Here is a 72089-nt window from a genome sequence, read left to right on the forward strand (position 1 = left end):
AGAGGAGAAGCAGGTGAATAGATTTGTGGTGCTGTTCTGGGACTGGAAAGCTGGGAGGGTCTATGGATTGCAGAGACCAAAGCACTGTGGGTCATGATACTGTTTTGTGCCTCCTCCGCATCCTGCAGAAAGCGTGTGTGGTCTTCCTAAGCTTGCTACAAGAACCAGTTGTCTTTAAACTTTATATTCTTTTAAATGGAAGCCCATAGAGTTTAAGTGTGAGTCCTTCTGAGACAGTGATTAAAGGCAAGTGCAGAAGGAAGCAAGTAAATCAACCATTTACTTGATTCCAGTAGAACCTTACTGATGAAAAGCATCATTGACAGTGAACTACCCTACAGAAGAAGCAAGCTAAGAAGGAAAGAGCAGGGCAACACATGATGCTGAGTTCTGCAGAGAATCTCATTTTCTATTAAGTTCTAAATCTTCCCATAAATTTCAAGACAGTGCCAAAGGTATCTTTTTGATCACTTCCCACTAACCTAAGCCAACTGGATCATTGTGATAAAAAGTTTGAGGGAGAAGGTTGGAGGGAAAAAGCAGTCTGAGGAGTTCTGAAAAATGGTGTTGAACACAGTATTTACTGTATTATGTATGTGGATAAATTTTGTAATTTTTTAATATATAGGAATGATGAGTTGAAGTTCACTGAAAAATGTATTTTCCCTAAGAATTCTTTGCTTATCCTAGTCACTTTCAGTATATCAGAAGGACATTTTGCAGTAGAGTGCTGAGCTGTGTTACACATAGAATTTTGTAACTGAGGTAATGCATGGGTGGTACTGAGGTTATATATATATAGATACATATATATCAGATCTCAGTGTTAATTACAGGTATCTTCCTGCAGAATTACAATGGTTCAGCTGAGGCTGTAAATATCAATTAAAAACAGATGAGAGAAAATAAAGAAGGAAGTCATACATATTAGACATTTTTGGAATGTGGCAGGAATTTGAAGGTTAAAACAAACAAACAAGTGCTGTGTTCTGCATCTGGTAATGTTTTGGTCTTCAGCAGCAAGACCATTAATTCAATGTGGCATCAAAACACCTTGCTACAGTTCTTTTTTCCCAGAAGTGGCTTCATTTTGGGTCTATAAATTAACTTCCATGGTTTCTTAAATTTATCTTACATAAAATGTGAACCAAACACCAGCTCTGCCTAAAAGTTCTAATGTGGAATGGACAATGTTTCCTCAAGAATGTCATGTGGTGATTAGTGAAGGAGACAGAATTTCAACAAACTTGGGCAAGGTCTATGACATTTGTCTTCATATAGGGAGGGGCAAAGAGGAAGATCATTCAATCCAAATATTAGCAGCAAAGAAAGGCATCCTGTAGAACTGAGTATAAATAAGTTTTATAACTGAGAATTAAGGGGAGCAAGAAAAATATTACTAGAATTAGAAATGACATTCACTTTCCTTTTCTCTATGTTGAAAAGGTAAGTGTGATAGAATAAATTGGAAGAAAAGGAATAGGTTATGTAACAAAATCACAATGAACATTTTTGTCAAAGATTGAGGACTTATGTTAATTGGGTAACCCTGAATGGCATGAAATGGACATATAAATAGGGGTTAAAGTTGACTTATGGGCTCCTTTATGTCATAAAGTGTCAGGCACTGAAGGGGAGTTTTGCTGCAGGTATCTTAAAGTTATTCATTCACTGTCAGCTTCTGAACCAAAGGTGCAATGAACAGTAGGGGCAGGAGAAGGGAATACTTGAATGCACTGAAAACTTATCATGTGAAACCCTGCATAACTTATCATGTGAAACATCTGCATTGGAAAAAGTTTAGTTTTTGGCTTAATTGAGGTATTCTGTTTTCTCCTCCAAATAAAGTGGTTTGTCTGTAAAAGGCTCTGCATAACAACACGTACATAGCTAAAAAAGAAACAGTAAAGGAGGGTTGCTTTCTCCCCCAGGACCTTGCTTGGCCTGCTATATGACAGGAGTAAATATAGGAGGACACACTTATATAAAACGTGCTATTCCACACTTTAAGTCCGTGTGCCAGTGAAAGGGAGTGAGTTATCAGATGTTGAGCTGCTTCTTGGAATTTGAGGAGAATTAAACAAGGGATGGGGCATGGAAGTCCAGAGTGGGTGGGAAAGCCTGGGAAAACATTGTAATGATTTCAGAAAGGAGATGGCAGTTATTTCCTTCCCTACAGGCAGAGGTGGATCTTACAGGAAAGAAGAGAGATTGAAAGGGACAATTTGTCTAAAATTGTCCCCAACCTTGTTGTATCAGGTGGATTAAATAATGGGAGCTTGCGAAGTTGCGTATCCGTGGTACATAGAGCACATGATTCTACTCAGACAATTCTTTGGCAAAACAAATTAAAATGTTGCTCTTTGAATAAAATAGGAGTTTCCAAAATAAGGAGTTCATTTTTTTTTTTTTTGAGCTTTATTGATTCTTGACAGGCACAGTCACTACACAGTTGCTTACATACTTGTTGGGTAAGTCAGGGGATGAATGGTATGCTCTATCAATTACTGGCAGTATAAAAAGGTCCAAGTGTAGTAGGGACCACACTTCACCACACAACCACTTGCAAACCATCTGAATCCTCCTCTCCTGCCAACATGTGCTGTAACTACGGGAACTCCTGTGGCTATGGCTGCGGATGCGGCTATGGCTTGGGCTATGGCTGTGGCTATGGCTCGGGCTGTGGCTGTCGCTATGGCTCCCGTTGTGGCTACAGCTATGGCTCAGGCTGTGGCTGTGGCTATGGCTCAGGCTGTGGTTGTGGCTATGGCTCCCGTTGTGGCTACGGCTATGGCTCATGCTGTGGCTGTGGCTATGGCTTAGGATGGGGCTGTGGAAAAGTCTCCTGCTGTGGCTGTGGATATGGCTCTGGCTCTGGCTGCTGTGGCTACCGGCCACTTTGCTACCGAAGATGTTATTCTTGCTGCTAGATCATTGCTCTCCAAGCCCCATTTGCTTCTGAAATGACACCACCAAAGCGACAGCTGAAGCAAGAATCCGTACCCCAAGTATTCTACATCCAGGAAATTGCATGTTTGACAGAGGCTTTGACCCCCAGTGAACGTCTGTGAGGCTGTGTGGTATCATCTGACTACTTCCTAAATATTGGTCTTTGTTCCTTTAATCTGGATTCTGTGTTGGGACTGTCCCAGGGATCCCTACATCCCACAGTTGGACAAAAAAACTCACTCTCAATAAAAACGATTCTTTGCTTCTAACAAATCTCTGTGTTCTTGCTTGTGAATTACTCCTTCCTTTTGAGGTGTTATGGCTACTCTAGAAAATTGGGCTGACAATATGCTTCATGACCCTAGGCTCTTCTTTGATATAATACAAACATTTCCTCTCATCGTGCATCAGAGATGTCTTCTTCACTTATTTCTCAATTCTCTCTTCTCAGGCACTCACAACCCAAAAGAAATTACACAGTATTTCAGAACTGTGCCCTGGAAATTGCACTGTGTTCCGAATGAAGCTGGGTGCAGGGGGAAGAGAAGGAGGAAGGACACCTATTCAGGGGGTTAAGACAGAAGCCCAAGAGAGAGGAGATGCGGTCTGAGTGCTGACTAGATGAATGGCATGGGTGAGAGAGTTTCTAGGGTTAATGAGAAATTAGAAGCAGAGTTAGATTATTCATGAACGGCTAATGGAAGGATAAGGAGGGGAAAAATGTGGTGCCGTATCATGTGCATATAGATGGAAGTGCAAATATTTGTTTGCATATATTAAACTTGAAGAAATTGATTTAAGTCACTTGTTTGACAAATATCTTTGAATGTGTTTGATAAGGAACAGCCCCACATACTGAAGATACAGGAGCAAAATTGTAGCAGAGTTTCCTGTTCTCAGAGTGTTTATTTTCTAAACGTGATAACAACAACAAAAAAGAGAATCAATTAAGACACATTTAGGCAGATAATTGCTGTGGAAGGATAAAAAGTTTCCTGGGGGAAGAGCGTGAAGTTTGAAGTAGTGGAGAGGAGGGTATTTTGGCATTTCATGTCAAATGAACTGATGCCAGTCAGAAGAAATACTGCAGTGTATGGTGGTAAGTGTTAAAGAAGAAGAGAAATGCATTATGTTTTGGGTATGATCAGCGGTGCCACAATTTTTAGTGGAAAGGAGCAAGGATTAGTGCTTAAAGGTGCTCTCTAGTGCCATAGTTGATGCAGATACAAGAATGGGATGAAAAGCCCAGTCTACTCTCTGAGTTTGAGAGCTTACCACTTTGCGGGTTCTGAATTCAATGTCCTTTCCTCATGTGACTTTCTAGATCTCTAACACTATACTATAACATAGAATGTCGTCTAGGCTCAGTTTCCATGAATAGTGAAAAATGACTCCCTGTGTCTTTTTTCACAATGGGTCACTGCCCAAATCTGAATCTGAGGTCCCTGGAGGTAGTCGCCTCCACCCAATGGCCAATTGCAAGAGAGATGGCTCTGCCATCCAAGTCAGCCCTGGAGTGAAGCTATGCCCAGGATATAATGTGTCTTATTGATGAAGAAACAGGGTATTTTAAAGATCTGGACAGTTTTCACAGGTGGAATATCTGTAAATTTGATCTGAGTGCTCTGGGTAAATCTGAGGTGGGGAAGTTCTACAAAGAAGAGAATGGAATTCTGATAATTACAGGTTGTTGAAAGTCTACTCATGTTTCATTATGTTCCTTGTGCTTGGAGTCTTTGAAAGGATGAAGAATATCAACAGCTAGCCATTTATATCATAATTTATATCCTATAAAGTCTTGATCATTTATTAGACATATCAGATACTTTGTACATCTGGAAAAACGTCTTTGGAAACCCAACACATTTTTCATAATGTGAAATTAGAAACTCACTTAGTCGAAGAATATTTGAGGCTCTCAGTTTTCATAAAATGAGAACATCATGATTCTCATCATTCTTCTAAGGTGCATACCAACGCTTGAACATGTTTTTGTTTTAACACATCTGATTTTTGGGGGGAAATGTTGAGTTCAAATTATGTACTAGGTACTCTACTTAGAACAAAGTGGTGATTCAGGGATGGACAGAATAAGAGATTTTTTCCCCCTGCCATCATGGATTTGAATGGAAAGTTACTAGAAATTATGCAATAAAGATAGAAAAAATTTTCAATAGTAAGGAATATTGTGACCAGAAAGTGGGTGCTTGAAATGTAATGTGTCTATTCTAGGGAACTTGTGTATTAGAATTTACAGTTATGATTTTCAAGAATGAGAGAAAAGTAGAGAAAATAAAGCTAAAGTTCGACTGGAATGGGATATGCTTTCTTTAAATTTCTTGTTAAGGATGAAACACAGCAGACTGATCCAATAGACCAGTGACCAATGGAGGAAAAAGTAGTTGGAAGTACTCTCACCAAAGGAAAAATCTCTAGTAATGAATATCTTCAGAAAAGGAAATCAACAGCTTTATGAAAATCTTTGCTGAAGGCATTCCCTGAATGCCTTCAGGGACTAAATGCCACACATTTCTTTGTTGAAATTATAGTGTTGAGTAGAATGAATCATCTTCCTGAGTTTGTACACCTTTCCATCTTGGATTTCATAGCTATTATAGCAAAAAAATTTAGATTTTGGATTTCGGAAAATGGGGTTTTAAGTAAAGCATAGAGAACTAAGGTAAGCAAAAACCCCAATAACCAAGCAAACAAAAAATATTTCTTTCTTTCTTTATTTCGTTTCCTTCTTTCCTTCCTTCCTTCCTTCCTTCCTTCCTTTTTCTTTCTTTACTTTCTTCACTTCATGTCTGGTGATGGAATGATTTTATATTTGGTTTAATTAGGAAGAAAGGAAATATTGTATTGACATTATGTGAGATGTTTCAGTGTTGTTGGGGGCTGTTCTGTGCCCTGAGGCCAGCATCTCCCCTTGTTTCTAGCATGAGGAGCCAGTAGGTATCTGCAGTAGATATCTGGGTATGAGAAGCCTGGGAAAAAGTTTCGATGATTCCAGACAGGAGATGGCAGTTATTTCCTTCCCTATGGGGAGAAGTAGATATTTCAGGATAGAGAAGAGATCAAGAGAGACAAAATTTTCCCAAATTCCCCGAACCTTGTTATATAAGGTATATTAAATGATAAGAATTAAGAATAAAGTAAAATGCTGCTCCTTATATAAAAAGTGAGACTCCAAATAATGAACTCTCTTTTTCCAAGACATTAAGATTTTTGACAGTGACTGTCACATGAAAGTTGCTTACATACTTGTTGGGTAAGTCAGGGGGTGAATGGTATGCTCTTGCCAATTACTGGCAGTATATAAGAATCCAAGTGTAGTAGGGACCACACTTCACCACACAACCACTTGCAACCCACCTGAATCCTCTTCTCCTAACAACATGTGTTGTAACTACGGGAACTTCTGTGGCTATGGCTGCGGATGCGGCTATGGCTCAGGCTGTGGCTGTGGTTATGGCTCAGGCTATGGCTGTGGCTATGGCTCCCGTTGTGGCTATGGCTATGGCTCAGGCTGTGGCTGTGGCTATGGCTCAGGCTATGGCTGTGGCTATGGCTCAGGCTATGGCTGTGGCTATGGCTCCCGTTATGGTTGTGGCTATGGCTCAGGATGTGGCTACGGCTATGGCTCATGCTGTGGCTGTGGCTATGGCTCAGGATGGGGCTGTGGAAAAGGCTCCTGCTGTGGCTGTGGATATGGCTCTGGCTCTGGCTGCTGTGGCTACCGGCCACTTTGCTACCGAAGATGTTATTCTTCTTGCTGCTAGATCATCATTCTCCAAACCGCATTTACTTCTGAAATGACACCACCAAAGTGACAGCTGAAGCAAGAATCTATACCTCAAGAATTCTACATCCAGGAAATTGCATGCTTGACAGAGGCTTTGACCCCCAGTGAACGTTTGTAAGGATGGGATCTCGAGGCTCCAGGCTGTATGATATCATCGGACTGTTTCCTAAATATTGGTCTTTGTTCCCTTAATCTGGATTTTGTGTTGGGACTGTCCCAGGGATCCTAACATCTCACAGTTGGACAAAAAATGTATTCTCAATAAAAAGGTTCTTTGCTTCTAACAAATCTCTGTGCTCATGCTTGTGAATTACTCCCTTTTTTGAGATGTTATGACCTCTCTTGAAAATTGGGCTGACAATATATTTCATGAACTTGAGGGCTCTTCCGTGATATAATACAAACATTACTTCTCAGCATGCATCAGAGATAATGTCTTCTCTACTTATTTCTCATATCCCTCATGCTCAGGCACTCAGAACACAGCACAAATCACATGTTATTACGTAACTGTGCCCTGAAAATCACTCTGTGTCTAGAATTGAGGTGACGGGGAAAGAGGAGGAGGGAGGACACCTATTCATGAGCTTGTGACAGAAGCCCAAGGGAGAGGAGGTGTGGCCTGAGAGCTGAATGGTTGGATGAGTGGCATGAGAGAGAGAGTCTCCAGGATTAATGAGAAGTTAGAAGCAGACTCAGGTGACTAATGAAGAAGTAAGGGAAGGATAAATAGAAGCAAAATGTGGTATTGTATCATGAGCATTTTGATGGAAGTGGTAATGTATTTGTTTGGATTTTTTTGACTTTAAGAAATGGATTCGTCACTTAATTTACAAATAGTTTTGAATGTTTTTTTTAAAGATTATTTTTTTGAGAGAAAGAGAGAGGGAGAGAAAGCAAGAGCATGCACAAAGACGAGCAGAGGAAGGGACACAGAGAGAGGGAGACATGTAGATTCCTGCCGAGGGCATCCTGAAATTAAGAGTCTGATGCTTAACTTCCTGAGCCACCGGGTGCCAAGTTTTGAATGTTTCTGAGAAGAAACAGTCCTACACACTTTAGACAGAAGCGAAATTATAGATGGGTTTCCTGCTCTCAGAGTGTTCATATTCTACTAGGTAACAATAAGAAAAAATAAGGAGTAGTTAAAATATATTTAGAGAGATAATTGCTATGGAATGAATAGGCCAGCTTCCTAGGGAAGAGAGTGAAGGTTGAAGCATTGGAGAGAGAGTTCAGGGAGTTATTTTGACATTTTGAGTCAAACGCACTGATGAGTCCAGTCACAAGAAATACTGCAATGTAGGGTAGTAAGTGTTAAAGAAGAAGAGAAATGCATTATGTTTTAGGTATGATCAATGGTGCCACAATTTTTAGTGGAAAAGAACAAGGATTAGTGCTTAAAGGTGCTTTCTAGTGCCCTAGTTGATGCAGATACAAGAATGGGATGAAAAGCCCAGTCTATTGTCTGAGCTTGAGAGACTAGCACTTCATGGGTTCTGAGTTCAGTGTCCTCCTACACTGTATCCTGTAACAGAATGTCTTTTCAGGCTCAGTTTCCATGGGCAGTGAAACATGACTCCCGTCTCTTCTCCATGACAAGGATCACTGCCCAAATCTGAATCTGAGGTCCCTGGAGGTAGTCGCCTCCACCCAATGGCCAGTTGCAAGAGAGATGGCTCTGCCATCCAAGTCAGCCCCGGAATGAGGTGATACCCAGGATATAATTTGTTCTACTGATGAAGAAACAGGCATTCTTCAATAGATGGATAGCTTTCATAGATGGGATATTTGTACATCTGATGTGAGGATTGGTGGCACTCTGGGTAAATCTGAGGTAGGGAAATCCCACAAAGAGGGGAATGGAATTCTAATAATTACAGTGTGTTGGAAATTTACTGTTTTATTATGGTCCTTGTCCTTGAAAGCTTTCTGAAATAGAGAGAATATCATCCATTTAGCATCAATATTGTAGCTGACACATCCACAAAAGGCCAGTCCTTAGTTTGGCCTATTTGATAATTCAGACATCTGGAAAAATATCTTTATAAACTAACACATGTCTTCAAGATGGGAAATTTGTGACTCTCTTAGTCAAAAGACATTTCAGACTTTCAGTTTGAATGAAATGAGAACAGTGTGATAATGTATCCAAACAGCTTATAGTTTCTAATGGGCACAACAATGCTAGAACATGAGTTTTTTTTTTTTTTAAAGTTTATTTATTTTTTAGAGAGAGAGAGAGACAGACACTGAGAGAGGGAATGCAAGCAGGGGGAGTGGGAGAGGGAGAAGCAGGCTTCCTACTGAGCAGGGAGCCTGATTGGTTACTCGATCCTGGTATCATGACGTGAGCCGAGGCAGACGCTCAATGACTGAGCCACCCAGGTGCCCCAGAGCATGTTTTTGTTTTTATGCAACTGATTTTTATTGAGGGAATACTGATTGAGTTCAAATTACATTCTGGGTACTCAGAACTAAGTGGTGATTCAAGGATTCACTGAATAAGAGATTTTTTTCCCCCTGCTATCATGGATCAGTATCCACAGATCTGAATGGAAAGGTATAAGAATTATGCAATAAAGACAGAAAAATTTTCCAATAGTTAGGAATATCGTGACCAGACAGTGGTTGCTTGAAAAGTAATGCATCTCTTTTAGGGAACTTATGTATTAGAACTTAGAGTTTTGATTTTCAAGAATGGGAGAGCAGTTCTTAAATTTAATAACAAGTATGGTGGGATGTATTTTTCTTTAAGCTTCTTGGAAGGGGTGAGATATAGCAGAGATATCAGATAGACAAAGATCCAACTGTAGAAAAAGCAGTCAGAATACTAATGAAAAATTTTAAAAATGAAAGTTCTCAGAAAAGGAATTCTGTAGACGTATGAATATCCCTGTTGAAGGCTTTCAATAAAGGACTGGATGGCACTCATTTCATTGTTGTTGAAATTTGAGTGTGGAGAAGGAATGATCTTCCAAGGTTGTACTCCCATTCAACTTAGACGTCATAGTTGTCACAGTAAAAAATAATTAAAATTCTGGATTTTGCCTGTTTCAGAAAATAGTGACGTAGGTGAAATCTAGACAACCAAGATAAGCAAAAACATCACACACACACACACACACACACACACTCACACTCACACACCATATAGTACCTTTCTTCTTCTCCTATATCCCCTTCTTCTGTTTCTTCTTCTTCTTCTTCTTCTTCTTCTACTACTACTACTACTACAACTACTACTTCTACTTCTTCTTATACTTCTTCTCCTTCTTCTCCTTCTCCTCCTCCTCCTTCTTCTTCTCCTTCTCCTGCTCATCCTTCTTCAGCTACGTGTTTGGTGATGGAGAGTTTGGATGCTTGGTTGAGTTGGGAAGAACGGAAATATTTGGAATTAGACACCAGTAAAGAGAGAAGCTAATTGTCAGTGTGAAACTGCAAACCAAGGTTTTTAATTTCAGCACTACTGACATTTTAAAAAAGTCAGATGTTCCAATGTTGTTGGGGGCTCTTCTCTGTCCTGAGCCTAGCATCATCTCTGGTTTCTACCACAAGGAGCCCGTTGATATCTACGGTAGATATCTGGGTGCAAGAAGCCTGACAAAATGTTTCAATGATTGAGAAAGGAGATGGGAGTTATTTTCTTTTGTTTGGGCAAAAGTAGATACTGTAGGTAAGAAGAGAGACCAAGAGGGACAAAAATTATCATAAATTCTCCCAACCTTGTTATATCGGGTATGTTAAATGATAGGATCTTGTGAAGTTGGGTATGTGGTATGTTGAGCATATGATTCTAGTGGGACATTCTTAGGCAGCAAAATTAAAATACTGCTCTTTAAATAAAATGGAGTCTCCAAAATAATGAGCTCATTTCCCCCAGGACATTATTGACTGTTGACATTGACAAGCACATAAAATTTGCTTACATACTTGTTGGGTAAGTCAGAGGGTGAATGGTATGCTCTTGCCAATTACTGGCAGTATATAAGGGTCCAAGTGTAGTAGGGACCACACTTCTCCACACAACCACTTGCAACCCACCTGAATCCTCTTCTCCTGGCAACATGTGTTGTAACTACGGGAACTCCTGTGGCTATGGCTGTGGATGCGGCTATGGCTGTAGCTGTGGGTCAGGTTATGGCTGTGGCTATGGCTCCCGTTGTGGCTATGGCTATGGCTCAGGCTGTGGCTGTGGCTATGGCTTAGGCTGTGGCTGTGGCTATGGCTCAGGCTGTGGCTGTGGCTATGGCTGTGGCTATGGCTCAGGCTATGGCTGTGGCTATGGCTCCCGTTATGGCTGTGGCTATGGCTCAGGATGTGGCTACGGCTATGGCTCAGGCTGTGGCTGTGGCTATGGCTCAGGATGGGGCTGTGGAAAAGGCTCTTGCTGTGGCTGTGGATATGGCTCTGGCTCTGGCTGCTGTGGCTACCGGCCACTTTGCTACCGAAGATGTTATTCTTCTTGCTGCTAGTCCATCACTCTCCAAGCCCCATTTGCTTCTGAAATGACACCACCAAAGCAAGAGCAGAAGCAAGAATCTATACCTCAAGAATTCTACATCCGGGAAATTGCATGCTTGACAGAGGCTTTGACTCCCAGTGAACGTTTGTGAGGATGGGATCTCGAGGCTCCAGGCTGTGTGATATCATCGGACTATTTCCCAAATATTGTTCTTTGTTCCTTTAATCTGGATTCTGTGTTAGGACTGTCCCAGGGATCCTAACATCCCACAGTTGGGCAAGAAACTTATTCTCAATAAAAATCATTCTTTGCTTCTAACAAATCTCTGTGTTCTTGCTTATGATTTATTCCTTTTTTCTTTTCTTTCTTTCTTCTTTTGGTGTTAGGACCCCTTTGAATATTGGGCTGACAATACCTTTTATGAACCTGGGATTCTTCCTTGTAATAATACAAGCATTTCTTGTCATATGTGCATCGGAGATAATGTTTTCTCCTATTTCTTGTATCCTTCATGCTCAGGTACTCACAACCCGACAGAAATCACAAAGTATTTCAGAACTGTGCCCTGCAAATTGCACTGTGTTCAGAATGAAGCCAGTGGGCAGCGGGAGGAGGAGAAGGGATGACATCCATATAGGAGACTGTGACAGAAGCCCAAGGGAGAGGAGGTGTGGTCTGAGTGCTGAATGGATGGATGAATGACACGAGAGATAGAGTTTCTTGGATTTATGAGAAATTAGAAGCATGTTCAGTCAACGCAGGAAGAACTAAGGGAAAGATAAGTTTGAAGAAAATGTGGCATACTACTATGTGCATTTTGATGGAAGTGCACATGTATTTGCTTGCATATGTTGGGTGTAAGGAAATTGATATAAGTCATTTAATTTATAAGTAGTTTTGAATGTTTTGAGGGGAGATTTCCTGGACATAGAAGCAAAATTGTAGACAAGTTCCTGCTCTGAGTGTTTATATTCTAAAATGTGATACCAAAAAATAAGGATTAAGTAAGATGCATTTAGACAGATAATTGCTATGGAAAGAATAAAGCAATTTCCTGGGGAGGATACTGAAGGTTAGAGTATTGGAGAAATAGTTCAGGGAGTTATTTTGACATTTTGAGTCAAATGAACTGATACCTATTCCAAGAAACATTGGAACAGATGATAGTTAAGTGTAAAGGAAAGGAGAGGTTAATTATGTTTTGCATATGATTAGTGGTGTCACAATTTTTTACTGGAAATGAGCAAGTGGTTAACTAGTGGTTAATGGTGCGCCCTAGGGTCTTAATTGGGGTAGATATAAAAATGGGATGAAAAGCCCAGTCTGCTATCTGAGTTTAAGAGCCTACCATTTTGTGGGTTCAAGTTCAGAGTCCCTTCCTCATGTGAGGAAGATCTCTACAGATCTCTGACATTGCATGCTATTACATAGAATGTCTTTTCAGGCTCAGTTTCCATGGACAGTGAAAAATGACTCACTGTCTCAAATCCATGACAAGAGTCACTGCACAAATGCTGAGTCTGAGGTCCCTGGAGCTACGAACCTCCACCTAATGCCCAACTGCAAGAGAGATGGCTCTGCCGTCAAAGTCTGCCCTCCAGTGACATTATGCCCATGTCATTGTGTTCTAGTGATGATGAAATAGTTCTTTTAAGAAGTGGAGAGTTTTCACAGGTGGAATATATGCAAGTCTGATCCAAATACTGACTGTGCTCTGGATAAATCTGACGTGGGAGATCCTACAAAGAATGGAAGGGAAATCGAGTAATTACAATTTGTTGAAAGTCTACTCATGTTTCACTATGTTCAATGTATTTGAATTCTTTCTGAAAGGGAAGAATATCATTAATTAGGCACGACTATCATAATTTATATGTCCAGTAAAGGACCAAACATTTATAAGGCATAGAAAGTAATTTGTACATCTGGAAAGACATCTTTGTAATCTAACAAATATCTTCTTTTTTTTTAAATTTGTAAAAAATTAATTTTTTTTTTATATTTTCAACATAACAGTATTCATTATTTTTGCACCACACCCAGTGCTTCTTGTAATCCGTGGCCTCTATAATACCCACCACCTGGTACCCCGACCTGCCACCCCCTGCCCCTTCAAAACCCTCAGATTGTTTTTCAGAGTTCATAGTCTCTCATGGTTCACTTCCCCTTCCAATTTCCCCCAACTCCCTTCTCCTCTCTATCTCTCTATGTCCTCCATGCTATTTGTTATGCTCCACAAATAAGTGAAACATATGATAATTGACTCTCTCTGCTTGACTTATTTCATTCAGCATAATCTCTTCCAGTCCCACCCATGTTGCTACAAAAGTTGGGTATTCATTCTTTCTGATGGAGGCATAATACTCCATAGTGTATATGGACCACATCTCCCTTATCCATTCATCCTTTGAAGGGCATCTTGGTTCTTTCCACAGTTTGGCGACCGTGGCCATTGCTGCTATAAACATTGGGGTACAGATGGCCCTTCTTTTCACTACATCTGTATCTTTGGGGTAAATACCGAGGAGTGCAATGGCAGGGTCATAGGGAAGTTCTATTTTTAATTTCTTGAGGAATCTCCACACTGTTCTCCAAAGAGGCTGCACTAACTTGCATTCCCACCAATAATGTAAGAGGGTTCCCCTTTCTCCACATCCCCTCCAACACATGTTATTTCCTGTCTTGCTAATTTTGGCCATTCTAACTGGTGTAAGGTGATACCTCAAGGTGGTTTTCATTTGAATCTCCCTGATGGCTAGTGATGATGAACATTTTTTCATGTGTCTGATAGCCATTTGTATGTCTTCATTGGAGAAGTGTCTGTTCATATCTTCTGCCCATTTTTTTAATATTATTATCTGTTTTTTGTGGTTGAGTTTGAGGAGTTCATTATAGATCCTGGATATCAACCTTTTGTCTATACTGGCATTTGCAAATATCTTCTCCCATTCCGTGGGTTGCCTCTTTGTTTTCTTGACTGTTTCCTTTGCTGTGCAGAAGATTTTGATTTTGATGAAGTCCCAAAAGTTGATCTTCGCTTTTGTTTCCTTTGCCTTTGGAGACATAACTTGAAAGAAGTTGCCGTGGCTGATATCGAAGAGATTACTGCCTATGTTCTCCTTTAGGATTATGATGGATTCCTGTCTCACGTTGAGGTCTTTTATCCATTTTGAGTTTATCTTTGTGTACGGTGTAAGAGAATGGTCGAGTTTCATTCTTCTACACACATAGCTGTCCAGTTTTCCTAGCACCATTTATTGAAGAGACTGTCTTTTTTCCACTGTATATTTTTTCCTGTTTTGTCGAAGATTATTTGACCATAGAGTTGAGGGTCCATATCTGGGCACTCTACTCTGTTCCACTGGTCTATGTGTCTGTTTTTATGCCAGTACTATGCTGTCTTGGTGATCACAGCTTTGTAGTAAAGCTTGAAATCAGGTAATGTGATGCCCCCGTTTTATTTTTGTTTTTCAACATTTCCTTAGTGATTCAGGGTCTCTTCTGATTCCATACAAATTTTAGGATTATTTGCTCCAGCTCTTTGAAGAATACCGGTGGAATTTTGATTGGAATAGTATTAAAAGTATAGATTGCTCTAGGCAGTATAGACATTTTAACAGTGTCTATTCTTCCGATCTAAGAGCATGGAATGGTCTTCCATCTCTTTGTGTCTTCTTCAATTTCTTTCATGAGTGTTCTGTAGTTCCTTGAGTACAGATCCTTTACCTCTTTGGTTAGGTTTATTCCCAGGTATCTTATGGTTCTTGGTGCTATAGTAAATGGAATTGATTCTCTAATTTCTCTTTCTGTATTTTCATTATTAGTGTATAAGAAAGCCACTGATTTCTGTGCATTGTCTTTGTGTCCTGCCACATTGCTGAATTGTTGTATGAGTTCTAGTAGTTTGGGGGTGGAGTCTTTTGGGTTTTCCATATAAAGAATCATGTCATCTGCAAAGAGAGAGAGTTTGACTTCTTCATTACCAATTTGGATACCTTTTATTTCTCTTTGTTGTCTGATTGCTTTTGCTAGGACTTCTAATACTATGTTGAACAAGAGTGGTGAGAGTGGGCATCCTTGTCATGTTCCTGATCTCAACGGGAAAGATGCAAGCTTTTTCCCATTGAGGATGATATTTGCTGTGAGTCTTTCATAGATAGATTTGATGAAGTTCAGGAATGTTGCCTCTATCCCTATACTTTGAAGCATTTTAATCAGGAATGGATGCTGGATATTGTCAAATGCTTTTTCTGCATCAATTGAGAGGACCATGTGGTTCTTCTCTCTTCTCTTATTAATTTGTTCTATCACATTGATTGATTTGCGAATGTTGTACCATCCTTGTAGTCCAGGGATGAATCCCACCTGGTCATGGTGGATAATCTTTTTAATGTGTTGTTGGATCCTGTTTGTTAGGATCTTGTTGAGAATCTTAGCGTCCATATTCATCAGTGATATTGGTCTGAAAGAGTCATATTGATATGAATACACTAATCATTGGAGATCTTAACACGCCTCTCTCAGAAATAGACAGATCATCGAAGCAGAAAATCAGTAAAGAAACAAGAGCATTGAATGACACATTGGACCAGATGGATCTCATATATATATATATATATATATATATATATATATATATATATACAGAACATTCCACCCTAAAACAACAGAATACTCATTCTTCTCAAGTGCACATGGAACTTTCTCCAGAATAGACCACATACTGGGTCACAAATCAGGACTCAGCCGATACCAAAAGACTGAGATTATTCCCTAACAGATATCTTCTAAATGTGAAATTTGTGACTCTTTTAGTCAAAGAACGTTTGAGACTTTCAGCTTGAATGAAATGAGAACATCGTGATAATTTATCCAAATATCTTATGGCTTCTAAGGGGCACACTGACCCTTGAACATATATTTGTTTTAATGCATCTTTTTTTTTTTCTTTTTTACTCAGAACTAAGTGGTGATTCAGGGATGCAAAGAATAAGAGATTTTTTTCTGCCATCAGGGACCAGGACCCAGAAATCTGAATGGAAACCCTCTAGATATAATGCAGTAAAGATAGAAAACTTTTACAACAATCTACGGGTATTGTGATTGGAATGGGGGTGTTTAAAAAGGAGTGGGTCTGTTCTAGGGAACTTGTGCATTAGAATTTAGAGTTGAATTCCTTTTTAAAAAAATTTTTTTAATATATTAGTCATAGAGAGAGAAAGTAAGCACAAACAGGGGGAGCAGTAGGCAAAGGGAGAGGCAGGCTCTCTGCAGAGCAGGGAGTCCAATTCTGGACTCGATCCCAGGACCCTGGGATCAGGACCTGAGCTAGAGGCAGACGTTTAATCAGCTGAGCCACCCAGGTGTCTCTAGAGTTTTGAATTTCAAGAATGACAGAAAAGTAGAGAAAATAAAAGCAAAGAGCAAGTATAGTGGAATGTATTTTTCTTTAAGCTACTTGTAGGGATGAAATATGGCAGAGTGATCAGATACACAAGTGACCAAACTAGTAGGAGGTATTATTAACTGAAGGAAAGATGTCGAATTATAAAAGTTCTCAGAAAAGGAATTCAGTAGATTTATGAAATCCCTGTTGAAGGCTTTCAATAAAGGACTGGATGGCACTCATTTCACTTCTGTTGAAATTTGAGTGTGGAATAACAGAAGGAATGATCTTCCTGAGTTTAGGCTCCCTTGCAACTTGAATTTCATAACTATCAAAGCTCAGAATTTCATAACTATTTCATAACAATAAAAAAAAGGTAATTTAAGCCTTGGGATCTGCCTGTTTCAGAAAACAGTGATTTCGGTAAAACCCAGATAGCCATGATAAGCAAAAACATCACAAAAAACCCCAAACTCAAGGCACATTTCTTCCCTCTCTTCCACCCTCCTGCCTTCCTTCCTCTCTTTCTTTCTCCTTTTTCTTTCTCTCTTTTTCTCTCTCTTTCTTTCTGATTGGTGTTGGAAAGGTTGAATGCTTCCTTACCTTAGAAGAATGGAAATATTTGGAATTAGACACCAGTAAGGCAAGAAGCTAATTTATTGATGTGAGGCTACACACCAAGGTTTTTAGATATCCACAATACTGATATTTCAAATCAGATATTGCAATGCTGGGGACTATTTTTCTCTGTCCTGAAAATAGCATCTTCACTCATTTCTCCCACAAGGACCCCAAGATCTATCTACAATAGTCATCTGGGCTCAAAAACCTGATAGGAAGTTGTAATGATTCTAGTTTGAAAATGGGAGTATTTTTTTTTCCCCCAGTGTGGGCAGAGGTAGATGTTTTAGGAAGATTAGACCAAGAGTGGCAAAATTTTCCTAAAATCCCCAACCTTGTTATATCAGGTATATTAAACAATGAGAGGCTGTAAAGTTGGGTATCAGTGGTATATAGAGCACATGATTCTACTGAGACAATTCTTTGACAGAGAAAATTTTTTTTTTTTTTTTTTTTTTTTTTTTTTTTTTTTTTTAAAGATTTTATTTATTTATTTGACAGAGAGAAATCACAAGTAGATGGAGAGGCAGGCAGAGAGAGAGAGAGGGAAGCAGGCTCCCTGCTGAGCAGAGAGCCCGACGCGGGACTCGATCCCAGGACCCTGAGATCATGACCTGAGCCGAAGGCAGCGGCTTAACCCACTGAGCCACCCAGGCGCCCGAGAAAATTAAATGCTGCTCTTTAAATAAAATGGGAGAAAAATAAATAGAAGAGGAGATTCCAATTAATGAGCTCACTTTTCCCAAGACATTAAGATTTTTGACAGTGATTGTCACATGAAAGTTGCTTACATACTTGCTGGGTAAGTCAGAGGGTGAATGGTATGCTCTTGACAATTACTGGCAGTATATAAGGGTCCAAGTGTAGTAGGGACCACACTTCACCAGACATCCACTTGCAACCCACCTGAATCCTCTTCTCCTGGCAACATGTGTTGTAACTACGGGAACTCCTGTGGCTATGGCTGCAGATGCAGCTATGGCTGTGGCTATGGGTCAGGTTATGGCTGTGGCTATGGCTCCCGTTGTGGCTATGGCTATGGCTCAGGCTGTGGCTGTGGCTATGGCTCAGGCTGTGGCTGTGGCTATGGCTCAGGCTGTGGCTGTGGCTATGGCTCAGGCTGTGGCTGTGGTTATGGCTCAGGATGTGGCTATGGCTATGGCTCAGGCTGTGGCTGTGGCTATGGCTGTGGCTCTGGATGGGGCTGTGGAAAAGGCTCCTGCTGTGGCTTTGGATATGGCTCTGGCTCTGGCTGCTATGGCTACCGGCCATTTTGCTACAGAAGATGTTATTCTTCTTGCTGCTAGACCATCGCTCTCCAAGCCCCATTTGCTTCTGAAATGACACCACCAAAGTTCAGCTGAAGCAAGAATCTGTACCCCAAGTATTCTACATTCAGAAAATTGCAGACTTGACAGAGGGTTTGACCCTCAGTGATTGCTTGTGAGGATAGGATCTTGAGGGTCTAGGCAGTGTGGTATCATCTGACTACTTCCTAAATATTGGTCTTTGTTCCTTTAATCTGGATTCTGTGTTGGGACTATCCCAGGGATCCTAACATCCCACAGTTGGACAAAAAATGTATTCTCAATAAAAATGGTTCTTTGCTTCTAACAAATCTCTGTGTTCTTGCTTGTGAATTACTCCTTCCTTTGAGGTGTTATTGCTACTCTAGAAAATTAGGCTGACAATATGCTTCATGACCCTAGGCTCTTCTTTGATATAACACAAACATTTCCTCTCATCATGCATCAGAGATGTCTTCTTCACTTATTTCCCAATTCTCTCCTGCTCAGGCACTCACAACCCAAAAGAAATTACACAGTATTTCAGAACTGTGCCCTGGAAATTGCTCTGTGTTCAGAATGAAGCTGGGTGCAGGGGGAAGAGAAGGAGGAAGGACACCTATTCAGGGGGTTAAGACAGAAGCCCAAGAGAGAGGAGATGCGGTCTGAGTGCTGACTAGATGAATGGCATAGGTGAGAGAGTTACTAGGGTTAATGAGAAATTAGAAGCAGACTCACGTGACATATGAAGAACAAAGGGAAGTGTAAGTTAGAGGAAACATGTGGTACGATGTCATGTGTATGGGACTGTATATTTATTTGCTTGCATATGTTTTTAAGGAAATTGATTTTTTTAAATTAAAGATTTTATTTATTTGAGAGAGAGGGAAAGAGAGAGAGAGCATGAGAGGGAAGAGGGTCAGAGAGAGAAGCAGACTCCCTGTTGAGCAGGAAGCCTGATGCGGGACTCCATCCTGGGACTCTAGGATCATGATCTGAGATGAGGCAGTCACTTAACCAACTGAGCCACCCAGGCATCTCTAAGGAAATTGATTTAAGTCACTTTTTGATAAATAGTTTCCAGTGTTTTTGTAAGGGAACTGCCCTATACACTGAAGATACAGTAACAAAATTTCACAAGAGTTTCCTGCTCTCAGAGTGTTTGCATTCTAATAGGTGATAATAAGAAAAAGAAAAAAAAAAACCCAAGATACATTTAGACAGATAATCATTATGCAGGGAATAAAACAGCTTCTTGAGGAAGACAGTGAAGGTTACTTATTGGAGATACAGTTCAGGAAGGTATTTTGACATTTTGTGTCAAATGAACTAGTGTTTGTTACACAAAAGGGCAGTGTTATATGTAAAGGAAGAAAAGAAATGCATTGTTTTGTGTATGATCAGTGGTGTCACAATTTTTAGTGGAAAAGAGCAAGGACTAGTGGTTAATGGCATGCTCTGTGTGTGAACTGGTACAGATATAAGAATGGGATGAAAAGCCCAGCCTACTATCTGAGTTTGAGAATCTATTACTTTGTGGATTCTGTTTTCAGATTCCCTTCCCTATGTGACTTTTCAGTGCTCTAACATTGAATTCTATATTATAGAATGTCTTTTCAGGCTCAGTTTCCATGAGCAGTGAAAAATGACGCCCTGTCTTGTCTCCATGACGAAGGTCACTGCACAAATCTGAGTTTGGGGTATCTGAAACTAGGAAACTCTGCAGAATGACGGTCTGCAAGGAAGGTAACTCTCCCAACAAAGTCAGACCTGGAGTGAAGCTATGCCCAGGATATAATATGTTCTAGCAATGAAGAAAAAGGAGTTCATCAAGAGTTAGGTAGTTTTCACAGGTGGAATCCTGTGTAAGCCAGATCTGAGGACTGACTGTTCTAGGTAAATCTGAGGTGGGGAAATCCTACAGAGATGGGAATGGAATTCTTATAATCACAGTGTGTTGAAAATCTACTCATTGTCATATTATGATCCTTGTCCTTGAAGGCTTTCTGAAAGGGAAGAATATCTTCAATTAGGTAGTGATATCATAATATCAATTGATATCATAATTTATATACCCAGTAAAGAGTTGACCATTTATTGAACCTATTAGATAATTTATACATCTAGAAAAATGTCTTCATAAACTAACACATAATCAAATTGTGAAATTTTGACCCTCTTAGTCAAGGAACATTTGAGACTTTCAGCTTGAATGATACGAGAATATTGTGACAATATATCAATATATCAAATATATAAAAATATCTTAGAGCTTCTAACTGGCACAAAAATACTTGAACATGTTTTTGCTTTAATGCATCTGTTTTTTAATGACAAAAGTATTGATTAAGTTCAAGTTATGTCCTGTGCACTCTAGAACTCTATTTAGAACTCTAATTAGTCATTCAGGGACGCACAGAATAAGAGCTTTTTTTTCTGACATCAGGGATCAGTATCTGGAATCTGAATGGAGGTGAATAGAAATTATACAATAAGTGTAGAAAACATGTTCAATAGTTCAGGGGTATTTTGGTGGGAAGGTAGGTGTTTGAAAAGGAATGTATCTATTCTACGGAACTTGTGCATTAAAATTTGCAGTACAGACAAAAGGTTGATATCCAGGATCTATAAAGAACTCCTCAAACTCAAAACACACAAAACAGATAATCATATCAAAAACTGGGCAGAAGATATGAACAGACACTTCTCCAATGAAGACATACAAATGGCTATCAGACACATGAAAAAATGTTCATCATCACTAGCCATTAGGGAGATTCAAATTAAAACCGCATTGAGATATCACCTTACACCAGTTAGAATGGCCAAAATTAGCAAGACAGGAAACAGCATGTGTTAGAGGGGATGTGGAGAAAGGGGAACCCTCTTACACTGTTGGTAGGAATGCAAGTTGGTGCAGCCACTTTGGAGAACAGTGTGGAGATTCCTCAAGAAATTAAAAATAGAACTTCCCTATGACCCTGCCCCATTGCACTACTGGGTATTTACCCTAAAGACACAGATGTAGTGGAAGGAAAGGCCATCTGTACCCCAATGTTTATAGCAGCAATGGCCACGGTCGCCAAACTGTGGAAAGAACCAAGATGCCCTTCAAAAGATGAATGGATAAGGAAGATGTGGTCCATATACACTATGGAGTATTATGCCTCCACCAGAAAGGATGAATACCCAACTTTTGTAGCAACATGGACAGGACTGGAAGAGATGATGCTGAGTGAAATAAGTCAAGCAGAGAGAGTCAATTATCATATGGTTTCACTTATTCGTGGAACATAACAAATAGCGTGGAGGACAAGGGGAGTTAGAGAGGAGAAGGGAGTTAAGGGAAATTGGAAGGGGAAGTGAACCATGAGAAATATGGACTCTGAAAAACAATCTGAGGGGTTTGAAGGGCAGGGAGTGGGAGGTTGGGGGAACCAGGTGGTGGGTGTTAGAGAGAGCACGGATTGCATGGAGCACTAGGTGTTTTGCAAAAACAAGAAAGACTGTTATGCTGAAAATAAATAAAAAAATGTATATATATAAAAATCTACAGTTTAAAATTTCAAGAATGACAGAAAAGTAGAGAAAATAAAGGTAAAGAATAATTGGAATGGGGTGTATTTTCTTTAAGCTTCTCAGAAGAGAAGAAACAGCAGAGTGATGAGATAAAACAGTGACCAACAATAGATGAAGTTGTAGGAAGTACTTTCAATATAAAGAAAATGTCTACTAATGAAAGTTCTCAGAAAGAAATTCAGTACATTTATTAGTATTCCTGTTGAAGGCCTTAAGTAAGGGGCGGATGACGCTCATTTCCTTTACTGAAACTTGAGTGTGGAGTCGAAGCAATGACCTTCCTAAGGTTGTACTTTCTTCTAGCTTGGATTTCATAGTGGTTACAGGAGAAAGTAATTTAAATTTTGGATTCTGCTTGGTTTGTAAAGTGATTTAAGTAAACCCTAGAGAACCAAGATAAGCTAAAACATCATAGCAAACAAGGAATCAAACCCCCAAAAGAGAAATATTTCATTCTTTCTTCTTTTTTGATTCATGTCTGGTGATAGAATGATTGGATATTTGATTTAGTTGGGAAGAAAGGGAATATTTGGAATTAGACACCAGCAAAGAAGTTAATTTATTGATGTGAAGCTAAATATCAAGGTTTCTAGATCACAGCACTATTGACATTTTATTTCAAACGTTTCAATGTTGTTGGGGGCTGTTCTTTGTCCTGAGATAAGCATCTTTCTTCCTTCCTACCACAAGGGGCCTGCAGGTATCTGCAATAAGTATCAGGGTACAAGAAGCCTGGTAAAAAGTTGCAATGAGGGGACCTTGGTGGCTCAGTTGTTAAGCGTCTGGCTTCAGCTCAGGTCATGATCCAGGAGTCTTGGGATGGAACCCTGCATCAGGCTCCCTGCTCAGAGGGAAGCCTGCTTCTCCCTCTCCCACTCCCCTATTTGTGTTCCCTCTCTCACTGTGTCTCTCTGTCAAATAAATACAAAAATCTTAAAAGAAAAAAAAAAGTTACAATGATTCCAGAAAGGAGAAGGCAGCTATTCTTCCCCTATGGAAAGAGGTAGATATTTTAGGAAAGAGGAGAGATCAAGAGGAACAAAATTTACCTAAATTCCCCCAATCTTGTTATATCAGGTAGATTAAATGCTAGGAGCTCATGAGGTTGTGTATCAGTGGTATGTACAGCACATGATTCTACTCAGATAATTCTTTGACAGAGATAATTAAAATGCTGCTCTTTAAATAAAATGGGAGTCTCCAAAATAATGAGCTCATTTTTCCCAAGACATTATTGATGGTTGACATTGACAGGCACATAAATGTTGCTTACATATTTGTTGGGTAAGTCAGGGGTGAATGGTATGCTCTATCAATTACTGGCAGTATAAAAAGGTCCAGGGGAAGTAGAAGACCACACTTCATCACACGTCTACTTCTAGCCCACCCGAATTCTCTTTCTCTGACATCATGTGTTGTTACTACAGGAACTCCTGTGGCTATGGCTGCGGATGCGGCTATGGCTATGGATGTGGCCCCTATTCTGGCTGTGGTTATGGAACTGGCTATGGCTGTGGCTATGGTTCCCGTTGTGGCTGTGGCTATGGCTCAGGATGTGGCTGTGGCTATGGCTTAGGCTGCGGCTGTGGCTATGGCTCAGGATGGGGCTGTGGAAAAGGCTCCTGCTGTGGCTGTGGATATGGCTCTGGCTCTGGCTGCTGTGGCTACCGGCCACTTTGCTACTGAAGATGTTATTCTTCTTGCTGCTAGATTATCGCTCTCCAAGCCCCATTTGCTTCTGAAATGACACCGCCAAAGCGACAGCTGAAGCAAGAATCCATACCCCAAGTATTCTACATCCAGGAAATTGCATGCTGGACAGAGGCTTTGACCCCCAGTGAATGTTTGTGAGGATGGGTGGTATCATCTAACTATTTCCCAGACATGGTTCTTTGTTCCTTTAATCAGGATTCTGTGTTAGAACTGTCCCAGGGATCCTATCATCTCACAGTTGGACAAAAAACTTATTCTCAATAAATATGGTTCTTTGCTTCTAACAAATCTCTGTGCGCTTGCTTGTGAATTACTCCTTTTTTTGAGGTGTTATGACCTCTCTTGCAAATTGGGCTGACAATATGCCTCATAATCCTGGGGTTATTTCTTGGCATAAGACACATATTACTTCTCATTGTGCACCAGATTGAATGTCTTCTTCACTTATTTCTCATATCCCTCATGTTCAGGCACTCAAAACACAACACAACACAACACAACACAAATCACACATTATTACAGAACTGTGTCCTGAAAATCACTCTGTATTTAGAATTGAGGTGATGGGGAAAGAGGAGGAGGGAGGACACCTATTCAGGAGGTTGTGACAGAAGCCCAAGGGAGAGGAGGTGTGGTCTGAGAGCTGAATGGGTGGATGAATGTCATGGAAGAGAGAGTTTCCAGGAATAATGAGAAATTAAAAGCAGACCCTGGTGATGCATGAACAACTAAGGGAAGGGTAAATTAGAGTAAAAATGTCATATCGTATCATGTGCATTTTGGCAGAAGTGCAAAAAATATTTATTTTCAAGGATTGAATTTAGGAAATTGTTTTAAGTCAGTTAATACCAAATAGCTTTGACTTTTTTTTTCTTGTTAAGATTTTATTTATTTGCTTGTTTGTTTATTTAGAAAGTATGACCGGGGAGAGGGATGCTAGAGAGAGAGAGTGAGAGCAAGAGTGAGAATCTTTAAAAAAAAAAAAAATATCTAGTTGTCAGAGAGAGGGAACACACAAGCACGGGGAATGGCAGGCAGAGGGAGAAACAGACTTCCTGCTGAGCAAGTAGCCAGATGAGGGACTCATTCCCAGGACATTGGGGTCATGACCTGAGCCAAAGGCAGACACTTTATCTGGCTGAGCCACCCAGGTATCCGAGAGGGAGAATCTCATACACATTCTGAGTTGAGCACAGGCTCCAATGTGGGGGCATTCTCAGGACCCTGAGATCATGACCAGAGCCGAAATCGCGAGTCATTCCTTACCAACTGAGATACCCAGGTACTCTATCTCTTTGAATGGTTTTGTTTATTTATTTTTATTATTTATTCATTATTAAATATTTTATTTATTTGAGAGAGAGAGAATGAGAGAAAGCATGAGCAGGGTTGAAGAGCAGAGGGAGTGGGAAATGTAGATGCCCTGCAGAGCAGGGAGCCAGATGTGGAGTTCCATCCCAGGACTCTGGGATCATGACCTGAGCCAATGGCAGATGCTTAACTGACTGAGCCACCCGGGGGTCCCTCTTTTCTTGGAAGGTTTTTGAAAGGGAACTTTCCTATACATGGAAGATACAGCAACAAAGTTGCAGAGGCATTTTTTCCCCCTCTTGGGGCACTTATATTCTAATAGGTGATAAGAAAAACTAGTAAGAATTAATTAAATTAAATTTAGACACCTAATTGCTATTGAAGGAATAAAGCAGTTTCCTGGGGAAGAAAATGGAAGTTGAAATATTGGAGAGATAATTGGAGAAGTTATTTTAACATTTTGTATCAAATGAACTGATGCCTGTTACAGGAAACACTAGAAAGGTTGGTACTAAGTTTAAAGGGGGAAGAGAAATGCATTAAATTTTGGGTTCGATCAGTGGTGCCGCAATTTTTAGTGACAAAGCGAAGGCCTAGTTCCTTAAATGGGCTTGCTTTGTTTGGGGAACACATATGAATGCAATCAAAATTTCTGGTTGACTTTATAAGTTTGAGAGTGTAGTAATTTGTTGGGTTTTGACTTCAGGGTCCTTTCCTCATGGGACTTTCCAGAGCTCTAACATTTATATCCTATAAAAGAAAAGACTGATCTGAAAAAGACTTTTCAGATTCAGTTCCCACCATGCTGTATAAATGAGTCTGTCTCATCTCCATGACAATGTTCACTGGGCAAAGCCTGAATCTGAGGTCCCTGGAGCTAGGAGACTCTACCAAACAGTTCTAAGGAAGGTGGTTCTGTCATCAACATCAGCACGGGAACTGATGCTATGCCCAGGACACTATGCCCTACTGGTGAAGAAACAAGTGTTTTTCAGGAGTTGAGCAGCTCACAGATGGAATGTTTAATAGTTGGATCTGAGAGCTGTGCTTGGGTAAACTTGAGGTGCGGAAATCCTACAATGAAGGGAAGGGAATTCTAATAATTACAGTTGAAAGTCTACTCACGTTTCATTAAGTTCCTTGTGCTTTAAGGTTTTGGAAAGACAGAAGAATATCATCTATTTGGTATCTGCATCCTAATTTACATATCCAGTAAAGGGTTGATCATTTATTGGGCATATAAGGTAATTTATACATCTTGGAAAACGTCTTCATAAATTAACACAAATCTTCCAGATGGGAAATTTGAGACTCATTTAGTCAAAGGATATGTGAGACTTTCAGCTTGAATGAAATGAGAACATTGTTAATGTATCCAAGTATCTTACAGCTTCTAAGTGTCACACCAATGTTTGAACATTGAACATTGTTTTAATGCATCTTTTTTTGATTGGGGAAATAAATAACTGAGTTCAAATCATGTACTGGGGACTCGGAACTAAGTAGTGATTCAGCGATACACAGAATAATATTTTTCTGCCATCATGGATCAGTATCCTCAATGTAGAGTTACTAGAAATAATGCCATAAAGAGAAAACTTCATCAACATTTCACCTTTGACCCAAAGGTGGTTGTTTGAAAAGTAACACACCTACTTGAGGGAACTTGTGCATTAGAATTTATAGTTTTGAATTTCAAGAGTTGACAGCAAAGTAGAGAAAATATAGGTAAAGAACAACTAGAATAGGATGTATTTTCTTGAAACTTCTGGTTAAGGATGAAACATAGTAGAGAGAGGAGATAGACCAGTAGCTAGTGGTAGAAAAAGTAGTTGAAAATACTCCCAACTGAAGGGAAAATGTGTAATAATGAAAGTTCTCTCAAAAAGAATTCAGTAGCTTTATGAAAATCTCTGTTGAAGTCCTTTTAAAAATGAGTAGACAGATCTCATTCCTTTGTTATTGAAATTTGAGTGTGGAATGGAAGGTACAATCTTCTTGAGTTTGTACTCCCAACTTAGTTGTCATAGTTATGACAGTAAAAGGCAATTTAAATTTTGTTTTTTTCCTGCTTTGGATATTGATGATTTAGGTAAAACCTAGACAACCAAAGGTAGCAAAAACATCACAAACAAACAAACATATAACACCTTCCTATCTTTTTGTTTGTTTGTTTTGATTTAGTCTCCACGTGAAGTGATGGAAAGGTTAGATGTTTGGTTTAGTTGAAAAGAAAGGAAATACTTGGAATTATACAACGGTAAAGAGAGAAGGTAATTTATCGTTGTGAAGCTATACACCAAGGTTTCTAATCTCAGCATTATTGATATTTTATATCAGTTGTTACGATGTTACTGGGGACTGCCCTGTGCTCTAACATCAACATCTCCCTGGTTTCTCTCACAAGAAGCCAGTAGGTTTCTGCAGAAGGTATCTGGGTGTGAGAAGTTCACAAAAAGTTTCAATGATTCCAGAAAAAAGATGGGAGAATTTCCTCCCTTAGGGGTAGAGGTAAATATTTTAGGAAATAGGAGAAATCAAGAAGGACATAATTTTCTTTCTTTCTTTTTTTTTTTTTTTAAGAAGGACATAATTTTCTTAATTCTCCCAAATCTTGTTATATAAAGTATATTAAATGATAGGAGCTTGTGAAGTTGGGTATCAGTGGTATGTAGAACACATGATTTTACTGAGACAATTTTTGGCAGAGCAAATTAAAATTCTGCTCCTTAAATAAAAAAGGAGATCCAAATAATGAGCTCAGTTTTCCTAAGACATTAATGATTGTTGACATTGACAGACACATAAAAGTTTTTTACATACTTGTTGGGTAAGTCAGAGGGTGAATGGTATGCTCTTGCCAATTACTGGCAGTATATAAGGGTCCAAGCGTAGTAGGGACCACACTTCACCACACATCCACTTGCAACCCACCTGAATCCTCTTCTCCTGGCAACATGTGTTGTAACTACGGGAACACCTGTGGCTATGGCTGTGGCTATGGCTCCCGTTGTGGCTGTGGTTATGGCTCAGGCTGTGGCTGTGGCTATACTTCAGGATGTGGATGTGGTTATGGCTCAGGCTGTGGCTGTGGTTATGGCTCAGGCTGTGGCTATGGCTGTGGCTCAGGCTGTGGCTATGGCTATGGCTATGGCTCAGGCTGTGGCTGTGGCTATGGTTCAGGATGTGGCTGTGGCTATGGCTCCCGTTGTGGCTATGGCTATGGCTCAGGCTGTGGCTGTGGTTATGGCTCAGGATGGGGCTGTGGAAAAGGCTCCTGCTGTGGCTTTGGATATGGCTCTGGCTCTGGCTGCTGTGGCTCCCGGCCATTTTGCTACCGAAGATGTTATTCTTCTTGCTGCTAGACCATCGCTCTCCAAGCCCCATTTGCTTCTGAAATGACACCACCAACGTGACAACTGAAGCAAGAATCCATACCCCAAGAATTCTACGTCCAGGAAATTGCATGCTTGACAGAGGCTTTGATCCCCTGTGAACGTTTGTGAGGATGGGTTCTTGAGGGTCTAGGCTGTGTGGTATCATCTGATTATTTCCCAAATATTGGTCTTTGTTCCCTTAATCTGGATTTTGTGTTGGGACTGTCCCAGGGATCCTAACATCTCACAGTTGGACAAAAAATGTATTCTCAATAAAAACAGTTCTTTGTTTCTAACAAATCTCTGTTCTTGCTTGTGAATTACTCCTTTTTTTTGAGGTGTTATGACCTCTCTTGAAAATTGGGCTGACAATACATTTCATGAACCGGGGATCTCTTTCTTCATATAACACAAGAATTACTTCTCATCATGCATCAGAGATAATGTCTTCTCTACTTATTTCTTATATCCCTCATACTTCAGTATTAACAACCCAACAGAAATCACAGTGTTTTGGAACTGTGTACTGGAAAAAACACTGAGTCTAAAATGGAGTTGGAAGGGAAAGAGGAGGGAGGACACCTATTCAAGAGGTTGTGACAGAAGCCCAAGGGAGGTGAAGTATGGTTTGAGAGCTGAATGGATGGTTTAGTGGCCTGGGATAGAGAGTTTCCAGGATTAATGACAAATTAGAAGCAGACTCAAGTGACACATGAACAACTAAGGGAAGGATAAGCTAGAGGAAAGATGTCATATCATATCATGTGCATTTGGCTGGAAGTATATGTATATTTGTTTGCATACACTGAGTTTGAAGAAATTGATTTAAGCCATTTGTTTGACAAATAGTTTTGAATGTTTTTGTAAGGAAAGTGTCCTACACACTGAAGATACCATAGCAGAATTGTAGACCACTGTCTTTCTCTAAGAGTGCTTGCATTCTAAAAGGTACAATAATAATAAGAATAAATTAAGATACATTTAGACAGATAAGTGCTATAAAAAGAATAAAGCAGCTTTCTGGGGAAGAGAGTAAAAGTTGTAGTATTGGAAAGATAGTTCAGGGAGGTATTTTGGCGTTTTGATTCTAATGGACTGATGCCTGTTACAAGAAACACTGGAAAGTATGATAGTAATTGTTGAGGAAGAAGAGAAATGTATTGTGTTTTGGGTTTGATCAATAGTGTCACAATTTTTGTGGAAAAGAGCAAGGACTAGGGATATCAGTAAGCTCTATCACCTCAGTTGGTTCAGATAGAAGAATGGGATGAAAAGCCCAGTCTACTGTCCGAGTTTGAGAGCCTACCAGTTTGTGGATTCTGAGTTCAGTGTCCTTTTCTCATGTGACTTTCCAGATCTCTAACCCTGTATCATATAACATAGAATTTCTTTTCAGGCTCAGTTTCCATGGACAGTGAAAAATGACTTTCTGTCTCATCTCCATGACAAGGGTCACTGCACAAAGTCTGAGTCTGAGGTCCCTGAGCTAGGAAACTCCACAAAATGGCTGCTTCCAAGAAAGATGGTTCTGTCATCAATGTACACCCTGCAGCAAGGCTATACCCAAGATAAAATGTGTTTTAGTGAAGAGGAAATGGAAGTTCTTGCAAGAGTTGAGCACTTTTCACAGGTGGAACATTTGTTAGTCAGAGCTAAGGAATGACTGCTTTGGGTTAATCTCAGTTATTCTTACAAAAAGATGAAGACAATTCTAATAATTACCATTGGTTGAAAATATGCTTATTTTTTCATTATGTCCTTTGTTTTCAAAGACATTAACAATTCAAGAATACCATTTATTAAGTATGGAAAGGGAAAATTTATTTTCTAGAAAAGAGTCTTCACAAACTAAAATTAACATATGTTCAAATCTGAAATATGGTGCCTGGGAAAACATTTGTAACTTCCAGTTGAGTGAAATGAGGAAATGATGAGCATGTTAAAAGGGAGTTCATTATGATAAAATTAGAGAAAGTGTGTATGTGTGTGTGTGTGTGTATCATTGGTGGATGAAGGTTGGGAAAAATAAAAATATGGCCTCACATATTGGGTCATAATAAAAGTCAACACTTTCTATAGTCAGGAGATGAGTTAAACTTTAAAGCTTCTTCATGAAGTAACACAAAGTCCTTTTCTTTGATTACCTGTTGCATATTATGGTTGCAGTAAGTTGTAAAATCATTTATTTGTTCTTTCAGTCATTTAGCAAATGTTAAAATCCATGTTCCAGCTTTATGTTATGACTGGTGCTGCATCGTATTTAATTGGTTGTTTCTTCCACTAATTAAAAATGTTCATTTGGATACAAAGTAGTAAATCACACATTCTCATTCTAGCATGTGTGTTTATAGGTTTTATAGAATCCTATAGGATTCAAGATGGAAACCAAAATAAGTCATGACAAGAAGACTAGAAAAAGGCTAGAAATAGCTTCTAAAGGAGAATGACATATGAGAAGAGCCATAAAGGATGAGTTGAAATTGGTCTGTTACGTGAGAGGGAAAATAAAATTCAAGGAAGAGGTATTTTTAAAAAGGGGAGGTGAACCATGAGAGACTATGGACTCTGAAAAACAATCCGAGTGGGGGGTGGGAGGTCGGGGTACCAGCTGGTGGGTATTATACAGGGCATGGATTGCATAGAGCACTGGGTGTGGTGCAAAAATAATGAATACTGTTATGCTGAAAATAAAAAATAAATTAAAAAAAAAAGAAAGTGAATAAATTGGCAGCTACTACTTAAGTAGCAACCTCTACTGGAAAATTTATAATCAGCATCACCCCCATATGGGAATTCTGAGATTTTCTTTAGCTGCATCCAATATGGTAGCCACTAGAGAGATATGTCTACGAGCATTTGAAAATTGACTAGTCCATAATGAAATGTATTTTAAGTGTAACATACACACTAGATATCAAAGACTTGGTATAAAAAATGAATGAAAACTATATCAAACAATTAAAAAACTGTTGATTATATATTGTGGTAATATTTTGGGTATATTAAATGAAATATGCTATAAAAGCAATTCATCTATTTCTTTTTATCTTTTTAAAATGCAGCTACTGGAAAGTTCTAAATTCTATGTGTTTCATGATACATTTCTATTGTACAGTTTGGTTTTATAAGGTCACAACAATCTGGCCAGGAGGACTGTTGCCAGGAAGAGGAGTCATGTTGGGCCACCAACAACCATTAAGCAGTAATTCCATGTTATCCGGGTATAAGGAATGGATCATTCTGAGATAGTAAGAACACAATAGCCAGTGCTAAAGACCTCAGAAGGTGCCCAGTAACAAAGTTTTCATCTGAGGTAGTTTATTCAGTAAATGGGATTAATTAATTTGTCATCTGTTTAAGATACCTGCCTTATACCATGCACAGAAGTGCCATATTGATTAAAGTTGTAAATGATGAAAGTTAATTTATTAAAATAAAGATGTTATAAACTTTAAGGAATTTTATAAGTCAGCTAATTTGAAACTAATCATACTAAGAATATTTACACCCCGGAAGTTGGCAAATCAGATTCCTTATCATCAGTCGAGGTCATTAAAGAATTAACAGCAGACTATTGTCCACATCCCTCTTGTTACTGAGAATAAAATCATTTTTTGAAAGTTTTACAATATGGATGCATTATTTATGAGCCTGAAAAAGAAAACAAATTCACAAAAATCAGTAAAAGAGATCTAGAAATCTTCGGAGTTTATATTAAGTTGATATCTATATTTCCCTGTGCATGAACCATCATTTTTAACTACACTCTTCTTCTGCAAGATAGCATTTCCTCAAGGTCATCCCAATGACTACACTTCCAGGAAGAAAATTGTGATTAAGAGTCTAGGTTCCATAGAGGGTATTATGCTAAGAGAAATAAGTCAATCAGAGAAAGACAATTATCATATGATATCACTTATGTATGAAATTTAAGAACCAAAACAGAGGATCATAGGTGAAGAGAGGAAAAAATAAAACCAGATGAAATCAGAAAGGGAGGCAAACCATAGAGACTCTTTTTTAAAAAAAAATTTTTATTTTATTTTTATTTATTTGACAGAGAGGGAGGGATCACAAGAAGGCAGAGCAGCAGGCAGAGAGAATGGGGGAAGCAGGCTCCCTGCCAAGCAGAGAGCCTGATGTGGCGCTCTATGCCAGGACCCTGGGTTCATGACCTGAGCTGAAGGCAGAGACTTAACCCACTGAGCCACCCAGGTGCCCCCGTAAAAGACTCTTAATTATAGGAAACAAACTGAGTGTTGCTGAATGGGAGGAGAGTGAGGGGATGGGGTAACTGGGTGATGGACATCAAGGAGGGCACATGATAAAATGAGCACTGGGTATTATATAACACTGATGTATCTCTGACCTCTACGTCTGAAACTAAGAATATATTATATGTTAATTAAGTGAATTTAAAAAAAAAAAGTATTTTCTAAGAAAAAAAAAAGATTCTAGGTTCCAGAGTCACATTACTTGTGCTCTAATATAGTCTCCATCAGTTATTAGCTGTGTGATCATGGCATATTATTTAACTCCTCTGAGCCTCAGTATATTCAGAGGTAAAATGATAAAATAGTGCTAGATCAGGGTTGTTGAGAGTATAAAACAAATAAAATATGCAAAACTCTACCAACATGAGAACTCAGTAAATTTTTACTATATTTATTATTGGGTTGCTCAATATGAAATTGCTGTTACAACCATTTTAACATAAAAAATTTATTGTTTGACCTTATTTTTTAAGTTAATGTTGGCAATATTTTGATAAGCTCAGAATTTTATAGTCCATTATCTCAATTCTCTCATATCAAATGCATGGGTACAAGCCCTTGTTAGATGTTTTGTACATCTATCATATATGTATTTCATGGTTATGAACTCTAACATATGCTCTGATACCAAGTAAATTGACTTAGTGTTTATCAATGTACTTTTCATAACAAATTAATGGGTTTTAGTGAAGTAGCTTATTTTCTGATGGTTGGGTCCTCCTTTTTATTTTATCATCAAATTCTATTAATTACCAGAGAAGTTTCTATTAGATTTGGCAGATGGTATGGGATCTATCATAAAAAAAGTTTTTATTTAAAAAAAAATTTTTAGCGAAGAAGTGATAATAGTAAGTTTTGGTTATAGTATATTGAAAAGTGAATGGGTAAGGAAGAGTGAAGATTGAAAATAATTTATTCTTTCATGTTACATGAGGTGGAAGGATAGAGAGCTGTCCAATGGAAATGATGATTCATCCCCCCTAGAGTTTTTTAAAACATAGAACTCATCCTTAAACTTTAGATACATACTTTTTTTTAGATACATACTTTTAATTAAAAAATTCTATGTCCTGGAATATGCATGAAATAGGTCTTCAAAATTCTTGTAAAATTAATTGCACTGTTCAGCCACTGTCTGGAAAAAGATTCAATGGAACGATGAAGGTAAAATAGTCATGTCAACGATGTTTTAGGAAGAAAGCAGGTGACATGAAAAGTGGAGGGGTCATGGAGTTTGCCAGAATGGAGCCAATGTTGAATATAGTTTAGTAGAAAGAATTGCGAAATTGGGGCAGTCATAATTAGAAGGCAACCAAGAGTCTGAGGCCTTAATTCTGACACGGGAGTTGTGGAGCCAGGTGTTTTACCCTATATTGACTAAAATTGGAGATGTCTAGAAAAGTTACTATCATTTCTACTTAAATGGTGACTTAAAGAATGTTATGAAGATTGTACTCTCATTGGGCAGATTGCGGGTGCTGAGGGACAGCTCTAGTACCACAGTGTGGTGCTTAAGATGGGTAATGGAGCAGGTTTGAGCGGGGGGCTAAGTTGTCTGCTATGGCTCCAAGGTGAGATCACAAGGAACATTTCTATCCAGATGACCGAAGTGTACAATATTGGTAATTTTAATGAGTGTGAATATTTTGCATTTGAGAAACTGAAGGAAAAAGAGTTCATGAAAAAATATTTATGGGTCTTGCCATAGCTTTTATGTTATAGGGGGAATTGAAACAATTCCACTTTATGCCTAAATAACTCATAGTCCTTGGGCAAGACTTAACTATCCTCAGTCTCCCTTTTCTCACCTGGAATGTGTATAAAAACACATGTGTATAAACACACGTGTATAAAAACCACAATTTCCTACTTTGTGTTGTTTTTGTCAGCATCAGATGAAGTGATAAAGATGAGTATATCCCAAAAGCTATGGAATGAAATATAAATGTAATTAATAATTATTGTTATTATTATTTTTTCTTATAAGACATCCTATACATTAAATTAACAATTTTTACAGGTGGACGAAATCTCATAGGCTGTCATTCAATAGTTGGTGAATTGCCTAGTTCTTTAGATTCCCACAAAATAAAGACAAAGCTACTGGCCTTAAATAACTCACAATTGACTGAAGAAATCAGATAATTAAAACAGAATGTGTTAATATAACATTCAGTACTATAGTAGAGGTAGGCTATGGAAGAACAAGGAATTATGCTCATTAATTGTTACTAATGTCCAGGATCGCTTCCTATACAAGGTGTGGTCTAAACTGTGGTTCCTGATCCTGGGTTTATCCATTTCATTCTGCCCATGTTAATCAGCACTCACATGCTCACCAACACACATGGGCATGTACTCATGCACACACACACACATACACACACACAGTACTCAAAAACCTGCTTTTTGAAAAGTGAAATGGGGGAAATCAAAGGGGGAGATGAACCATGAGAGACTGTGGACTCTGAGAAACAAACTGAGGGTTTTAGAGGGGAGGGGAGAGGGGGGTTGGGTAAGTCTGGTGGTGGGTGTTAAGGAGGGCACAGATTGCATGGAGCACTGGGTGTGGTGCATAAACCATGAATCTTGGAAGACTGAAAAAAATAAAATAAAATAAAATAAAATAAAAAGGCTTTTTAGTGGGAAAATGATAATGGTGAAAAATGGTTTGGAAGGAGAGGCAAGACTGGTTAAATGGTGCTAGATTTGTTTGGTGGCATAGATAATGAAAAGGAACAGATGAGCATCAGGGATTTTGTGAAGGAAGAACCGTAGGACCTTTAGACATCAGCAGTGAAGAATTGAGAGAAAATTCTAGAGAAGGTAATATCTAAAAAGTATGCATGCCTTCTTAGCACTTAGGACTGTAGCAAATTCAGGGTGGTATATACAGTTATATATCTGAAAAACTGACATTGCAAAATCAATAAGACTAGTATTGCAGATGTGCTCTGTGTCTTTCTGGAGAGACTAATCAGGGTGGGGTGAATGGATGACCACAACATACAAATTTCTCAACACAAGAGCTCTTTTTATGTGATGCTATGTGAAACAAGAGTGATTTGTACATTAGGTGCTCTCTACCCAGGCAGGATCACCTATTATTAGGATTATTTTAGGGGAGGGGTGGAATTCACCAGTTTTACATATCCATTTCCTGTTCTAGGATGCTATAGTTTAGGAATGGATTTGAGCTTTGAAGCCTGATTGTGAAAATAGTGATGCTGATACCAGGAAAATATAGAACCAGAAACTTTTATGTTGCTGTATCTAGGAGGAGAGGTCAGGTATAATGTTTTGGATTGAGAAATCTTATTTTCATTGGGGATGTAGAAAGACTGTCAGAACTAGAGTCAAGATTCAACCACTCATGGTTAAATAAATTTAATGTTCCCTAGTAGCCCTTGAATCTTGAAAGAAATTGCAGGCTTGAGAAGAGGAAGGACACAAGAAGATGAGTGGATAGATTATTCTCCTTGAAGATATAGAACCATATTTTATGAATTAGAGGAATGAGTATTCTCAATCATCAAACATTTTTTGAGCTTCTAATAAAGGACATATCATTACATGCTATGAACAGAGAACTAAAATATTCATCCCTGCTTTCTAAAAGTGTGGTAAAGACACACACACATAAACTCACAAGCTACAAAGATCAGAATACTGCTATAATATAATTATAACAAGGGTGTTTGGGAAATACAGAGGAAAAAACCAAAGGCCAAGACTCAGAATAAACAAAGAAGAGTCAGGCATATTTCTGAAAGAGAGACAAACTTCTAGCTGAACTATGAAAGATGGATAGAAGTTGGTCCATTATAAGGGGAAACAGTCTCTGGACAGGGAAAAAACCTGTAATACATTTCAGAAAGTATCTATACCCTTGGACCTTATTGCAATAGATATCATCACACCTGGAGGAAACAAAATCACTATTTGGGCTAAAGGAATAAATTCGCAGGCATGTGTAGGATGAACTCTAAAGTGACCATTGATGACACGCACCCCTGTATGCTCCCCTGCCTTCAGTGTGAGCAGGGCTTGTAATTTGCCTCTTACCTTGGCAAAGATGATGGGATATCATTCCTGTGGTTATGTTATGTTTGGGGTTGGTGTATAAAACTCAAGATAGACAATTATCATATGGTTTCACTTATTTGTGGAGCATAACAAATAGCATGGAGGACATGGGGAGATAGAGAGGAGAAGAGAGTTGGGGGAAATTGGAAGGGGAGGTGAACCATGAGAGACTATGGACTCTGAAAAACAATCTGAGGGTTTTGAAGGGGCAGGGGGTGGGAGGTCTGGGTACCAGGTGGTGGGTATTATAGAGGGCACGGATTGCATGGAGCACTGAGTGTGGTGCAAAAATAATGAATACTGTTATGCTGAAAATAAAAAATAAATTAAAAAAAAACCCTCAAGATAGATAAATTTGAATTTTAGATGAAAACCAGGATAACTTTTTAGTATAAATAAATATGTTTCATGATAAATCTGGCAAGTCTAGTTAAGTTATACAGAAAGAGGCTTCTCAGATAACCTGGTTGATACCTTGATATCAACCATATCAGAAGGCCCTGAACAGAGATCCCAGTTAGGCTGAACTTGGACTCCTAACCCACTCAGACTGGAAACAATAAATAGATATTTTTCTAAGATGCTATTTCTCTGTGATAATTTACACAAGTTTCCTCTATTGTTCTCTAGATTACCTGGTAAGAGGTGTGGTTGACTTGGGTGACCTCTCTATCACTTCTACATAAAGATAGAGACTAGAAGGCAGCCATACCCATGGGTATCGAGGATAGACCCTTCTGGAGAGAAAGGGAATGAAAGTGTGGGAGGCAGTAGCAGACATAGTTGATGGGACTGGCTTGTGAACACAACCCTGAAATAAATTTTATCTAGGACCCAAAGTGACACCGGAAATGATGAGAGACTCTGAAGCATGTGGGGATTGTATAACACAGTAATTTTCCAATGAAATGGGTACCATAAGAAACCGTAAACTCCCTGTTATAGCAAGTGTTCAAGATTCCAGTGATTAGAAAGGGAGACAAAGAGGAACAAACAACTTGAACTTTGTAATGTATTAGCTATGGGAATTTTACTTAATTTCCTAACTTCTTTGTGCTCCAATTTCTGTATTAGAAGTTATCTACCTCTTTCATATTTTTATTGGGATAAAATAGATTAAAATGTGTGAAAGAAACTTGAGATTTGCAAAAGTTTCAACCGTCTTATCAGAAAGGATATCTGTGTGTATGTGTGCTCTGGTTTAACTAAATGAACACCTAGAGTTGATAAAGATTTATAGATGAATGGCTCTGAGGTAAAAATATATTATCAGAATGTCATATTCATGGCTATTTGGATTAATAGGAACTCCTTAACATGAGATGTTTCTGTATAGGGCAGCATTAAGTTCAACTGGGTTCCCCTATGAAGTAATTAGTGGTTAGTAAGCTAGTCAAGGTAATTAGTTAAGCTCGTTTTAGCTTAGTTTTAAACTTTGCTTCCCTCCACAGAGTCTTGTTCCATAAAATATATCTTTGGAATCATGTGCTCAGATGATGGAAATTTTCTTTACAAGCTTGTAATTGGTTCAAGACAATGCCTGGGTGACAAAAAACAAACAAACATGGTTTTCTAATAAAACTGGAAGCCGTAATAATTGGTTCATTTAGAATATCTGGGTTTACTTCAAAGAACCTTTTACTGAAGAATTATGAATGTTTCTATTATATTACCTGAAGACAAAATATTTGATTCTGCCTATGTTCAATATGTAAATTCTTGGTTATCCTATTCCATGGTTTTGTATTGTCCATGAGCATAAAAACTTCACAGCTGGTGGAAATTGTATTTTTTTAATAAACACATTTCATGTGTTCTTGCAAATTATTGTGTCTTTTAGGCCATATTCATCACTTTTGTTAGCATTTGTGGCCTCCCTGGAATGTTGGGCAACCACTATGTTAGCTGAGCATTCTGCTTGATTTTGCTGTGAACATAAAACTTCTCTAAAATGTAGAGTCCAGGGGTGCTGGGCTAACTCTGTAGAATATACGACTCTTGATCTTGGGGACCTGAGTTCAAGCCCCACATTGGGCATGGAGCCTATTTAAAAAAATGTAAAGTCCAATTAAAATAATAATATGGTTTCAGAAAGGAAGACACAGGTTATTTGTTTTTTGGGTGGAGAGTTGTATAAGTTCTTTATATATTTTGGATATTAACCCTTTACTGGATATGTCATTTACAAATATCTTCTCCCATTCAGTAGGTTGTCTTTTAGTTTTGTTGATTATTTCCTTCACTGTGCAGAAACTAAACAAATAAGTAAAGGAATAAAAGAGAGAGAAAGAGAGTCAAATCAAGAAACAGACTCTTTACTACAGAGAACAAAGTGATGACTATCAGAGTGGAAGTGGCTGGGGGTTGGATGAAATAAGTGACGATGATTAAGGAGTACACTTTTGATGAACATTGGGTGGTATATGGAATTGGAATTGTTAAATGGAATTGTTGGAATTGTCATGGAATTGTTAAATCACTATATTATACGCATGAAACTCATATAACACTGTATGTTCACTGTACTGGAATTTAAAATAAGATAAAATATATAAAATAAAATTAAACAAAATAAAGCAAACATAAAAACAAAAACAAAAACAAAACCCAACCCTAGACAAGACAAGGCAAAACAGAAATATTCCGTGTTAGACAAAAGCTGCATTAGAGACTTCGTGGGGGAAATACTAGGGAGAAATCAGGAAAAGAAATATTGTGTATGCAAGCATCTTAAGTTACATTAGGAACTTTTCATGGAGGATTCTGAGAGATTTGAATCATATAGAAACTACTAACAAAAAGATTTCATAATAAAATGAGATCATTTAAAACAAGATGTTGAGAATTCCCCAACACTGAAAATATTTGAGGAGAGGTACTTGCGCATCTCTACTATATTATTTAACAGTACACTATCACAGATTATATATCAGATCAAGGAAATTTGGAAATGTGATTTTGATTTGGAACTGAATACTTCTGAGTCTCAGCCTTTGTTAAACGACTTTTGCAGTTCTTAATTTGCTGGTTTCACAGCTCACATACAGACATCTGAAAAGGGAATGTGTTCAGACAATAAAGCACTTTACAGGTAGAGAGTACTGCCTAGTTGTGTAGGAGGAGTTAGACCAAATCACACTGTGATTCAGATTAAACTGACATCTGAGTGGAAAGAGGGTGAAGACTGCTGTCAGTCTGATTCTCATAGAGCTTTTAGAGAATGATCTCATGACTCAGGAGGGGTCCTTGGACAATGACACATTACTTACTGAACTTGAAACATTCAACTGCAATGTTGTCACACTTCTAAGCAGCGACTGCCTTTACTCTTATGTAGTGGCCTATGAAAATCTTGGAAGACAGAAAATACTTTCTTCCTATTAAATACATAGGCCTGTTCCCAAGGTAGGTGATTGTAACTTCAGTAGATCTTCATGATTACTGATCTTCAAAATATACTATGAATCCAAGCCCTAATGTATTGCTTGATAATGCATTTTCTTTTTTTTTTTCTTTTCTTTTCTTTTTTTTTTAATAGGCTTCATTCATGGAGCCCAATGCAGGGATTGAACTTGTGACCCTGAGACCAAGACCTGTACTGAGATCAAAAGTCTGTCGACCAACTGAATGAACCACCTGGGCACCTCTTGATACCGCATTTTTACAAAAATAATATTTAAAATGTGCCTGGCAAGGTGCACTGAGACCAATCACATGGCGATTTGTTTTCTGAGGGAGTTGGGTCACTTTCAGAAAGTCATTATGAAAAGCATTAATTAATATACATACACTCAAAACACAGGACAATGTTAAAGTAAATTTTAAGATTTTAGTATAATAAATATATCTATATAAGTAAATATAGATATTTGGAAAGCTGCTGTTATTTGGGAATCCTTGTATTTGGATAAAAGAAAGGGGGAAAAGTAATAGAATGCATTGAGTTTCCACAATATATCAGGATCTGTGCTACCCTCTGTACTTCATATATATTTTATATAGACCTTTGTCAAAATTTTAAGTATCCATATTTTTAGTACCACTTAGCAGTTGTAGAAACTGAGGTTAACAAACCTGAAGACATTTTTCCATGGTCAAATTGTTAGTAAATGGCTCAGCCAGGCAATGAATCGATCTGTTTGCCATGGAAAGCTATTTCTGTCACAGAGCCTCAGAAACTTGGAGGACACATGTGCCATTTATCAACTTACTGCTTCTCAGCTTCAAATTCATTCTTCAGTAGATGCTCTGTGATAACACATGGGGTTCCTTTAGGCGTTTCTTCCTTGCTGTGAGCATGACAGTAAGCCTTCTGCATAGTGGTTAGTATCTGGATGTTGCAAAGGAAGCAGTTGTGCATTTCTTTGGCTGTAGCACTGGAGGGAAGAATATTTGGTAGTGTGGATGTGAAGATATCTGGTGAAGCTCTACTCAGTCATGGGGCCAGAATGTGCTGGATCCTCAGTGAAGAACTTCAGACTGACAATCACTTTCATTTCACCTCTTCTTCATGGAAACCTGTACCTGAAGACTGCTCATCCATGAATCCCTATTGGCCTCCTGTTCTCACAGACAACCAGATTCCCTCTACAGGTTTCCCCTGCCCCCAGTGTGTAGGTATCTCAGAACTTCCCAGACCCTCTACACACCCACACCCTGGTTGTTTCTTCAACTGTACTCTGGGAAGAGTTGTCTTCTGCAGAATAAACATGGTCTGGCCAAACCAGTGAACTCTGCTTTCCAGTGGGCTGAACTACTCTTTTCCTTTTTTTTTTTTTTTTTCCTTTTCTGAGTACTCTCCTACATTCTTAGAGCACCATATAGTGTTTCCTCATATCTTATAGGTACTCTTTTATCATGGTTTAATAATTTTCTTTTCCATGAACATTTCTCTGTTTAACCTACTGTGTGGTTTCTGTCTCCTGATTGGAATCAGACTGATGCAGAGATCTTTAGTTTTAGGGTCATCTGTATATATATATGGTGGTTGAATCCATGGCTAAAGGTAAGCTTTAATAGTGCATAAAGTAAGAAGCAAAGATGGAAGATAAAGTAACCACAAGAAGTCCCAAACTTAAGGAAAAATAAAGAAGGACTGTCAGTGAGAGAGATGCCATGGACCAGAAGCCCGTTCATCAAAGGAAATGATGGAAAAACATGCTATCAAGTCAAAAGTAAAGACAAATAATAAATACTACAGAAAGGTCAACTATTCTTAATGTCATGAGGCAAGTCATCCAACAAAAGTAGTGTAGATACACCTCATTATTAAAATATTGTTTATTGGAGAAGACTGGTGAGAATAAAATCAAGAAAATATTGTGGAGTGTGGAAGAATTAATCATTGAGTGGCTACATTTTAGTGGGAAGTATGGATATATTGTGCCAACATAGGAGCACTCTGAGAAACCTCATAAACAGATGAACATTTAAGATCTGACTTTAACAAAGAAGTTGTTGAGCTAAGGCATTTTCCTTGTTCTAAACTGGAACTCTTGGAAAAGTTTGTCCTTTTTGTTTAAATAATGAATATTAAATACTGCACCCACCTGGAGTCCAACAACAAGAAAAAGAAGAGAATCCTAATCTGGCTGGAAAAGGAAGGGATAGACAAATTGTCCTCCAGAGAGAAGGAGAATGTTCCTGGGAGTAGATAAAACGTGTTAAAATACTCAATTCCTTGTCCAAAATTCATGATAATTGCTTTAGAGTGATTATGATGGAAAAAAATACTGGGAGAGGAAAAAAAAAGACACCAAGATGTTATGATGAGGATTGTGGTGATGAGGGTGATGATGATGAACAGGTTATTAATAGCAGTGAGTAGAACTTCACATTTAGTGGATGATTTCCAAGATGTTGAAAGAACAAAATAACAAACATGTCAAGCATATTTTGGTGATGTGATATGTCATGGTCATGAAACACAATTATGGAAGCTAAAATTATGGTCCTATATGTTTGGGTGCTTAGAAAACATAGCTTTATTTGGTTTTAAGGCCTTAGATAATTCCTAGATTAGCAAGTAAATTAGAACATCCTAATAACCTTGTGTACAGAACTAGCTAATTTCAGGCAAATAGTTGTAAAGTGAGAGAATAGAGGCCATGTGAGGTATGATCCATCCACCCCTGGAAGTATATATAAAGGTCCTGGAAGAGGGAAGGATATCCAGACTTCAGGAATACTCTCCTACACTTCAACTGAAACCTCACCTCCCAACACCATGTGTAGTAACTACTGCGGAAACTCCTGTGGCAGCTGTGGCTCTGGCTGTGGCTACGGTTCCGGCTGTAGCTCCGGCTGTGGATATGGCTGTGGCTATAGTTCTGGCTGTGGCTCCAGCTGTGGATATGGCTGTGGCTATGGCTCCCGTTATGGCTGTGGATATGGCTGTGGCTGTGGCTCGGGCTGTGGTTCCCGCTATAGCTGTGGCTATGGATCTAAAGGTGGCTATGGCTGTGGATATGGCTCCCGCTATGGCTGTGGATATGGCTGTGGCTCTGGCTGTGGATATGGCTCCCGCTATGGCTGCAGATATGGCTGTGGCTATGGCTCTGGATCCTGTGGCTACTAAGCATTTTGGTACAGAAGATGATATTCCTCTTGCTGCTAACCATCGTTGCAGATCATACTGTGCCTTTCAAAGGATCACTACAAATTGAAGTCCTGTTGAAATCTCCCCATCCATGAACTTCATAGTGAAGTAAAGAATTATTACTGGCTTTCAGGAACCTGCCTTAACTTTGAAAAAGCTCTCTGTGGTTGATGGAGACTGAGTAGTTACATCACATAACTGAAGACAGAAGATCTTACTCTGATCATTTTTCAAATTTAAATTCTTACATCTTTTTCTCTGTCTCTGTACTGTGGCTATTTGCACATATCCAATTGGAATATAATAAAATGAAGCAAAAATAAAAGATTTTACTTACTAAGAAGTCTAGTTGTTTTTTTTAATATCAGAGTCATCCCTGATTTCAAGGTTTGTGGCCTCCTAGAAAAATGGGTGGCCACATCTCTGGATAACTGATGATTGAATCCAACTATTGATTCTTTTATGCATTTCTTAATCCATTGTATGTACATTCATTACATTATATCTGAACATAAAATATCAAACCCCAAATTTCATATCTTGAGTGGATGAAGGATTAGAACAGGGAGGTCAATGAGAAGTAGAATCTTCTCATGAGGTTAGTGCTACTAGACTAAGACAGAAGCGGTTGGTTCCATCCTGGGTTTGAGTCTTGGTGATAAAGGGGCAACGATAGTAATGTAAACAGCATTTTTTGAAATAGGCGAAACAAATTTTGGGGCAAGCCAATAAGGCTGTCACAACCGCTCAAGAAAATCAGTGATTGCCCACTCTGGCTGTGTGACTTTCACACTCAGTGTTAAAGTGGGTCTTGTAAATGACTGCTGTCATGCTCACTTTCCCTTCAGGAAAAGGGAGGAAGGACAGATGGTGAACCACACCGGGGTTTTTTAAACCAACATTGTCTTTTTATTTGGGAAGGAGAACACTTCACAGATAAAAACACATTTGCCTACCTATGCCTCATTGACCATTACTGTGTCACGTGGCCAGTCTCCACAGAAGGTGGATAAAGGGAAATGAGCTGTAGATAGAGGTTGCGCTGGTCAGCCAACAATGGGTAACAAAACCCCATAGATCTTGAATATCAGGGGTAAAGGACAAAAGGTGGGGGAAGCAAAACGGTAGGTAAATGGATATTTGTCTTTATAGTAATTTGAGTTTGGGCCTGGGCACAGCTGATGTCTTCACCTAAAGCTTGTCTTTGATTATAGAGGGTTACACTTCTAATCTCCTACTTATATCATGTTATTTGTCTACACAGGGCTCTTCCCCCTCTCCCCTAGAACATATTTAGTTATTCTCTGTTATTTTTCTTTTATTTTCTTTTTCACTCCCAACCCACATTTGCAGCCATTTTGTATTTTATATGCTGTCATTGCATTTCACAGAGGTTCCAAGACAGTTGTTCATAATATTACATATTTTTAATTTATATAAATGACCTTCCTTCCTTCCCTCAGCATGATTTGTGTTGACAGATACATTTATGCTACTATGTGTGCATTTAGAATGGGATGGTACTCTACATAATTTATATACAAGATTTTTCTCTTTCACTACTTCTGTGTTTCACACAATTGCCCCCAAGTCCCCTTCACCACAACATTGCTACAATAAACACATGTTCCCTTGTGGGATTTTGTGAGAATCAACCCAAGATCTGAATTATTGGTCATATGGTAGTTCTATTTTTAACTTTTTGAGGAACTTTTATGTTGTTTTCCACAGTGGCTGCACCAGTTTATGTTCTCCCTAACAGTGCATGAAGGTTCCTTTTTCTGCACATCCTCACTTATGTTTGTCATTTCTTATCTTCTTGATTTTAGTCATTCTAATAGGTTTGAGGTGATTTTTTATCACAGTTTTGATTTATGATGTTCTGATGATTAGTAATATTGTCTGTATATTTTCTTTGGGAAAATGTTTGTTTCCGTCCTCTGCTTCTTTCTTTCTTTCTCTTTCTTTTTTTTTTTTTTTGGTGTTTGTTGAGTTGTAGGAGTTTTTATTAGAAATTTTGGATATCAATGCCTTATCAGAGATATCATTTGCAAATATCTTCTCCTACTCAGTAGGGTGTCTTTGTTATATTGATGGTTTCTTTTGCTGTGCAAAAGCCAGGTGACTTTTTAGAATGTCTGCACCAGTCCCAAACCCTAAAATTGCAGTTCTTATGTCAAAACTTGACATTATCTAACCTTCTAATGTTTGCTTGTTTGGCAAGTGAAAGTGATATCATCTTGTTGTTTTAATTTCTACTTCTCTGATTACTAATAAGTTTGAATATTTGTATTTTTAAAAAATACATGGTAAACTTTGTTTCTTTCTTCCATATCCTTTGACTATTTTTTCACTGGGGTTTCTGTCTTTTCTTATTGATTTGTAGGACTTCATTGTATATTCTTCACATAATTTCCTTGTCATTTTTTTACACATTGCAATTATCATCTAAACTATCGTTTGTCTTTAATTGAAGAGAATTGAAGATTATCATAATTGAGGATTTTGAATCCTATGATTTGTAATTTTAAGTTTTATTTAAAAAGACCTATCTTACCTTTATGTCAAAGATGTCCCACAGGGGCACTGGGGTGGCTCAGTGGGTTAAGCCTCTGCCTTCAGCTCAGGTCATGGTCTCAGAGTCCTGAGATCGAGTCCTGAATTGGGGTTTCTGCTCAGTGGGGAACCTGCTTCCTCCTCTCTCTCTGCCTGCCTCTCTGCCTACTTGTGATCTCTCTCTCTGTCAAATAAATAAATAAATAAAATCTTAAAAAAAAAAAGATGTTCCACATTACTTTTAAAGTTTTGCATTTTCTTTTAGATAATTAGTTTACATCTTTTAAAACATTTTTTGTATTTTTTTATTAACATATAATGTATTATTAGCCCCAGGGGTACAGGTCTGTGAATCGCCAGATTTACACACTTCACAGCACTCACCATAGCACATACCTTCCCCAGTGTCCATAATCCCACCACCCTCTCCCTCCCCCCTCCCCCCAACAACCCTCAGTTTGTTTTGTGAGATTAAGAGTCTCTTATGGTTTGTCTCCCTCCCAATCCCATCTTGTTTCATTTATTCTTTTCCTACACCCCAAACCCTCCATGTTGCCTCTCAACTTCCTCATATCAGGGAGATCATATGATAGTTTATATCTTTATATGTTTTGCTTCAACTTTATTTTTCACTGTATTTAGGCAGTTTCTCCAATACCTAACCTGTTAAACATCCTGTCTTTTGTTAGTGATTGGTGGTACTCTTTTTCTATATATTGTTTTTACGTATATGAGTCTATGAACTCTCTATCATGTTCTCTCTACACTTATGTCTCTTCACATATTTCAAAAACTTTTTATAATGGCAGAGAATTAGGTTTATCCTGTGTGTTTCTACTGAAAAGAATTAGATACAACAGGTAGAATGTAAAGACAAATAGACCTCACAAGAAATTTTTCTAATGGTTAGAAGACCGTGAAAATGCAATTGGCTTCCTTATAGGGATCCCCATCTGGAATTTGTTTGAGAGTTTGGATCTCTTCTTATTGGAGAAATGAGTAAAGCTCTGCATTCAGAACATGAGCTGAATTAATTGATTCATATCATTCACTTCTATTTTGAAATTCAGAGGTTCTGTAAGTAAAGAATAATTGAAGGTCAGATTCAGGCAACCTGGGTAAAGGAGAATATGGCTAGGGAAGCCAGAAAAATAATGTCCCATTTTGTAGCAGAAACAGGAGGAAGAGTATTGGTTTGAGGAGCTCTTCGAAACCTTCACTTTGAGTCTCTATTTCTGGATTTCTGTACCTCTGTGCAGATGATTACCAGATCAGGGAAAAGAGAGAGACCAGATTCAGTAATGCCTTTGCAGAAGTACTCATGACTGTGGTCAGGGATTAATGTGATGAAGTATAGTTTAGTTTATTTATTTCTTTTTTTTTTAAGATTTTATTTATTTATTTGACAGAGAGAGATCACAAGTATGCAGAGAGGCAGACAGAGAGAGAGTGGGGGAAGCAGGTTTCCTGCTGAGCAGGGAGCCTGATGCAGGGCTCAATCCCAGGACCCTGGGATCATGACCTGAGCTGAAGGCAAAGGCTTTAATCCACTGAGCCACCCAGGCGCCCCCTGGTATATTTCTTGAAAGGGTACAGAGATCTGCTCATATTGAATTGCCGAGAGATTATGAGATATGATGTGGGTGATAATAGTTCAGTTGCCTTGAGAAGCAGACATCATTCCTGTAACCATTCGAAGACAGATGGACTAATCACCCATCAGCAGTACATATGCAGAATGGCAAAGCACTTTGCTACTTATTAGCTTTGTTACTTAGGTCTAGTAATGTGAGCCCTACTTAAAAATCAATTTCTTTACATGAAACTGTGGATAAAATATTTTCCTAATATTGGGGGTGGTTTAGACATAATATTTTCCAAGGCAATTTACACAACATAAACCACTGTAAAAAATTGTTAGAGTGAATTTCTTTGCTCTATGGGAGGTTGCAAAGAGAAAGCAGTAATCAGAACTTTAAAAGATTAATTGATATATTTATTCACACAGCTCTCTGAGACATATTCTCTGTAATTAGTGATAGACATTTTATAATCAACATTTTTATTCACTTAACTCTCCAGTTGCAAGATTTTAAATTCTGAGTATATTAAAAAATAGTCACACTCTCAGACATAATCTATTTTCCTATGATGTTAATATTTTTCATGGTACCAGAGTTTGAAATAGGAACTCAACTGTTTCCATATTGAAACCATAGAATGTCTTCTAGTCAAAAGTTTTATAGATGCAAGCGTATTCTTTCCATAATTACTGAATTGAATATATGTTATGATACTAAGTCCAATGAATTGCTATAGTATTGTGAGTAACAATTTGTTATACAAAATGATTCAATCATTTTATAGTTGGTTTAACATTAAGATAATTAAATTTTTCAGGATTTGGTTCTATTTGTTTTCTTCACTAATGTTCAATTAATAGAGGGACTCCTGGGTGGCACAGTCAGTTAAGCATTAAGCATCTGACTGTTGGTTTCAGCTCAGGTGGTAACCTCGGGGTTATGAGACTGAGCCCTGCTTTGGGCTCCATGCTCAGTGTGGAGTCTGCTTGAGATTATCTCTTCCTATCCCTCTGCCCCTTCCCCTGGTGCCCTCTTACATTCAAATAAATAATATATCTTAAAGTTCAGTTAATAGAGATCAAATAGCTACATGGGGTACATATTATCACACACATTTTCAGCTGATATTCAATTACTTAAGAACATTGCTTAGGGTTATAAATGGTGGAGCCAGAATTCTGATCTGGGTCTCCCTGGTTTCAAAAGGTTTTCTACATTATGCAGATTTGCAAATTAACCCGGGAATGAATAATGTAATCCAGATTTTAAAAGAAGCAAAGGCTGTTGGCCATCAATATTTGATTACAAATCAGGTATAGAACGTAACATGGGATCATAATAAAAAGCTGGGATGGAACTTTAGTGATTATTTTTGTAGGCGATGTGATGTTACCTAAGGGGACTATAAAGAACCTGGAAAGATTTTGTATTAACAAAAAATGCTGGAATATATTTGAGTTTAACTTTGAATTAAACTTTTCTAGGAAGACAAGAAGTTCTGGAAAACTGTTTTTTTTTTTTTTGCAACCTTGGGGTAAGAGAAGTGATCATAACTAAAGAGATAAAAGGTCTCTAAAGTAGAAAAAACCCATGTTCTGTAAATATTGGCAATTTAAAAACTGTGGTAGAGGCTGACAAAATAAGGATTTGAAAATGTCAGAAAATTACTACTTGGGGTCTTTTGAAGACATGAGAATGAGCACTAGTAGTGAGAAAGTTAAATTTACTCTAAGAGGCTTGAAATACAACAAGAATTTAAATTAATGTAAGTAGACATTAACACACAATTGCATATTTTGTGGTGAAAATTTGTCATTGAACACATATTTTGAGATGAGTAGATTTCTTCAGTGGAAATGCAAATGTTTTTTGAAATCAATATTACATGGCAAACAAAATGCAGGTATCCTTGATCAAAGCACAGAGCTTTTTAAGAGCACTTGACTGTTTTCTGGAAATTTTCATATCTCATCCCTTCTCAAGAGCCACGGGCTTTACATGACATAGAAACTCTTGATATTGGTGCTGATTGTATACATACATGAGAAAAAATGTTTTGAATAATTAAGTAATTCTTACTTAAAAATACTTGAAATAAAATGCACAATAGCAAAGCCATTTAAATATAGTAAAGCAGTTTAACAACAACAACAAAGCAAAGTATTTTATCTAGAGCAGCCAAATAATAAAACAATTTTAGTTAAAACAAGGGAGCAAAAGCCTCAGTTTGTTTCTCAGAGTTCACAGTCTCTCATGCTTCTTTTTGCCCTCTGGTTTACTCCAGGGGAATGGGTGAGCCTGGTGGTGGGTATTAAGGAGGGCATGTATTGCATGGAGCACTGGATGTGGTACATAAATAATGAATCTTGGAACACTGAAAAAATAAAACAAACAAACAAAACAAAACAAAACAAAAAAATAAGGGAGCAGTTGGAGTTGGTAACTATCATAATCATCACCAAGTACGGAGGGGGAAAAAAATAACAGACAAAAACATTGGGGAAAAAATGAACTTTTTGATGATTATATTCTTGTGTACAGAGATAACTCAAGATACTAAAGTAAGAAAAAATACTAAAATTAACAGGAAATTTGTAAGATATATGGAAACCAAAACTATTCTCAAAAAGATATTCTAAATACCCAGATGAAGAAAATGGTAAGAATAATTTTTGTAATGTGATATAACTTAAAATTCTTAGGAAAAAAATAAAAAGAAAGATGCAAAAGCCTACTTGAAGAACACTATAATAGAATATCTAATTAAAGAAAAATGTCTGAAGAAATGGAAATGCAGATCTTGTCTCAATGGGAAGACTTATCATAACATGTAAATCTTCCAAATTAATATGTAAATTAAGCTGTCTAGTGGATTCTTCACTGAATACAGTTAGTGTAAACATACGTAACATACACTCCTAATACTTGCCAAGAAAAAGAAAGGAAAAATATGTTTTTGGTTTAAGAATGGAAAATAGAAAAAAGAAATATAGTAAAGAATTTAGAAATAAAAAGTATATATAAATATGTGATATGTGATAAATTTTGTCATACAATACGGTGAAAAACTAATTTTGAATAGAGCTAATACAACAGACTACCCATCTAAAAAACAATAAATGTTGACCTTCATTTATAATTTCACTACCTAAAATATTCTGAAAGGATTAACAATCAAACATTAAAAAAACCCAACAAAGTCCTGTAAAATGGAAAATCAGAGAGAACACATAAACAATCTATAGAAAATGTATACTTTTACCAAGAGCAGATAGCTAGAAGCTATGAACAAAAAGGTAGATGAACAAAACTGAAGATTAGAGACAAATGTGAATGTCTTCATATTATACAGAAAGACTACAAACCAATCGCATATTAGGCAGAGGAAATAAGTAGACATTCCAAGAAAGAGAAATACAAATGTCAAAACATAGTAACAGGTATTCAAATTCTATCACAGCCAGAAAAATTAAAAATTAAAACCACCAAAATATTGTTTTTATCAGGTGAATAACAGTGTGCTTTTTTTTTTTTTTTAGATTTTATTTATTTATTTGACTGACACAGATCACAATAGGCAGAGAGGCAGGCAGAGAGAAAGGGGGAAGCAGGCTCCCTGTGGAGCAGAGAGCCAGATGCAGGGCCAATCCCAGGACCCTGAGATCATGACCTGAGCCAAAGGCAGAGGCTTAACCCACTGAGCCACTCAGGTGCCTCAACAGTGTGCTTTTAAAAAAAATTAAGACTTTATTTTTAAAGGAAAGTCATAGATTCATAACAAAAATTTATAGAAAGGGACAGACTTCTGTATGACCACTGCCTGCGTGAATACAAAAACAGTTTTTATACCTGTTGCTGGCAGGGAAGTAGGGAAATGAGTGCACTCATGCAGTGTTGGTGCAAGTGGTTCCCCTGGCTCCTGTTAAGACTGTGGGGAAGGGCCCTGCTCTTGCTGTGCCTCTAGGTCTGGTTGCTATGACTACAGACCATCCAGTGACCAAAGGCGCCATTTACCTTTCTCCTAGGTTGTGACTTTCAACACGCTCCATACGTTTTGACATTATCTTCTAAGATATATTTTTCCTTCTCTGGCCTAATGTTTAAACGCTCTTCCTCTCAATACAAGTTTGCAAGTCCCTTCTAAATATTTTGAAGTTAAGTACTTGCTTATCAACAAAAAGATTTCAGGTTTTAGAGTCCATAAAATTTTAGAAGACCTAAAAATTCAAAAATTCATACATTTCAGAAAATAAAAACCACTTTTATTTGTTGATTCTGCTTTGTCACTGTGATGTCAAGCATATTCTAGGAACAGAAGCTTAGAATGAGATTTCTAATACAGCTTTCTTTGCCATAGGAATTGTGTTTTAAAATATGTAGCAGAACTAATTCACTTGCTATAATCTTTGGGTTATCTTTTGTAAACTGAGCAACGATAGTATTGCTTTGGTTTAGGTGAAATTAAGCATTTTTTCTCAAACATTTCAAAACCAAGTTTTGTTTCATTCTTGACACTTAAAAATAAGCATGCATGCATCTGTGCCCACAGTGGGTTTTGCATAGGGAGAAACAGTAGGTCTTTCCATTTGTTGTCCTTTGATTTTTATGTTGGCAGCTTTTGTGATAAGAGATAATAGCTCACAGGCATATTTGGTATGGTGGGAGGAATGGGATGGTATTGCCTGTACATTTGAATTGTTTGCCCTCAGAGGTCTAGTAAATTGTCTCAACCAAATATTTATAAACTTGTGGTTTCTAACAAGGTCCCTGGGCTTCTCCATTAATTTAAAAATTTAAGTTTTGTTTGTATATAAGACAACTAGAGTTTCCCACAAACGTCTTTGGCATATTTGAAAATACTTCAAAGCGCTGAAAGAAAGAAAAGGAATGTTTTAAGTGTTAAAACTGTTATGTTCCAGTACTCAATGCAAGACGGTGGTGGAATTGCAGGCTTCTGACCAAACATGAAGGAGAAGGTGTGTGAATATTGCCACATAAACAAGAGGGACACACGAAAGCAGCAAGACAAAGAAAAATACCCACCGGTCCAATTAGTCGTTATTCAGGAGATGATGCTTTCCAAGATCAACATAAGTGGTATTTCTAAAGAAAACAATTCAAAATAAGAAAGAAAAGTATTCAAAGGCACAGTAAATGAACCTTTCAGTAAGCTGAGGAAATAAAATCTACTGATAGCAAATGCTGTAGGTGCCCATGAAGATGAAAGAGAAGTAGCAAAGAGGCATAGCTAGGTAGAATTATTAAACTTTAACTATAAATCTAGACTTCTACGTGGGATAGATGGAAGAAATATCACCCAAAGAGAACAAAAAGAATTTCTGTTCTTCTATGTCTCTTCCACAGCTGGGATACCAGAAGAAAGTAGAACATTGATTATAATACTTTGAGGGAAAGAGTTGCTAAATCAAAAATTTAACCCCCCATCACAATATTGCCCCATAGGTCGAGATAATAGGAGATGATTTTTATATATATGAAGATTCCGTAAGGAGATCATTAATATATGTTTGATGGAAGCAAAACCAAGCCAAATAAAATTACTTAAAGATGTAGATCAGCCAACTCAGGATTGAAGAAAAAATAGTATATAAAGAGGGAAGTTTTTATTCCAGGGACTAATGGTAAATACTGAAAGCATTTAAACATATGATTTGAAATGAATAAAATATCTCTAAAATGGAATAAAGATATTAAATATCAAGAGTGAAAAAATTTGGAAAACTAGGAAAATGTTCACTGATTAAAAAGCTAAGAATAAGAGCCATTGGAAGAGTTTGAAAATAAAAAAAAACATTGGCTATAAAGTAAAATAAAGACAAAGGCAAAAGCAAAGCACAAATACAAATATACATTTTCCATGAGATACACATGTAAAAATAAATCAGAAGTTCAAAATTCAAAGGAAGTATAAAGATTGGTCATCAAACAGACACAAATATAAAAATGTTTGCAAGACGAATACTAAACTTTAAGCAAAGGTGACATGGAACATCTATAAAAGAGATGTATGTTTTACGGATCTGATTTAAACAAGTGAGAGTACTGAAACCTCTAGTCAAAACCAAAAAAAATATATCTAGAAGTTGACAGTCAGTCCTAGAGTGGAACTAATTTTCCATTTTAGTCTTTGAAAGATCATGTTTATCACAGATAAATAAATGAAATATTAAAAAAATTTCAAGAGTATATAGTAAATTCTATGCACTATAGAGAATCATCTTTTTACATATCCATAAATGTTTTTAAGATTTGAATGCCATATATTCTAGAAGGTAGAATTAGTGTAGGTCACAGATACTGACAAGACTATTACAAAGCTAGAAATAAACAACAGAAGTAAAATCATATTAAACATGGCCCAAGTAAATTTTGCAGTCAAAGAAGAAAATACTAACTCATATTCAAATTAAACAAATAAGAAGAATACATATATAAAAACCCCTGAGATACTGTAAAAGGTGTATGCAGAGGAAAGTTCATAGAATTTAGCACTTTTGTTACATTCTTGATTACATAAGAGTGAAAGTGGACATAAAAGCATTGAATTTAAAAAGAATTGTACAAAGAACCACAGAACAAATATAAAGAAACCAGAAGAAAATAATAGTTAAACCAGAAAATAATGGAATAGAAAATCAAGAAGCAGAGTTGAATAAATCCAAAAGCTCATTGCACCATGAGTAGAGCAAGGAAAATACAAAGAAGCAAGAACAGAAATGAGGGATGAGGAAGAGGACAAAGCTGGCAGACATAGTTAAACTTATGGGGTAATATTTTGTATTGGTTTATGTTATAAATGTTTATGTCTGGAAGAAAATGTATTATTTTCTTGGAATTTCTGAATTTTGCTAAAACAAGAGACATATGTAGTTTAATATCTATGCAATTATTGAGGAAATTGTTCAATATTCTCTCCTTAAAGTTATCCAGATAGCGTCAAGGACAGCCACTCAACACTTTAAGGAAGAGACAATTTTGAAGATTTCGAATAATCTACAGATCATAGAAAAAGGTAAGAAAGCTTCAAAACTTGTCAAATAAGACAGAAAAATAATATTTTCACTATTGAGGCAAAAATGTAGAGTATTAACAAATACAACTACAACTGTATTTCATAAGCCCCTTTACAACTAAGTGATGTTCATTTTTGAATGGCTAGGGTAATATGAATTCATGTGAATTCATTTAAAGGAGATAAAATTATATTAATTAATGTTTGAGAAAGATATATGATAAAATAAGTTATTGGTAAAATTGATGAAGAATATCTTTTTCAAAACAAATTTTAAGTGAAGGATATTTATCTTTCTCTAAACAAATTTTAACATCAAATTACTTGTTGATACCCTAAAAAATTCCCACAAATGAGTAACAAGGTAGTCCACAATCACCACTATTTCTTTTAGCATTACTAGGTAATAAAATAAAATAATGAATAAGAACTAATACCATCTGCAGATGAGCTGGTTATTGACCCACAAGATGTAACAGAACCACCAAAAATGTTTAAATTTAAATTTAATTTAATTTAATTTATTTATTTGACAGACATAGATCACAAGTAGGCAGAGTGGCAGGCAGAGAGAGAGAGGGGGAAGCGGGTTCCCCACTGAGCAGAGAGCCCCATGCAGGACTCAATCCCAGGACCCTGGGATCATGACCTGAGCCAAAGGCAGAGGGTTAGACCCACTGAGCCACCCAGGCACTCCCCTAAAAATGTTTTAAATAAATATGAATTTATTAAAGGAGTCTGCTGTCAGTAAATATATGCAAATAAATACCAGTGAAATCTGATAAAGAATATACTAGAAATACAGTGATATAAGGAGAGCCGAGGGTCATCCACTTACTCTATATCAGGGGCTCCCAAGCTTTAGCATGTGTAAAGCTTGCTAGCACAAAACTTCTGGATCTCACTGGCAGGGTGGCTGATTCAATAGATCTGGTGGGTCTTGAGAATTGCATTTCTGACCAACTCTGAGGTGATCCTAATGCTGCTGGTTTCTGTACTACATTTGAGTAGCCCTCTATTTTGTGGCTCTGAAAAGTTATCCAGTTACATTTCACAAGAAAAATAAAACCTTGTAAAATCTTCACCACCCCTTCACTTCCGCTGCCCAAAGGAAACCTACTCCAAATACCTGAATCCTACTCTCTGGCTGGAGTTTTAAAGTCCAGCCTTTATCAGTCTCCTGACTCTCCCAGGCAGGTCCACATATTTCTACCCAACCCATAGGTAGCTAGCAACAAAAAGAAGTCTACCATTATCTCTAAGTCAGTAACACTGCCATCCCTAAAACTTGGATGAGACCGGTGGATGAGGAACGGGGTAATCAGTTGAAGGCCACAAAAGACTGAGGTCCACCAGGAGAAGAGAGAGTTCTGTCTCAAGACTGCCTTTGGACTCAAGCTACAGCATCAACTCTTCTCTATCTCTAGTCTGCTTTGCAGATTTCTTTCTTGACTGACCCTAAATCATGGGATCAATTACTTGAAATAAATCTCTCAGACCTTCTACTCTAGCCTACATATATCCTTTATGTTTCCATTATATCTTACATATGTATACACCTTTGTATCTCTTCTGTTGTATCCTATATATCATATATACCACCTATTGTAGGATATATATATAATCTCCCTAACAATTTATCTACTTATCTATCTCTGGTTTGTTCTGTTTTTCTGGAGATCCCTGATGAATACATGATCTGCTTAGGTGGAAATGAAATTAAGTGCTAAGTCTCAGGGGTACATGGCGTTTTTGTGCAATTTTGGCCCCTGGGCAGATTACCAATCAACACTGAGTTCTCTGAATTATCCTTAAAACCTTCTGAGCATGGGACCCTCTCAAGGGTCCTTAGCTTCAGTTTCTGAAGTCTCTGTTCTGGATCTCACCTCTTACCAGAGCCCCAAAGATGAGGTTATCCACAAGAGGTGGTCAATGGGTTACTGAAATCTAATGTTTAGGTCTTAAAACTTTTCCAAATATTCAGAAGTATGTTCCAGCTAGACTGAGTTTTTAACAATAACTTGTCCTTTAAATTCTACTTTGAGCTGCATGTGAGCCAGTTTTGGGGGAGAAGAAGGCAAAAGTTGAAAGAAACATAGGATATTAACCTTCACTGCAAAACCTTTTAGATTTAGAAGAATGATTGCACTGTTTCCATTATTATCTAAAGCTCTGTGAATCACAAAAAGTGCATTGCTAATCACTGTTTGCCTTGCTTTAAGCAGGTCAGAGTGTTCTCAAAAATAAAAGCTTGGTAAATTAATCATTTGTGTCACCCAGCGCTATTTTATCTAGAATTGGTGCTTTGGCAACTAGGTGACTGATCCACAGTGTGTATCATGATTACTCAGAGGGCTTGAAAAACACAGATTTCTGGGCCTTGCCCTTAGAATTTCTGACTTAGTGGGGCTGAGGGAAAGTCTCAAAATTTTTGTTTTTGACAAGTTCTCAGGGGACTTTGATGCTGCTGGTCCATGCGTCACATTTTCAGAAACTCAGTTTCTCATACACTTGCAAACAAATGAATTAGTGGCAACCCTGCTTTCACCTGTGTTTAGCACATGATCAAAGGGATTCACTGAGCACCTACTATGTGCTTGATAAAAGCTGTGATAGTTGCTGCCATGAAAGAACTAAGCACCTACTTGGAGAATCAACACGAACACCTCCAGAACAACACTTGGTGGGTAACAGCAATGTGACTCAAACAAGAAGATTGGTAGGTATTCAGAGATCTCTGGTAACCACAGAAAGATTCTATAGAGGGGGGAGACTCGAACCGGGCTTGAATAACTTGCCCAACAAATAAGAGAAGAAGGAAAAATGCAAGTGGAGCAATGGAGCAATTACATGGGGACTACACGGGGTCTGAGGCAGAGAAGCAAATGAGCATTAAATTAGTTGTCTAGGCTGGAAAATGGTGTCTCATCTATGTATGAATTTAATAAATAATTTGATGAGTACCATGACTTACAGTGGTGAGCAGGTTTAGAATGATTGCTGACAAGGTACATTGTAAAAGATCCATGATCCATGCAGAAGATTTGGAATTAGCACAGTATGAAATCCAGAACTTTAAGCAGAAGAAATTGGTGATAGGAAATATTAATTTAGTAACAATGTATAGAATAGAATGGAGTGAGGAAATGCAAGACGCCTTGAGGGCTTGGAGCCATAGGTCCTCTGGGAGATCCAAGAATGAGGATATTGGGTCCAGAATCAACCTTGTTGAAATAAGAGTGACAGGCCCAACAGTAAAGGATTGGGTTTAGTGACACAAATGAATAAAAATGGCACTTTATATTGAACCCTGGTAATCATCAGGAGAGGCAGAGCTACCAACAGGCAGAAGTATGTTCAGAATAGTTTTACTAAAAAGAAGTTGGTTGCAGACACACACGATAATATCCAAGAAGGTAATGTTCTAGGTGAGTTTTGTAGATTCGAAGACAGAGTACATGATTTAACAATTTGGAGGTGACTAATACGACTAATTTGTTATTTAAAGTTATAACCAGGGGAGAAAACACTTAGTCATACAAGTATTTATCCCTGAAGTTTTCATTGAGTACCTTCTGTAAGCCAGTCACTGTGTTTGGAGCACAAAATGGAATTTAATGAGAGAAATCAGAGGAAGAGTATAAAGAAAGGAGTAAGGTCAAGGAATTGCATCTTGGAAGACTAAGTTAGGATGACAGCAGAGTTGTGAATGAAGGAAACCTGAGAGAGGGAAAGTAGCAGAAGGAGAATGAAGATGGTATTGGAAAGGGTTTGAAAAAGAAGATGATTAATTGTAGGGAATACAGCAGAGGCTGAGAAAAATAAAAATGAGGAAATTTGTTAGGCTTAGTGAAAAAACAAAACAAAACAAAACAAAACAAAACAAAACAAAACTGAAGTTCACATACATTAAAAATCTCTTAGAGAGGGGCGCCTGGGTGGATCAGTGAGTTGAGCCTCTGCCTTTGGCTCAGGTCATGATCTCAGGGTCCTGGGATTGAGCCCTGCATCGGGCTCTCTGCTGAGTGGGGAGCATGCTTCTCCCCCCAGCCCTCACCTCTCTGCCTACTTGTGATCTCTGTCTGTCAAATAAATAAATACAATTTTAAAAAATCTCTTAAGGAGGAGGGACGCCTGGGTGGCTCAGTCAATTGAGAGTCTGACTCTTGGTCTCAGCTCAGGTCTTGATCTCGGAGTCATAGGTTTGGGCCCTGAGCTGGGCTCCACACTGGGCATGCAGCCTACCTTAAAAAAAGAAATATCTTAGAAAGGAGTAGTCAGGAGAAGAAGGTGGAGTTGAGACAGAAGAAGAAAGAGCCAGAGAAAAGTAAAAGTGGAAACAAGGTAAGATGCCACACTGATGGATGGCTAAGGATTACAGGGAAGAAAAAACAAGCTCACCCTCTAAGATGGAAAGGAAGAACAAAGGAAATATGATTTATTTTCAATGCAATCATCCTCTTTCAAAATTAAGTGTATTTATTTACATAAATCTATAACTATTAAATATTTCTTGCCCATGATGTAATCTACTATAATTATATGTGCATTTTAAAGTACACATTTAATGAACACTGACTTTGAACTAAAGGAATTTCCATTAATATTATGATAGTATTGGATTTTTATGTGGCTATTCAATAGCACTGGATACATTAAATCTAATAAATAGAAATTACAAAGTATCTAGTGGGATAACAAATTGCTTATTTTCCATTTTCCTTATAATTTTTAAATTTTTTTTTTATTTTTGTGGACAGATTTTTTTATTTTGTGGACAGACACACTTTGTTTCTCCTGAGTTGGAGAAATGTTCATGGGGAATGGAGAGCATGGGAGTTAAGTAATTTTCAGGGAAACAAAAGGAGATTTCCAAATTTGATGATATCCCAGATATAAAACTAAAGCATGGACTCAAGAAAGAGAAATTGGTTTAAAAAATCAATAATATATTTGGTAAGAAGTAGAAAATAGATGGAGGAAGACTATAAAACTTAGTTTTATCAGCACATGTTTGGTAAATTTATTAGTGGTTTTATGGAGAGGGCTGTTGTAAAAGAAACAGGTATGTTTTACAAATGAGAGATTGGGAGTAAAAAGTTATGAATTATAGTTATGAGTGACACAAAATCATCATCTATAATTAACATGAGGACACTGATACACAAATGAAAAGGAGAATATGAGGAAGATGAACTACATTGTAATACATTTTTTATTTATTGAATGTGGCAAATTTTCACTAATGAAGAGTTGGAAGTACTGATGTAATAATCTATTATCAATAATTGGGAAATTAAATAGAAAGAAACTTCCAGAAGACTAAATGAATGATCATATGGTAAGGAAATACTTTCCAGAACAACTGAGCATTTTGGGGATGGGGGAAAAATAGCAACTGCAATTCCTTATAGGTACCGGAAAGTCCAAAACCTGAAAAGCAACAGACACTAAGTGAATCAAATCCTACAACAGAAGAATTTCACAAAACAAGCATTTGATGCAATCCTAGTATCCTTAAGGCATTGGATGAGGCAAGATGGTTTCCAGAGTGTAAAATGCACAAAATCAAACTCAAAACCTGGAAGTAAGAGTAGGGTCCTCCTTTAAAAGCCTTACACATATTGCAATCAGTAACATAAGACACTTATCCAAAGAAACACATAATATGTCTTAATACAAATTGTTTGCTGCAAAAGTGGTTCATTAAAGTATCCAATCTCAGCTTCAGATGTCTAATGAAATTTGAGCCCTCCCTCAGCATCTTAAACAAGGGTTTTTAACTCTCATGGTGAAATAGATACCATTCTGAGGTTGAGTTGATACTAATTTGGCAAAAGGTTGATTTGGCCCAATTGAAAGTTTATTTTGAAAATATTCAGTTTAACCCAGGGAAAACTGCCCCCCCCAAGGGTTATTTATTTAAATAACCTGTATGAATTACATGACCTGTTCCCTGGTGCTGTGTAAAACTGACAGTAGTTTCCTTTCAAAAGCTTGTACATTCATAAGATTCTCATATTCTAACATCTACTCTAAAATAGCACCTTTCAAAAGAATTTAGGAAGTTATTTCTCTGCTTGAAAGTTATTTTTATTGCAAGATATGTTGAACAATGTCCAGCTGGTTCTCTTTATACGGTGGTTCTCCTGAGGACATAAAAACGCTCCCTGTTGTATTTCAGTTGGTTCTCCTATTTATAACCCCGACATACAGGAGGTGCTCAAGTAAAATTTAAGGGATAAATGCAAATTATGAATACTGAAAAGGGGACTTTGTTTTATCACATTTGACAGCCATTTTTCATCTTGGAAATTCTGGTTCTTGAAACACCTTTTAATCCTTGCCAGACCCTGGATCCCTGGATACAGTGATGGAGGCCGCTGCTTACAAAGACTCCCACACATCCAACACAATCAGGGCAAATACTCAAGGAAAGGTTTTTACTCAAGTGTGATTTACGAAATAATGGTTTCAGAGAAATAGGACATGACTAAGTGATTTGGACAAAGGGTAATAATTGCTCTATTTCAAAGTAGCAACCTGATTATGTCACTCATCTGCTCAGAACTTTCTCTTGTTCTCCATTCCCCGTAGAATACATTCCATACCTCTTACCCTGATATTCAAAGAGCTTTATTATTTGGCCCTGTATTTCAGACTCTATTTTCTGTTTATGCCCCTGCCAGGGAAGAACGTAGAAAAATAATCACTGCTTTTGAAGAGTCTGTGTTCTTGTGAGAAGAACAGACAATAAACAAAACAAGTGAGTGCAACACGAGAGGTTATAGGGTGATAAAGTTTATGAAGAAATGTTAAGTAGGGGGTGATAGATACAGCCTATAGTAGAGGCTACCTTGAACAGGACCAGGAGGTGGTGAGGGACTGAGTTGCATGGATACATGAAGTAGAAGTTGGAGGCAAAATTATAGCAAGGAGGAGAGCCCTGAGTGGACTGTGATCAGAGTGTTTTGAGACCTATGTCATGTGATTTCTCTTTACTTTCTCTCCTGTATCACTTTCTATTTCCAGTAACTCACCCAATCACCTTGCAATTTGATTGTCTATACTTCTTTTAACCTCACCAAGTTGGAGGTTCATTGAAGGTCTGTTCTGGGTCTTATTCATCTTTTTTTTTTTCAGGGTCTAGAGTCATGTTCTGTTGTTGTTTTCTATGCTCTCAATAAATGTTAATTGAATTGAATGCATATTTCTCAATTTACCTTTCCCCCACCCATTCCCTCCTAAGCACAATTGTAGGCTTTATAGATAATATTGGAGGCATCTGACACGATAAGGATTCCTGCAGCTCCAAGCTTTCTCTAGGAGCCCAAGATGGGATCTCTACAGAGAATGGGAGATTCTCATTGCTTTGGGTAAGATTTGGGAGTTACTTTCCTTTGAATGAGGAATTTTCTTTCTCTTGTTCCTGTTGGGTTGGCAAGGGCTTTTACTGTTTGGAGGCCACGTAGACATGAAGTCAGACACATGGTTGTTATGGTCCTATTAATTCTCACACTAGGAGATGAACTTCATGAAATATTCATTAAGGGCCATCCAGTCTCAGCATCAAAGATGAAGGAGTGGTGTTCACTTTTAATATGACGGGAGACAGCCTGATCTTTCATACTGCCCAGGATGATCTTCAGAGGCCCCTCAATGTCTGCTACAGAGCCTTTTTTATGTATTTGTAACTCTACTGGGTTAATTCCATGAATTCCATCAATTCATGTTCACCCAGAACCACCCAGAGAAGGACCTTATTTGAAAATCGGTGTTCACAGATATACTTAAGTTGAGGTAATAATAGATTAGAGTAGGTCCTAATCCAGTAACTGGTGTCCTTCTATAAACGAAGAGGGAGATCTGGACAGATACATACATGCACATAGGGAAGGTGATAAGTAGATAAACATCAAGAACACCATGTGAAGACAGAAGCAGAGACTGAAAGATGTATCTACAGGCCAAGGAATACAACTGATTGCCAGGAACGACCAGAAGCCAGGAGAGAGGCATGGAGCAGATTCTCCCTCTGCTGCACAAAATCAACTAAAACTCTGCTGACACCTTGATTTTGGACTTATGCTCTCTTGAACTGTAAGAGAATACATTTCTGTTGTCTTTAGTCAGTCAGTTTGTGGTAACTTGTTAAGAAACTCTAAAAAAAAAAAATACAGAAATTTTCTCTAGGCAGTAGGTCAGATTTAATATGCATAGGTTGAGTGTGTGGACATGGAAGACCATTCCAGCCAACTTCCCAGTTGACTCTGGATGACCCTGCCCACAATGTGGGCTGTTCTAATGGATGTAGGGACAATGTTCCAGGCAGCATCATGGCCATAGTACCACTGCCAGAAGATTATCTTTGGTCTTCTGGGTAATAGTGACATCATGGACAGTGGTCTTTAGACTTTTGGTAGTTTCTTCACAATGCCAAAATTGTCAGGGATGACCTTGGTTATCCAAGGCTTTGGGGACCTGTCACTTCTTGTCACACAGTCTTGAGGGACTTGTCACCTCTTATGATTTAGTCTCATCTTAGAAATAGGCATTAGCAGAAGGAGAGTGACATTTTGACTTCATTCTCAAAGTAAGGCCCCAAATTTTTTTTAAAAAGATTTTATTTATTTATTTGAGAGTGAGTGAGAGAGAGAGAGAGAGAGAGCACAGCAGGGGGAGGGGCAGACGGAAAGGGAGAAGCAGAGGGAGAGAGAGAAGCAGAGCCAAATGTGGGGCTTGATCCCAGGGCCCCAGGACCATGACCTAAATTGAAGACAGATGCCTAACCGACTGAGCCACTCAGGCAACCCAGGTCCAATATTTTTAAGATGGTTAAGATGAGAAAACTTTGTGGAGTGTTGGATATGTTTATTACCTTAACTATGGTGATGGTACCATGGGTATTTGTTTATGGCCCCACTCATAAAATTATATACATTAAAAATGTGCAGTTCTTCATATATCAATTTTACCTCAATAAAACTGTCAAAAAGAAAGATACAGTGGACTCTGCAACATATTCAGCCCTGGCATCACCCTGCTTGATACTGCTAGTATGTCTCTCCTAGAAGATGGAGTTAGGTTTCCTATTCACTAAGAATTTCATGATCTCAGCCTTGGTAGTACCATTGAACTTGCATGAGTTAAATCTTTCTTGTTGGGGTCAATGAAGGGATTATTTATGGCTACAGTAATCACATTGTCAGAGTTAAACACGACCCTGGTCACAAGGTACCTAGTACAATCCAATCTGTCTACTCTAATCTTCACAGTGATGTCTCAAGAATGCAGTTGGTGTTGGAACCGAAGGTGCGGCTTTTGGTTGAAGGAGGAACAGAAGCCCAATTTAGCTTTCATAGGTTTGCTTCCATAAGCTATTATAAAATGGAAAGGTAAGAGTTTAAAGCTTTTTTTCTTCTTCAAATAATATGTACAAAGCAGAAAATATTCGGATATTATATAAATATATATATTTTCCCCCCTCGGTAAAGCAATCAATAAAAGTTGTTTTTGTCAGAGTTACTTGTTTTTGAAAAACTGTATATGGCCAAATTGACTTTTCTGTGAGTATCGGAAACAGGCAAGAACAATAAGATAGCTTTTATACCATTGTCACGAGCTTCTGTTGAGTGATGCATAGCTTAACAACCAAATGTTGATGTCTCCTGGAATGCCCCTTGATGAAAACATGGGCATTGTAAATATCCCCCATTTCATAACTAATATTTAATGACTCCATAATGTACGTCAAGAATTCCCACCCAATTCCTATAAAACATGCAAGAATGTACTGAGCAATATAAGTGTATTTTATAGGTGGTGAGATAGATGTAGGTTGATGTCACGTAGACGATGTGACAGCTGCACTCATAAGTAGTAGTAGTAAACTTCCCTTTGTATGAAGTACAATACATTACCTAAATTTTCTTTCTTTTTTTATTTCAAGTTGTTATTTAAATTATAGTTAACATATAGTATAATACTGGTTTCAAGAGTAGAATTTAGTGATTCATCCTTACATGTAACACCCAGTGCTCATCGCAAGAAGTGTCCTCCTTAATGCCCATCTCCTATTTCACCCATCCCCTGCCCACTTCCTCTCCATCAAGCTCAGTTTGTTTTCTATATTTAAGGATCTCTTATGGTTTGTCATCCTCTCTTTCCTTTTTTTTCCTTCCTTCTTCTATGTTCATGTATTTGTTCTTAAATTCCACATATGAGAAAATCATATGATATTTGTCTTTGTCTGACTGGCTTATTTTGCTCTAGCTCCATCCACATAGTTGCAAATGGCAAGATTTCATTCTTTTTTATGGCTGAGTAATATTCCATTTATTGTATTTTTTGGTGAAAAAAGCATTTATACATTAAACTAGTATTTTTTAAATACAATTTACATGTCAGCATCTAGAGATCAGCTTTTTTAAAAAATATTTTATTTATTTATTTGACAGACATCACAAGTAGGCAGAGAGGCAGGCAGAGAGAGAGGGGGAAGCAGGCTCCCCGCTGAGCAGAGAGCCCGATGCAGGGCTCGATCCCAGAACCCTGGGATCATGACCTGAGCCGAAGGCAGAGGCTTAACCCACTGAGCCACCCAGGTGCCTCTAGAGATCAGCTTTAATCTTTTTTTTTAATGTTGTGTTAGTCACCATAGAACACATCACTTGTTTTTGATACAGTTTGATAGTGTTCCATGATTCATTGTTTGTTTATAACACCCAGTGCTACAATATTCCATATATATATATACATATAAAAATTGAATATTCCATTATATATATATATATATATATATATATACATGTATATATATATATATGGAATATGGTGTGTGTGTGTATCTCACCTCTCTATGTATTTTTCAGTTGGTGGACATTTGGGCCTTTTCTATAGTTTGTCTATTGTTGATAATGCTGCTATAAACATCAGGTGCATATGCCCCTTTGAATCAGTATTTTTTTAGCCTTAGGGTAAATAGCTAGTAGGGCAATTGGTGGGTTGTAGGGTAGCTCTATTTTTAACTTTTTGAGGAATCTCCATACTGTTTTTCAGAATGGCTGCATCAGGTTGCACTCCCACCAACAGCATAAGAGAGTTCCCTTTTCTCTGCATCCTTGCCAACACCTGTTGTTTCTTGTGTTGTTAATTTTATTCATTCTGATAGGTATTGAGGTGTTATCTCATCATGGTATTGATTTGTATTTCCTTGATGATGACTGATGTTGCGCATCTTTTCATGTATCTACTAACCTTCTGGATATCTTCTTTGGAGAACTGTCTATTCATGTCTTCTGACCATTTCTGGACTGGATTATTTGGTTTTGGGGTGTTGAGTTTGGTAAGTTCTTTACAGATTTTGGATACTAATCCTTTATCAGATATCTCATTTGCAAATATCTTCTCCCATTCTGTAGGCTGCCTTTTAGTTTTCTTGATTGTTTCCTTTGTTGTGCAGAAGCTTTTTATCTTGATGAAGTCCCAATAGTTTATATTTGCTTTTGTTTGCTTGCCTCCAGTAACATGTCTAGTAAGAAGCTGCTACAGCTGAAGTCAAGGAGGTTACTGCCTGTGTTCTCCTCTAGGATTTTGATGGTTTCTTGTTTCACATTTAGGTGTCTCATTCATTTTGAATTTATTTTTGTGTATGGTAAAAGAAATGGTCCAGTTTCATTCTTCTGCATGTCACTGTCCAATTTTCCCCACACCATTTGTTGAAGAGACTGTCTTTTTTCCACTGGATATTCTTTCCTGCACTGTCAAAGATTAGTTGACCATAGAGTTGTGGGTCTATTTCTGGATCCTCTATTCTGTTCCATTGATCTATGTGTCTGTTTTTGTGGCACAAAATCTCTTAATGATTACAGCTTTGTAGTAGAGCTTGAGGTCCGGATTTATGATGCCTCCAGCTTTGCTTTTCTTTTTCAAGATTGCTTTGGCTATTTGGGATCTTTTGTGGTTCCATACAGATTTTCTGTCTTTATTTTACATTGAGTGAAATGGTCCTCAAGTAGAAAGTTACAGGTATTATGCCTAATGTAATTGTACTTAGTAGATTTGAAGTTGGAGACATAGGTATGAAGAGTAATACCAACTTGCGATAATAGACTTCTTGATACTGTTGCTACTAGTTTTAAATTCTATGGGAAGAAAAATAAGGTTTGGATAGGGTTTAGTTAAAAACATATAAAGGCTGTCTTGTATGGAAACTATAAAATGTATCTCAGAGAATGTCTGAGAGATAGAGCCGTGCTTTTTGTAATAAGTAGGGAAGATTTCTCTTTATACAGTGTTTTCACAGAACAGAAAAAGGTAGCCTTAGAGAACACACTAGTCCAAGGCCATGGTATTTCAGCTGGAGATACCAATGATGGAAGAAAAGAGATTATATAATCCTCAGGAGAGCAGATATTAATACTATTTACGAATATACACAAAATTTTCAAATCAGTCAATTTCTTTGGGATTTCTTTAGAACAAACAGGTAAACAATAATATGTGTCATGCTTATTTTCTTAGGTTATATTTCCCGAATTTGCTGATTTGGGAATGGGTTGTTTATGTAGATGTGCTTCGATAGATTAATAAAATTAGAGTAAAAAATTATAAAGTTAAATATAGGATGGAATTTATGAGGAAGGAAAAGCTGAACCATTATTTCTAAATTTGGCCCTTACATAATAAGAAAAGGATGTTTCTTCAAAACACATTTTCTTGTTTGTAATTTTGTTTAGTTTTTAAGTAAGTGGTAATAGAAGTTGATTGGCTATGTCATGATTCCGATTTTCCACAATGTTTAAATACATATATGTAGAGGGTTATAACAAAACAAAACAAAACGTGTCATGAATACAACGAATACCTCTATCTATTAGCCTATGAAGATGATCATTTCTATTGTGACTGATAAGGGCAAAATACTCTTGTAGCAGCAGATAAGGTCTTGTACCTGAAAAGGTCTCTGGATGGGAGGACCACACAGTAAAATCTGCCACATTTGTGAGAGGCATTGAAGGAGTGAGGTGGTGGAGCCCCGCCCACTCTCATTTGCATAAGTTAGAGGCTTCTCCTGCCCCCACCACTTGCTGACACTGTGTTGCAGCTACCAGGGGATCTCTGTTGGGTCTGTGCTTATAGCTCTGCCTGGGGCTGTGCCCACAGATATGACTGTGGTGCTGTCCCTGAGAGCTGGGGCTTCTGCCTGTCTTTTATAAATGGTGATTCCTCTCCTTGCTTGTAAATTAAATGCTTTCATAGCTTCAAACAGACTAGTAGACATTGTTGGTGTTACTGACTCAATATTTATGTCCCCCTACGCGCTACCCTACATTCCCCATGCCAAATTCACATGTTTAAGACTGTTTTAACCTCCAATGTGATGGCATATGGAGAAGAGCCCTTGGAAGTACTTAATGTTAGATCATGAGGATGGGACCCTCATAATAGTAAGAAGGAGAGAGCCAGGTACCCCCACATCTGTCTCTCTTTTTCTTTCTGTTGTATTTCTCTGTCCTCCTATAACCCAAGGAGAGTGCCATCACCAGAAACACACCTTGTTGTCACTTTGGTCTTAGACCTCCAGTCTCCAGAACTGTGAGGAAGTAAATTTCATTTGTTTGAGGAAGCAGACTATGGTATTTTGCTGAGCTGACTAAGATTCTTGATTTCTGTAGTATTTTGTGACATTGTTTCTAGACATAGTTCAATGTTAATTGTCATTGCAAGTCCATTTTGAGGAATATTTATGACATGATACACAGGTCATGTTATTGTGGTCGTAACACAGCATGGCCAGATGGCAGATCATATGACTCTATAATGTACCAAATTTATGTTATAATAGTATTGCTTGATCATAGTAATGACTCTTACTTTGTCATGAAAACTTGTTAGATTTTTATTACTGGTAAAAATGTATACTGAACATACAACTACAAGTAAGGAATTTGTTTTTCTGGAATATTACTTAGATGTAATTTCAGATTTGCTATATTTACATACAACAAAACATATCCAGGGTGAAAGATCAACTGTAACCTATCTCCACCATCCATAGTGGCTGTGTATCTGTAATTCATCTGTAAACAGAAGCTTTGAGAGTCAGAGGGAACATTTGGGGAGGCTTCATATGCCATGTGGTCTTTGTTTCTCTATTTTATTGTCTATATACACCTGTGGACTCCATGACCCCCAAAACATGTAACTGACAAGGAGAGATACTTCAAACAGTAGCTTAGCTATCATTCAAGCAGGGCCCACAAAGCTGACAGCTTGTAGCTGGATGACAAAAGGAGAACCAGTGCAGCTGACTATAGGAAAGCCATTTGGGGCCAAGGCTTTTTGTTTTTATTCTTTTTCTCAGTAGCATTTTATTTTATTTTATTTTTTTACTGTGGTAAGAACACTTTTTTTTTTTAAAGTTTTTATTTATTTGACTCATAGAGAGAGCACACAAACAGGGGGATGGGCAGGCAGAGGGAGAAGCAGACTCCCCACTGAACAAGAAGCCCAATGCAGGGTTTGATTCCAGGACTTTGGGATCATGACCTGAGCTGAAGACAGAACCTTAACCAACTGAGCCACCCAGGCGCCCCTTTACTATGGTAAGAGCACTTACCATGAGGTCTGCACTCTTAAATTTGTAAGTCCACAACACAGTACTATTAACTATAGGTACACTGTTGGACAGCAGATTTCTGGAACTTACTTGTCTTGCGCTATTGACACATTTTATCTGTTGAACTTCCATTCCCTATTCTCCGTCCCTCCCATCCTGCCTACCACCTTTCTACTCTCTGTTTTTATGAGTTTGACAACTCTAGATACTTCATGTAAATAGGATCATGCAGTCTTTGACCTTCTGTGACTAGTTTATTTTACTCAAAATCATGTCCTTCAGGTTCATCCACATTATCACAAATGGCAGATTTCCTTTCTGTTTTTTAAGGCTATATGATATTCTGTTGTCTACATCTATTGCATTTTCTTTATCCATTCATCTGTAGGTGGACACTTAGGTTGTTTGTTTTGTCTTTTGGCTCTTGTGGGTAATGCTGCAATAAATGTGGTGTGCAGATACCTCTTCAGGATCCTGACTTCAGTTCATTTGGATAAATACCCAGAAGTAGGATTGCTGGATTATATGGTCATTCTATTTATAATTTTTTGGAAGAATCTCCATACTTTTTTTTTCCATAGCAGCTGCAACATTTTACATTCTCACCACAGTGTACAAAGACTCTAATTAGAGAAAACTTTAGTAGTTAGATGATGAAATAAGGTCAAGAACTAGGTCTCCTAGCAATTGTGTTTTTTTCCAGTTTTAAGTGTGCTGTTGTGATTAATGAGCAGAACCTTCCAGAGACAACTATTCCATTACCAATCACCAGTGCTTCTTTCTTCCGTGTAACATTGAAACCACCCATCATTTGGAAACCATACAACTTCTGCAACTGCCTTCTCACAAAGGTTTTATGGAGTCCCTGCTGACATTAAGCTCCCCGCCAAAGGGCTCCATGCAAATAATTCTGAGTATAAGGGTCTATGACATTTGCAAATTGATGGATACCACAAACACTACAGTCTCCCATAGCACAATGAATGAGACATTCTCCTTAGTCTATAGGAATGCCTTTTGGCATGCTTTTTTTCTTTTCTTTTTTTTTTTAATTAATTTATTTGACAGAGAGTGAGATCACAAGTAAGTAGAGAGGCAGAGAGAGACAGAGGAGGAAGCAGGCTCCCCAAGAAGCAGAGAGCCTGGTGCAGGACTCGACCCCAGGACCCTGAGACCATGACCTGAGCTGAAGGCAGAAGTTTAACCCACTGAGCTGCCCAGGCGCCCAGCATGCTTCCTATTACTAACAGCAAAATGATTGTTTTTGCAATCATGACACATTATGTAAGTGTTATGTGTTGAATTGTATCCTGCTTCAAAGATGTCAAAGTCCCAACCTACAGTACCTGTTCCTATGACCTTATCTGTACTCAGGGTTTTTGTAGATAACAAACTAAGATAATGTCTTTAGGGTGTGCCTAATCCAACACAACCATGTCCTTATATGATGGTGACTTAGACACAGACACACACAGAGGGAAGATGATGAGAAGACACAGAAAGAGCATAATCTACAAACCCAGAAACACTTGAGGTTCCTAGAACCCAGAGGGAGATTCTCCCTCATAACTCCCTCATAGCTCTCACAGTTCCCCTCCTGCAGACAGCTTGAGGTCAGATTTCCTGCCCATGGAAATGAAAGACAATCAATTTCTAGTGGTCAAGCCACCCAGTTGTGGTACTTTGTTATGGTGGCCCCAGCAAGCTAACAGAGAAACCTACTGTAAAGTGCTGGTTATCACCAAAATAGGTTTTTTCCCTTAATTTATCAATTGGTATTATTTTCCTCAAACAACTGTAAGGTGAAGACGTAGCAGGGAAAAGTTAATAACAAGAATAGGTAAAAGGAGTTTATCCCTTCCATTAATATGACTTTTACTCTATTTAAAGAAGAAAACTTATAATGGCTATTTTTCTGATTACAAAAGTAGTATTTTATCACTGTATTAATTTATAAACCCAGAAAATTTAAAAAGAGGAATTAAACCATAATTACAGTAACTAGAGAAAATTACTTCTGTAATTTTATTACTTTTGCTTCCAGTCCTTTTACAAACTGTGTATTTGTAGGGGCGCCTGGCTGGCTCAGTTGGTAGAGCATGCAACTCTTGATCTCAGGGTCATGAGCTTGAGCCCCATGTTGTGCACAGAGATTACTTAAAAAAAAAAAAAAGGCTAAAAAACTTAAAAACTAACTTAACTTTTCAGAAGAAAACAAGTTCTTGTTAATTCTCTTTTATTTTAAAGTGATAGGATCACGCAGAACTAGAGGGGTTAATACCTCATTCTCACATGTATTTGATGGGATGTACGTAAGCTGGTAATATAATTGACTTAACTTTTAAAAGCACATGTAATTTCATGTTTGTATTTGTCATTGCCTAAAAGAGATCTATTTTTAAAAGCATAGCATGCTACCATTAGACATTGAAGTGTTTTATTTGGACTGGAATACAAAGCAGTAACCCAAATGTGGTCCCTGTGAAATCGTCAAAATTACTCCCTAGCATGATGCTTTATAAAATGCTGTGTAAATGCTTCATAACCCACAGCTTCAGAGCACAAACGAATGTCATGAGCCTGTGGTTCCAATCGAAGGTGGCCTGATGGTGCTTTTCCCGGTACGAAGACCATGGGAAGGTGGAAGAGTCACTAATCAGATCATTTCTTTTCAGTGGCTCTCTCAGAATGAAATACATAAAATATATAAAAGTGGCCTTTATTATTAAGCTATAAATAATAGTCACCGATGGTTTAACTCTAGTTCCTTCAGATCATTTTGCATTAACACATTGTGGCTTATATATAGGAAGAATATGGCTGAATATACTAATGACATCTCATGTG

General features: G+C 37.8%; 5 protein-coding genes across 7 annotated transcripts; all 5 read left to right on the forward strand.

Annotated features, from left to right (window-relative positions):
* Positions 1–2570: 2570 nt before the first annotated feature.
* LOC101690271 (keratin-associated protein 6-2-like) lies at positions 2571–3046 on the forward strand. Its single transcript, XM_004757559.2, has one exon. It carries the CDS (start codon positions 2598–2600, stop codon positions 2928–2930), a length of 333 nt encoding a protein of 110 aa, XP_004757616.1. The 5' UTR covers positions 2571–2597; the 3' UTR covers positions 2931–3046.
* Positions 3047–6347: 3301 nt separating this feature from the next.
* Positions 6348–6906, forward strand: LOC106006297 (keratin-associated protein 21-1-like). 2 transcript variants are annotated; one of them, XM_045085195.1, is made up of 2 exons: positions 6348–6576; positions 6640–6906. In XM_045085195.1, the coding sequence occupies exons 1-2, from the start codon at positions 6348–6350 to the stop codon at positions 6729–6731; spliced, it is 321 nt and encodes a 106-aa protein (XP_044941130.1). In that variant the 3' UTR covers positions 6732–6906. The 2 variants fall into 2 exon arrangements, with proteins under 2 accessions (XP_044941130.1, XP_012914343.1); XM_013058889.1 differs by having other exon boundaries at positions 6348–6906.
* A 3915-nt stretch (positions 6907–10821) lies between these two features.
* LOC106006287 (keratin-associated protein 21-1-like) lies at positions 10822–11229 on the forward strand. Its single transcript, XM_013058885.2, has one exon. It carries the CDS (start codon positions 10822–10824, stop codon positions 11227–11229), a length of 408 nt encoding a protein of 135 aa, XP_012914339.1.
* A 6926-nt stretch (positions 11230–18155) lies between these two features.
* Positions 18156–18533, forward strand: LOC106006286 (keratin-associated protein 21-1-like). The gene has a single exon (XM_013058884.2). It carries the CDS (start codon positions 18156–18158, stop codon positions 18531–18533), a length of 378 nt encoding a protein of 125 aa, XP_012914338.2.
* A 4942-nt stretch (positions 18534–23475) lies between these two features.
* LOC106006295 (keratin-associated protein 21-1-like) lies at positions 23476–28734 on the forward strand. Of its 2 annotated transcripts, none has more exons than XM_013058888.1 (2): positions 23476–23733; positions 28221–28734. In XM_013058888.1, the coding sequence occupies exons 1-2, from the start codon at positions 23502–23504 to the stop codon at positions 28478–28480; spliced, it is 492 nt and encodes a 163-aa protein (XP_012914342.1). In that variant the 5' UTR covers positions 23476–23501; the 3' UTR covers positions 28481–28734. The 2 variants fall into 2 exon arrangements, with proteins under 2 accessions (XP_012914342.1, XP_044941131.1); XM_045085196.1 differs by lacking the exon at positions 23476–23733 and adding an exon at positions 28073–28112 and having other exon boundaries at positions 28245–28734.
* The last annotated feature ends 43355 nt before the right edge of the window (positions 28735–72089 follow it).

The sequence above is a fragment of the Mustela putorius genome, unplaced genomic scaffold (assembly GCF_011764305.1).
Source record: "Mustela putorius furo isolate JIRA1106 unplaced genomic scaffold, ASM1176430v1.1 tig00000832_pilon_pilon_pilon, whole genome shotgun sequence".
NCBI classification, from domain to species: domain Eukaryota; kingdom Metazoa; phylum Chordata; class Mammalia; order Carnivora; family Mustelidae; genus Mustela; species Mustela putorius.

Coding starts and splice junctions, on each gene's coding strand:
- LOC101690271 (XM_004757559.2), top strand. CDS start 2,598: ATGTGCTGTAACTACGGGAACTCCTGTGGCTATGGCTGCGGATGCGGC.
- LOC106006297 (XM_013058889.1), top strand. CDS start 6,348: ATGTGTTGTAACTACGGGAACTTCTGTGGCTATGGCTGCGGATGCGGC.
- LOC106006287 (XM_013058885.2), top strand. CDS start 10,822: ATGTGTTGTAACTACGGGAACTCCTGTGGCTATGGCTGTGGATGCGGC.
- LOC106006286 (XM_013058884.2), top strand. CDS start 18,156: ATGTGTTGTAACTACGGGAACTCCTGTGGCTATGGCTGCAGATGCAGC.
- LOC106006295 (XM_013058888.1), top strand. CDS start 23,502: ATGTGTTGTTACTACAGGAACTCCTGTGGCTATGGCTGCGGATGCGGC. Junction 23,734..28,220: donor CTGCTGTGGCTGTGGATATG/GCTCTGGCTCTG, acceptor GTTATGGCTCAG/GCTGTGGCTATGGCTGTGGC.